At 32.7% G+C, this 72089-nt stretch overlaps 1 protein-coding gene and 1 long non-coding RNA gene across 2 annotated transcripts in view; both read right to left on the minus strand.

Annotated features, from left to right (window-relative positions):
* The window catches only part of LOC140449514 (uncharacterized), a 13538-nt gene extending 1310 nt beyond the window's left edge, over nucleotides 1–12228 (minus strand). Inside the window, exons 1-2 of the mRNA XM_072542708.1 lie at nucleotides 11852–12228; nucleotides 11585–11796 (exon numbers count right to left, since the gene is read on the minus strand). Coding sequence (XP_072398809.1) covers nucleotides 11585–11796; nucleotides 11852–11985 — 346 coding nt within the window. The 5' untranslated portion in view covers nucleotides 11986–12228. The remainder of the gene's footprint in view (nucleotides 1–11584; nucleotides 11797–11851) is intronic.
* Nucleotides 12229–31121: 18893 nt separating this feature from the next.
* Nucleotides 31122–55238, minus strand: LOC140449511 (uncharacterized). Its single transcript, XR_011951814.1, has 2 exons — nucleotides 55100–55238; nucleotides 31122–31399 (listed from the first exon to the last, which is right to left on the minus strand). It is a non-coding gene; the product is annotated as an uncharacterized lncRNA (long non-coding RNA).
* Between the last annotated feature and the right edge of the window lie 16851 nt (nucleotides 55239–72089).

The raw sequence follows: 72089 nt of genomic DNA on the forward strand, positions 1-72089 counted from the left end.
AAGTCCAAAGAATGACTAGATTAATACAAAAAGACGGTATATCGGAGAGAGTCCCAAGACAGATGATTATTGTTACTTTTGCGGGCAAATTAATTCCTCAATGTATCTACATTAATAAAGTTAGATGCCCGGTCGAGGTATATGTCAGTCCGGTCATGCAATGTTACCAGTGTTTGCGTTATGGTCATTCGGCTACTCAATGTAAATAAAAAAAAAGGTGCAAAAAATGTGGGAATGAAGAAAATAAAGATTGTCCTGAAAAATGTAATACTTTTTGCGTGCATTGTCAAAATAGTGGTCACGAATCAATTTTCAGAGAATGTCCTGAATATCTTAAGCAGAGAAAAACGAAAGAAACTATGGCTAACTTGAACATTTCGTTTAAGGAAGCTCAGAAAATATCTGATAATCCAGGTTATTCCAGCCTAGTTCAGAAAAATAGATTTGCACCGTTAATCAACTCTGACACGGAATTTCCCCCACTAAAATTTGATTCTACTCGTCAGTTCAATTCTGGTACAGTTCATAAGAATAACAATATTCCCAAACGTCATACAACTCCGGTAGTTAGCCCTCCCAAAAAAAGAAAAAATTCAGTATTCCAATTCGGACAACCTGAACCTGTAGATGAATTTGGTAAATTTATTACTCAGCTTAGTGTTTCTCTTAAAAATTTTATTAAACAAAGCTTTCAAGATTTTGTTAATGCTTCTCCAAATGTGGCTTCTAATCTTAAAGTCAATGACATTGAATTTGAGAATAAAATTAAAGAAGTTGTTAATAACATTTTTACTTAAAATTCATGGCTATCAAAGGTATTAAAATTATTCAGTGGAATATTCGATCACTTAACGCTAACAAATATTCTTTACATCAGTTACTTCTTGAAGAACATTTTGATATAGCAGTTTTATCGGAAACTTGGTCCAAACCCTCAGATAATGTTTGTTTTAGTAATTTTAATATAGTAAGTAAAAGTAGAGCTAACGGATACGGTGGAGTAGCTATACTTATATCAAATAACATCAATTACGAACCTATTTCATTTGTTAATAATTTCAATCAAAACTTGGAAGTTTGTGGCGTAAACGTTAGTATTGACAAGAAAAAGTATACGATTTTAAGTTTATCATCATCATTGGTGCTACAGCCCTATAAAAGAGCCTCGACCTTCCCAAGTCTATTACGCCAGTCAGTTCTATCCATTGCCAACTGTTGCCAGTTTGCTGCGCCTATTTGTCTACCATCCTCATCTACACCATCCCTCCATCTGAGTTTTGGTCTACCCCTTTTTCTACTTCCCACAGGTTGTGACATAAGGATTCTTCTAGGAGGGTTGTTCTGCTGTGATCTTGCCAGATGTCCTGCCCATCTTAGTCTTCCTATTTTTATAAAGGATACTACGTCTTTACCACCAAATATATGTTTATATCTGTGATATATCTCGTGGTTGTACCTCCTTCTCCAAACACCATTTTCACAGATGCCACCAAATATTCTTCTCAGGATCCTTCGTTCAAATATAAGCAGGAGATTTTCATCTGCCTTGGAAATGGTCCATGCCTCAGACCCATATGTCAACACTGGCTGTATAAGGGTTTTGTATATGGTTATTTTTGTTTTTTGGCTTAAGTTTCTGCTTCTCATATGTCTACTCAGTCCAAAATAGCATTTGTTTGCTAGGATTATTCTTCGCTTGATTTCTTCAGTCATGACGTTCTCCTTGGTGATCAGGGAGCCCAAGTATGTGAATTTGTCCACCACTTCAAAGGTAGAATTATCAACCGTGAGTTGGTGGCCGATGTTTCTGGCTCTATTGTTGGGTGTTGATGCCATTATCTTAGTTTTATTTTCATTTACTTGCAGGCCCATATTTTTTGAGGCGTGTGACAAGGTGGTATACATTTTTTAAGTTTATACCGATTTTAAGTTTATACCGACCAGTAAAAGCAAAAGTATCAGTGCAAGATTATGTCAATCTTTTTTCACAAATTAACAATGACTGTATTATTTCTGGGGATTTTAATGCGCACCACGGATTATGGGGATCAAGTGCATGTTCTTCAGAGGGTAATATATTAGTGGAAGCCTTGGATTCTTTTCCTCATTTAATTATCGTAAACGATGGATCGGCTACTAGGGCTACTCCTCCAGGTCATGCCAAATCTGTTGTAGATCTCACCATTTTATCCTCCAATTTATGCTCAACTTTTGACTGGACTGTTATACAAGATACATATGGATCCGATCACTTTCCTATTCGAATGTCTATCAATAATATTAAAATAGAAAATGCGAGGATTATATCTACGGTTAAGTGGTCGATGGCTAATGCTAACTGGGAGCAATTCAGGCTTACCATAGAGGAAGCGCTCACATTGAAGCCAGTTATTAATAATACTAACGAGATGATTTTATTGTTATTAGATTCTATTACAAATGCAGCGAACAAATCTTGCACTCCAATTAAACAGTCAACTAAACCTGTAAAAGTTCCTCCATGGTGGGATGAGGAGTGTCTAGCTGCTTCAATTTTAAGGAAAAATTCTTTTAAAAAGTTTAAATCTAATCTAACTCTTTTGAATTTTAATGAATATAAAAGAAACGAGACTATGTGTAAACGTACTTTTCGCTTAAAAGCTAAATCTAGCTGGGTACAGTATTGCTCTTCTCTTAATAGACAAACCCCTTCATCAGACATTTGGAAAAGGGTAAATAAAATTCAGTGTCAGAAAAAAATTATCATTAACGATGAATCAGCAGTTTTTATCTATTTTATGTATTAACAACTTTTATCTAAAATTGCTCCCGACTCTGTTCATCTACCAATAAATATACCAGAGAACCATATCGATGCCCACTTTTTACTCACTCCTATCACTCCTAGGGAACTTACAGCAAACATTAAAATTTCAAAAAATACGTCTCCAGGTATGGACGGTATAAACTACCTCATGTTAATAAATCTTCCCGAAATTGCTATAGATTATCTCGAGGGGTTCGAGCGAAAACCCGATAAATGACAAAATTATGAAATCCGGTATTTTTATTTCTTCTGTATTAAAAACACGTCTTCTATCACTGAAAAATTTTTTAAATTGATATTAACATTTTTAAGCTCAATAATTGATAAAAACCAAACATGGTAAAAACCGTTAACTCGTATTTTTAAATAACACCAACCCGATATATAACTTTACTGATAAAAAATACTTTGAAGTAAATATATTTATAATATGAGAATCCGGTAGAATCATTTATCTTCTTTTCCTGTGTAAAGTTACTAATTTTATTAGAAATATTTCTGAGTTAAAAACAGATAATTAATTTTATCGGAAATAGAAATTCATAATAAATTTCTGAAATATAAAATCAGTTCTAGGAAAAATAAGCTAGAACAACTTAACTGCTTTCTTTTTAAAAGAAATTCACAAGTTAAGATTTTAAAAATATATAAATACATTTATCGGATATGAAGATTACAAAGCTGTTAATTTTAACAAAATATATTCATGCGAAAATCCAATAAAGAATTTTATACTACGACACTTTATTAAATTTCAGCACATTTTTGTCCTGCGAAAACCCAGTAAATCAATTTTAGGTTACACGAAGTACAACGATTTACCTTTTTGGGTCGGTAGTTCTGATTAGTTCGCTCATGTCTGAACTTGATTACGGACGTTGCGTTCTCTAACAAGTATAGTTTGATGTTGAATTGTGATGAACTCTGTAGAAATTACTGGAGTCTAGATTTTAAATCTAGAAAAAATTTTATTTTGCACAATATAACTGTAAAACAAATTATGACTAGACTTGTCCTTAAAACTTCCAAAAGAAAGGAACGAAAATTTAGCAAGAAATGTTTCTTTCCACTAGCTAACAACGAACGGATTCCAGTGTGCCAAAAGTTTTTTACAAAAACGCTGTGTATATCCCCAGATGTTATAATAAATGCTGTAGCTAACAGTGATTCTACTGGTTGCTATTCTAAAGAAGACAATCGCGGAAAACAGGAACCAGTTAACACAACAAAGGCTGAAGATGTTCAATTTGTTAAAAGTCGTATTGAATCCTTTTCGGTCATGGAATCTCATTATACCCGAAAGGATACCATTAGAAAATACTTAGATCCCACTCTAAATATCAAAAAAATGTACCAGCTTTACTTAGATAACTGCATCGAAAATAATCGAGACCCTGTTGCTTTACGTAAATATCAATCTATTTTTTGTGAAGAGTATAATCATAAGTTTTTTCACGCCAAAAAAGGACCAGTGTTTTATCTGTGCTAAATATGCTAAGGCTGATCTACAGCAGCAGAGAAAAAACCTTGAAATAATCTACGAAGAACATAAAAAAACAAACGAAATTTGTCAGGCCGCTAAAAGAATAGATAAAGACACGACATTTATGTCTGTAACATTGGATTTACAAGCAATTTTACACATACCCAAAGGATCTATTAGTCAATTACACTATCGTAGAAAATTGGTAGTATACAATCTTACTATTTGGGAATCACCGCTACCCAATAACGCATATTGCTTGTGCTGGAATGAAATGCATGGCAAAAAGGGTAGTTCTGAAATCGGAACTTGTATGTATTACTATTTAAGTGAATGCTTAAGACCTGAGGTTAAGCATGTAACAATTTTTTCAGATACTTGTAGAGGTCAAAACCGCAATCAGTTTATAGCCGTACTGCTGTTGTGGATCGTACAAAATATCGACCAATTGGAAATTATAGAACAAAAGTTCTTAGAAGCAGGACATACTTATATGGAAGTGGATTCTATGTACTCGGCAATAGAATCTGCAAGTAAACATGTAAATGTAACTTGCATGAATGACGAAAAATATATTTCAAACAGCAAGAAAACAGAAAATGAAGACAGTAGACAATGTGAAACATAATATAGGCCCATACAAGGTAAAAGAAATAAAATTTAATGAATTTTTAGAATTAAAGTCACTTGCAGCAAATATATTGCAAAACAGAACAGTAGATTCTGACGGTAATACTGTGCAGTGGTTAAAAATCAAGAGACTAAAATATATTAAAGGTTAAAGAAGGAAAATTTTTTTCAACTACGATCTATCAGAAGAATTAAAGTGTTTAAACATATCAGAAGATATTGGTTTGAATTCAAAAAAAAACTCCTACTCTACGGTCTAAAAGGCAAAAACAAATTTTATCCCAAAAAGCAACCCTAGACTTACCAACTCCGGGTAATTTACCAAAGTTATACAAAAGTACTCTTCCAATAAGCGAAGCAAAAAAAAAAAAAAGGATTTAATGAAGATGTGCCAAGAAAACATTTTTCCGGAAGAGCTGCATGCTTGGATATCAAGTTTAAAAACAGGGAATAATGTCTTAGATCGAATTCCAGACGTAATGATGGGAGAAGAATCGGAAGAAGAAGATATTACCTTTTAATTTCCTAAAAAGAATGTAGATTATTATCTGTTTTATTTGAATAAAATACAGTTCATTTTTATTTTATAATTAACAAAATTAAAAATAAAAACCAATAAAATCAAATGTTGTACTCATTCAGCGAGGAAAAACCTGATAAAAATCATGTTTTATTTTTTTTTGTAAATACCTTTTAAAAAGTTAAACTAAAAATAAATTATTCTAACTAAACATTAAATTCTCTACTGTTTGGCTTTAACAAATATTTGAAACAACTTCCTATGACGATTTTAAAGCCTCTTCAATGTTACGAAAATCTTTAATCGCGATTATCTCCAAACAATGATTTTGTTAGTTATCGGGTTTTCGCTCGAACCCCTCGATCTATGCAAAATATTAAACAACATTTTACTAAAAGGAGATAATTGTGATTCTCTTAAGCAATGTCTGGTCATTCCTATACCTAAAATAAATGATCGTACTTCTTTAAGACCCATTTCTCTGATGTCATGTCTATTAAAAACACTTGAACGGGTCCTTAAAACTAGATTGGAAAGGTGGTGTGAAAAAGAAGGCATATTCCCGGTAGCTCAGTTAGGTTTTCGGAGAAATAAAGGAACCATCGACTGTCTGTCACAATTAACTACTGATATCCAATTGTCCTACTCAAATAATAATTATTTGGCAGCACTTTTTCTAGATATTTCGGGAGCATATGATAATGTTATCTTAAACTTACTTTTCGAAAAACTAAGACATATAGGAGTCCCAACTAGATGTGCACAGGTATTGGTTAATCTATTTGTTAATAGACAAGTATTCATTCGGTGCAATAATAAAGTGATTGGTCCAAGGTTAGTTTTTCAAGGTTTGCCGCAGGGATCTGTGCTTAGTCCTCTCTTGTTTAATCTATACACTATGGATCTACATGGTATGGAAATTAATTGTAATATTTTACAATACGCCGATGATTTCTGTCTTTATACTTCTAAAAATTCTTATCAGGAATGTATTGATTCAATAAAACGAATTATGTACAGTGCAAGAGAATACTTTCTTAACCAAGGGTTGGAACTTACTTCGAATAAATCCGCTGTGGTGTTGTTTACCCGTCATCGCTTACCGAATATATCCAGCATTAGAATTGATAATCTAAGTATACCGGTCCAAAAACACTATACTTATCTTGGCGTCACACTTGATACTAAATTAACATGGGAAGAACATATTAATAACTGTTTAATTAAATGCGAAAAAAGTCTAAATATTTTAAAAGTAGTTAACCGTCACCAATGGGGCGCTGATCCTAAGGTTAATCTAATGTTTTATAGGGCATATACCAGGTCAGTTCTTGACTATGGTTGCTTTTTATATGGGTCTGCTACAAATACTAGACTTAAAAAATTAGACCGAATCCAGTACAAAGCTCTACGTTTGGTTTTAGGTGCACTTAAATCTACGCCTACCGAAAATCTATTAGCTGAATGTATGGAACCTCCACTACATTTAAGACGTCTTTTTTAGCTGAAAAGTTTATCCTTAAATGTCAAAGTAATAACCAATCCTACCTATTGCAAAAAATATCCGACATATCTGTGTCTAATTTAGTTGACAAATGGTGGCATAACAAAAATTCTCCAACTTTAGCTATAGCATTTCCTAATGTTTCTTCCTATTTAGAAATCCCAGCTGAAACTAATTTCTTCCAATCTAATTTCAATATTCTTTATCCCCAAACCAAAGTTTATTTCCCTACTTTTGATGATAACAACGCTATTCAACTTCAGAAACAACTTGCCAAATTTGATAAGCCATATAGGATTTTCACAGATGGGTCAAAATCCATTTTGGGAGTTGGTTGTGCGGTATATATCCAAAACAATCAAGAACACATTATGTTTACCAACAATGTTCCATTTATTCCGCAGAACTGTATGCAATATATCAAGCTCTGGAATGGACTATCGAGAAAAGAATGTCTGATCAACAAATAGTAATCATGTCGGATTCAAAATCTGCGTTGTCTGCTTTAGATAATTCGAATAAGCATTTATACAAAAACAGTATTATCGTCAAAATTTTAGAAAATCAACTAAAGCTATTTGAAAGAAATAATTCAGTCTCTTTCATTTGGGTAAAAGGACATGCTGGTATCTCGGGTAACATCAAAGCAGATTTTTTTGCTAAAGAAGCGGCTTCAAAAGGATTAGAAATTAGTTGGTTCAATAGAAGTGATTTAGTTTCGCTGCGTAAACAAGAATTAAAAGAAAACTGGGAAATTGAATGGAATGCTTTTTGTTACAGACAACAACCTTTATACAAAAATTCACCCTGTTTTACCTACTGTGCCTTTTGCGAAAAGAAGTCATCCCAGTAGAAGAGTATATTCAATGTTTGTTAGATGCCTTGTTAATCATGCTACTGTGAAAGCCTATCTCCATAGATTTAATTTAAGTGAAACCGAACTTTGTGATTGTAATGGTAACACTGACGATATCAATCATTGGATGTTCGGGTGCATATATAATGATGCTGCTATTAAGTATCTATTGGAAAATCTGATAAAAGAACAAATACCTCTTCCTCAGTGTCAATCTTCCATTTTATATATCTCTCGTCATAATATTAGGTTTAACCAAATTTTTTGGGAATATTTAAAAAGGACTAAAAGAAAAATTTAGGATGGAATGTGTAATGTGAATGAATAATTCTAGCTTTGTTCCCTCTGTCTATCCTTATGTTATATAGTTACCTCCTAGCCGTTGCCTGTCTTGTGTTGTAATAAAGTCGCTATGAAAGGCACCTTAGCGTGAAAAGTATTCCTACATTATGTAATCCCTTGTTGGTTCTAAATATTTACTTTAAGTTGGTTAGGGCACTGAATGAAACGAATGAATGTATGGTTTTTTTATCAATCTACTGATTCTTGTGTTACTGACACTACATTATATTTTTAATCTACCTCTATGCGAAGTACTATTTTGTTAACAAATGCAATAGGTCAATACATCATTAACAAATTCAAGTAGTCAAATACATTATCGTGGCTAAATGGATCAAGTTATCCAAAGCCATTAATTAAACAAAAAAAAAATAATTAAATAATGGTGATACAAATAACATGATGTTTACTGTATGAATCCACAAGGAAACTAAGAGCAGTAACAGATGACAAGCGGTCGACGCGCCTTCAGAAACAGCGCGGTTGTAACTTACTAAGAAATGAAGCTGCTTATTTGCATGAAAACGCGCCTTTCGAAAAACGCGCAGTCGCCGCTGAGCAACCGCTCGGGACTTTGTGTCCGCGCCTTCAACACAAAACGCGCGGTTGACAAAGTACATTGGAACACATCGGCCTATGCAGTTGGAAGGCGCAGTTTGTGCAGTGTGGTGTATTATCAGTTATAATTTAATAATCTAAAAATATCAAAAATATGGGCGAAGAATTTAATACAGATAAATTCATTGATGAAATTCAAAAAAGACCAGCCATTTGGGACATGACTAATAGCGAATATAGCAATAAAATTATTAAAAAAAACGCTTGGGAGGAGATAGTGTTAATTTTTTGCCACAACGAAGATACCGATGAAAAGAAAAAAATATTAAGTAAGAACTTTTTTTATTATTGTTTTTTTACAATTCAAATCATGCTATTTTGCCAGTCCACTTTGCCTTCATTAACGAAATAATGCATAAATTTTTTTCGTACATTTTCTGTCACTCTTCCAGTGCGTCGAGTGGAGGATTGTTGTAGATTAGTTAGCGGTGCTGTATAAAGCGTCTCTTCAAACGTAGAACCATCTCTTTGCCTAACATAATTGTGGAGTACGCAAATAGCTTTCACAATATCTTCAGCGAAATTAATATTTACATCTAACGGTCGATGTAATATTCGCCATTTGTTGCACATGATACCAAATGTACATTCGATATACCGTCTTGCAAGAGTTAAACGATAATTAAAAATTTTTTTTTTCGTACGTGAGTAATTTTCCACCAAATGGTTTCATTAAATTTTCCATCAGAGCAAAAGCTTCATCACCCACTATTACATAGGGCACAATGGACCCACCTGTTATTGCCGTTGGTTCAGGAATGTTCAGTGTCTTCTCCATAAGCATTCTGTACAATGTAGATTCTTGAAATACTCCCGAGTCGCTATTTTTCCCATATGCACCAATATCAACCCATGTAAAACAATAATTTGCATCACACAATGCTAGTAGTAGTAGTGAGAAAAAGTGTTTATAATTATAATATAGTGAAGCAGACTGTGCCGGTTGGAATAACCGTATATGTTTCCCATCGATTGCGCCAATGCAGTTAGGAAACTTAGCGTGTTTCTCAAACCCGTTAGCAATTTCTCTCCATTTATCTGCTGTGGGTATTTCCATTACTACAGTTTTTAGTTCTCTCCATAACACTTTACATACTTCATGAATTATTCCTGCCACAGTAGACCTTCCAATCTTATAAGAATAATGTAATTCACCCATAGAACATCCACTTGCCAAATATCTGCAACAAAGTAACAATATTTTATCTATTACAGGAACATCATTACAAAAAAATGGAAGAGCATAAGGGATCACTATGTCAAACAAGACAAAAAAAACAAGATGCTAAAATCGGGCTCCGGCGCAAAACCAACAAGCACGTACATTCATTATAATAGGTTGAGGTTCCTGCAAAACTCAGTTCAAAAAAATGTTACTGAAAGTAACTTCGGTCCAGAAGTACATGCAGAACTTCCAATATCAGAAGTGGAAAATGGTAGTGTGCAGAATTCGTCTTTGGAAGCGACTGTTTCTACACCTACAGGGGAACGCCAAAAAACAAAAAAACTTAAACTTCATCCGGCTGATCAGCACTTTGCTAATATATTAGAAAAAAGTTTAGCACAAAGACAAGTGCCAGACAAACAGGATGAACAAGATGAAGATAAATTATTCTGTTTGTCTCTTTTTAAAGAAATAAAGAAAATACCGGAGAATAAACGTTTAAAAACAAAAATTGATATATATAATTTAATATTGCAAAAACAGACGCCCGAGCCAGAGAAAATTTTCCCAAGTACGTCTAATTATATGAGTTCAGCACCGCCATTACCAAGGTATTCTATACCACACACTCAGCAGTATTGCCCGGCTATTCCATCATCTCAACCTAGTTATACACCTGGACGTGGGACATATACAAGTTACAACGATTCCATTTTTTCTCCAAGTAATGAACAGTTACAAGATATGAGTATGACATCACCAGCTTCCACAGTTGCCACTTACTCCTCACAGGAATCCGAATTAGATTTATTTATTGACAATTAAAGGTATTATATCTAGTCGTTTTGAATCTAATTTTAAGATAGTAAAACCCGCAATTTTTTTATTTTTATTTTTTATGATTCATTAAAATACGTTATATATAAATATATATATATATATATATATATATATATATATATATATATAATTAATAGTATAAATATAATTACCTTGGCGTTATTATGAGTTTTTCTTCTGGTGAAATACAATATCGTACTGCATTGACACTGGCTGTTATTTCATGTCTAATAAGTGCTAACAGTGCATCAAATGATGTCGTCGACATCCGAAAGTAATTAAAAAATTTAGGTCCATGTTGCCTGAGATTTGGGTAGAGGGTAATGTATAAACTATTCGTTAACCGGTTTCTTAGAATTGGATGCACCCAATACCTCCTTCGTCTTTGCTGACGTCGTTTCATCCTTCTATATAACACCCAAAAGCACACCGCTGATTCAATGTCCATCGTCGATGAAAACTTATACACTACTATTTTCTATTTTGTAGCGCTACATGTGAACACTACCGAAAAGGGCAACAAGCAGTCAACGCGCGTTAAAGGCGCCTCGGCCGCTTGTCATCTGTGGCCACCCTAAGTTCCTGTAGCTGGCTGTACACCATGTATCACAAAAAATTTAAGTAAAAATCATTTATAAAAGGTATATAAAGTTTATATAGTACCTTTTATAAAGGATTTTTACTTAAATTTACTGTATGAATGTTTAATTAGTACTACTGGTTTTTGGTTCTCTATCTGGCACTATTCAGGACCAGTTCACATAAAATGTGTTTAAAATTGAACAATTGCTATATACAACAGTTTTATTGATAAACTTACTAATGTTAGTATCCACTTGTTGGTCACAATCCCTAACATTTAGAATGCCTGTGGCACCCCTACCCATCATGTTGATGACCTCCTCCAGAATGGGATCTTCCTTTATATCTGGTGGACCTCCACCTGTAGCTAATACTGATTTCTGCTTACTTCGGTAAACTTTAGCCTCAGTTTTTAATTTGGCAAATACTTTTTTTAAGCTATCCACATTCCTAGAATTTTTTTGTTTAAATATTTAACATTACAAATACAAGTAAAAGTACTTACCGGTTATTTGTGCCAGTAGCATTAAAGGTACAAGTTACTTTTTGCCACGCATTGTCTTTCATTTTATTACTTGCACCATCAGTTTTCTTTGACATTATTATATCAAATTTCTTTACCAATTCAACCAATTTCATCTTCTCTTCTTTGGTAAAATTGGTACTTCTGTCCCTTTTTTTTATCTTCCATGATAATTATATTATTACACTAAACTAATTTATAACTAGATTTAATTCCTACAACTAGTGTGAATCTATAATAATCTACAACTACTGTGATACTGACTATCCTAAAATTATAATTAAATTTTAATAATATAAAACAACAATCTACTGCTACTACACTAAACTAATTTATAACTAGATTCAATTCCTACAATTACTGTGATAATCTATAATAATAATAATAATCTAATAATATCATATAATAATCTACAGCTACTGTGATAATGACTATCCTAAAATATTAATTATATAAAACAACAATCTACTATTAGAGGATCAACCAGAGAATAATACCTAACGAACAATTTTTGAATTTTTTATTTGCGATTTTGTGGTTAAAAACTACAAATAATTTCTTCTTTTCCTACAAGGAATAAGGTATTTGTCCACTTTTTACCATCATTAAGTTAGGTACGCACGAAATATATAATGTTGCCAGAATTACAACTTCCTAACAAAGTGTTTCCTAGTTTCCGATGCTTTTGTTGGTGAATATCAATATATGTACTAGGTATTGCCTAACGTTAAGCAATACCTAGTTAGGTGATGGTTTAGGAACGTTCGGTGAATACGGCTGCATATGTCCTAGTGAGATAAGTGTTGCCTACCTATTTCTGTAAAACAAAATAAACATAAAAGTAATACACTGGTGGGGTAACTTGGGACAACGATCCCTTGTAGCCCCACACATAATATTATAAAGTAAATAGATATTTTTCTTTATCTTTTTTTTTTCAGGCCCAGATATGGTGCGCAAGTACATAAGAAAAGTTGGTGCACGTAAATACCAGGATTACACACAAATCCAATTAGATGAAGCTGTATCAGAAGTAGTAAATAATGGGTTGTCGATGCGAAAAGCATCTGAAAAATTTGGTATATCAAAATCAACAATTAACAGAGCGGTTCGTGGCCAAAACAGAGGAAAGGTTGGAAAACCATTTGTACTCTCAGAGGAAGATCAAATTAAATTAGCACAATGTTTGTGCATGCCTGGTGACTGGGGTTTTCCCTTGACAATTCATGATATTAGAATCATCGTTAAATGTTTTCTTGATCAGGTAGGAAAGTTTCTTCAGGTAGGACAGTAAAAATATTCAAAAATAACCTTCATATTTGCTTATGCCTAAAGGCATAAGCAAATTCTTACAAATAAATTTTGCCAAAATGTTAAGCGAGGGCAATAATTGATAAAAATATTATAAATGATTACTTTGATGGTGAACTTCAGGTAACTCTGGATGGTGTTGATGCAAACCTAATTCTAAACTACGATGAGACGAACATCACAGATGATCCAGGAAGGAAAAAGGTTGTAGTTAGACGAGGGTGCAGACACCCTGAGAGAATTAATGGCACCAGTAAGTCAAGCACATCTGTGATGTTCAGTGGTACTGCTGATGGAACGATGTTACCACTTTATATAGTTTACAAGTCTGAAAATCTATACAACACTTGGGCGGAGAATGGTCCTAAGGGTACAATTTGTAACCGATCCAAAAGTGGTTGGTTTAATCTAGAAATATTTGAAGATTGGTTTCGCACTGTCGCTCTCCCTTATTTTAGGAAATTCCGCAATGATTTGATTAAAGTAATGATTGGCGATAACCTGTCAAGTCATATATCACCTTGGATTATTGAAGAATGCAAAGAAAGGAACATCAAATTTGTTCTCCTCCCTGCTAATAGTACTGGGTTAACAAAACCTCTCGATGTGGCCTTTTTTCGGCCTTTGAAGATGAAGTGGCGTGAAACTCTTGATGAGTGGAAGAGCGCAAACCGAGGTACCATTCCAAAGGATAAGTTTCCACGGTTACTAAAGAAATGCCTCGACAATATTGGTGTTGAAAATATCTCCAAAAATATTATGAGAGGTTTTAGAGGAACAGGAATTTTTCCTCTCGATAGGAATCAAGTGATCAAGAGACTTCCTTCTGCAATGAAAATCCTTCACTCTGATAATGATTCACCGACTAACAGTCTGGAGTGGGTTCAGACATTTCAGACCTATTTGGAAGAAAGTAGAAGGAAACCCAGCCTTCAAGAAAAATAAGGAAAAAGAAAGTTAATGTTCCTGCTGGAAGAGGTGTAGAGTGTATTGAAGGAGAAGTGATGGAACATGGCCAACTTGGTATTGCTACGACTTGTAAATCCATCCAAAACCGACACTTAAGGGACACTCAGACACTGACCTTATTCTCGGTGATGTAACAAATGAAGATGATTTTGATGTAATACCAGTAAGTAATGTACAAGAATGTGTAACATCAACTCCACTTCGGGTACCGAAGCCGATAAATCCCATAACAATTGATAAAATTGAAAAGGATATGTTTGTCATTGTTAATTTGGTATTTGATGCCAGATCAAATAAGTGCAGGAAAAATTTTACAACAAAATAAATGTAAAGTTCCTAAGAAAGAGTTCAAAATCAGTCGGGAACGTTTACATTTTTCCCAATGTTGATGATGAAATGGACATTAATTTGCAATCAATTATAATGATGGTGACACCAAGAAATGTAAGGAGAGGAAGATACACATTTCCTTACGAACTTTCAGCTTAATTAGTAATAGTTTTATGATCATACAGAGATCTTATTGCTTACCTACATAGGATGCCATTTTCTTTATTATGTAAATTAAAAAAATCTATTTTCAACTTAGATGTGTTTTATTAGGTACCTTACTTATTATAAATGTTCTTTTTTACCTTTTTTTGGGTTACTTGAACCACATCTTATTTTAACTAAGTTTTTACATGGATTTTAGAGTGTTGGCCCATGTTACCCCATTAGGGGTGTAACTTGGGATACACACTAAATTAAAAAAAGTGTGTTACCTACTATTGTTAAGAAAATAACTATATTACATATAATTTGAAAATACAAGTGTACTTCCAAGTTTTGAACGTGTTTTCTTTTTGAAAGAGTTGTTGGTTATTTAGTGGTAATGTTCCAAATGTTAAAATTGTCCCAAGTAGCCTCAACTTACGGGAGCTATTGAACAAATAAGCATAACTACAAAAATTGAAGCCTTAGGAATCAAAGTGTATAATTACAGTAGGAAATGTTTAAAAACATCACAGAATTTTTAAGTTGATGCTTAAGTTGCAGATATGTGAGCTAAATGTCTCGTACGGAACCGTGGATTGAACCAGTTTTACACTGAAACTAGTCAAGTTAAGTCTTTGAAATTCATTGAGCAAAGTAATCTGTTTATTTGTCACCTAAGTCTATTTAATTTATAGCTTTCAATTGATTTGCTCAAAAATTTCAGCAAGTTTTGTTCAACAATGCATAGTCTAAGTGTCCCGTACGGAACCTGGAATGGCTGTGAAGTTTGTCAGTCTTGAATTTAGATATTTCGATTAAATAATCTTAAAAAAATAATGTATTACCTTATAGTAAGCAACAATATCTTGTTAGTATAGATGAGCCTCGATGGTCGATGTTTTTCGACACGAGGTTTCATCGACATCGATGGTGAATTTTCGATGGTGAATTTACGATGTTTCATTCAGTAGTTTGACGTTGACAAACGAACGATATACTAGTATGCAAAAAATTGTACAGTAGTATTTGTGATAACACATTTGGTTGGTATTAGCACCGGTATTAGTCACAAATCACCTAGCCTACAAACCTCGTGCCCTCGTGGTATTAGTTCTTTGTTTTTGTTGTAACTTCAGTAAGCTGTATCAAGAGAGTGTCTAGTTGTTCATTTTTTGACCTGAGTTAGTAATTTTTAATTTAAAATGCCTAAAAGAAGTGCTGTTTGGCTTCATTTCGACAAATCAGCTGATGGAAAGTCTGCAAAGTACAAGCATTGCGGAAAAATTATTAAATCAAGTGGTAAAACTTCCAACTTGAGAGGTCACTTGGATAGTATGCATAAAAAATACACTACAGAGGCAAGCAAAATAGGGAACGAGGAACCCCAGCCAAGTAAAAGGCAAAAATTAAAGGATAAAGATTGTTTTGCATCCAGTCAAGCTGATGCTGGTCCAAGTACAAGCAAACAAGTACAATCTGTAAGTACAAGCTGTAGTTCTATTTCAATAATGAGACAACCATCGATAATAAACGCAATTAAAGGAATCGAGTCCTACAAAGATGGAGGCAGGCAAAATGAAAAAATAACTCAAGCCATTGTTTACATGATTTGTAAAGATATGCAGCCATTCGCAATTGTCGAAAGAGATGGTTTCAAAAAAATGATAAAAAATCTGGTACCTCACTATGAGTTACCAAGCCGATTTACCTCAAAAGACAAGTACAAAGCAAGTATGATGTAGTTTCTTCATCAATGCGAACATTGTTATCAAACAAAAAGGTAACATTAACTACAGATGTGTGGACAGACCTGCAGATGAGAAGCTACAGCAGCCTAACCGTTCACTTCATAGATGATGAAAATCAATTATTTTCAGGGACAGTGGGTATGGTATCGTTAGACGATCGACATACTGCTGAGTACCTTTGTGACCAATTAAGGTCTCTATGCAGTCAGTGCCAAATTCAAGATGACAATATTGTTGCCATTATAACAGATAATGGGCCTAATATATTAAAGGCTATCAATATTTTTTTAGGGCCAAAGAAACATATTCCTTGCTATGCCAACACACTTAATTTAGTCTGCCAGAATTCTATGAAAAATTGTCCAGAACTTGTTGAGCTTCTGGATAAAGTGAAAAAAATTGTAAGTTGGTTCAAGCAAAGTGTAGTAGCGAGTGATGAACTAAGAAATGCTTCACCCAATAAAAAGGTCATTCAATCAGTTCCGACTAGATGGAATTCAACCTTTAACATGGTCGAACGATTTTTAGAGCTGCGACCAATCATTAATGACATAATTAATAGGCATCCTTCGGCACCAATTATGGTAACTGCAGCTGAGGTGGAAATCGTATCGGAAATGTGTAACATTCTCAAGCCCTTACATACAGCAACTGAGGAAATAAGTGGAGAAACTTACCTAACAGGCAGTTTGTGCATTCCCATAACTAGCATTACCAGAAAAAAACTAGAAGCCATAACTACAGACAAGGACTTGACCAATCAATTAAAAGTTGAAGTGCTAAAAGAATTTGACAAAAGATTCGGACAAATTGAGCAGTTCAGTTTATTAGGTTTGGCTACATTATTGGACCCACGGTTTAAAAAGATGTATTTGAAAAATGCACTTGCATGCAGCAAGTAAGTATTAATTTTTATTTATTTATTTATTAACAGCATCCATATACAAAAGTTTTAACAAAGCTACACCTTAACAGTAGGGTACTTGGGGGTAAAACACGCACGGGGCAAAAGAACGCACCTCATTTAAATTTACCGCTAATGTCCAGTTTCTAACGATTTTAGTTACAAACGTTTGGCAACATTGTGCCATATGTGTGTTCCAAGTTGAAAGCTGATTCAAGACGTTGTTTACAAATTATGAGGTAAATATTATTTTTTACTATTACACTGTAATATTGGCATAACAAAATTAATTTGTGATAAAATCAAATTGGCATTTTTCATTGAATTAGTTTATTCGGGTGTTTTCTTGGCTTGATTGTAGGTTATTATGTTAAGAGTTTTCGATTGAGGTTAGGTCTTTTATATCTCAACAGGTGGTTTTGACAGTGTTGCAGAATGGGGCAAAAATACGCGAGAGTTATGGGGCAAAACTTCGAATGCGTATTTTTGCCCCGTTATCGTAAATTAATTTTGTTTCTACTAATTTTGGAATTAAATATTCAATAATTCATCTAATTCTTGGTTTCTTTTTTTTCAGAAACTACAAAAGAAAATCAGAACGCAAGCCTTTGACAGAAGTTATTTTGTGTGAAGCTCGTGAACTTATTAATAATGGCGTTTCTATACGTCAGGCAGCAAAAGCTGTGGGATTTCATGAAGCGACACTATGGCGGCAAAGGTTGAAAAAAGGAAATGGTGTCCAGTCTTTAGGCAGATTTAAAGCAGTTCTAACCAAGATCCAAGAAAACGAAATAGTTCAGCATTGCAAAGAACTCGACAAACGATTTTATGGAATGACGCTGAAGTCATTGCGTTTTTTAATTTACTCTTATTGTGTAAGAAACCGTATTGAGCATCCATTTTCACCTGTAAATCAGTTGGCTGGTCGGGACTTCACTAGATCGTTCATGAAAAGGAACCGACTATCTTTACGTGTTCCACGAAAAACCAGTATTGCTAGAACTATGGGCTTCAATAGAGTGCAACTAGCTCTGTATTTTAATATTTTGGAGAACACCATAAAAAAATATAAGTTACCTCCCAACCGTATATATAACGTCGATGAAACGGGCATTCAGACAGTCCCAAACCATCTGCCCAAACATGTTGCCCCAATTGGAAAGAGAGATGTAGCAAAAGCTGTAGCTGCCGAGCAAGGACAAACTATTACGGCTGTTTGTTGTATGAGTGCAACTGGTCACCATGTCCCTCCATTTTTCTTATTTGCTCGAAAACGGATGAATTTTCTTCTAATCAAAGACGGGCCCACTGCCTGCGACATGGCTGTTACTGATAGTGGTTACATGAACACTCCCACGTTTATCAAGTACCTGGAGCATTTTAAAAAACATACAAGTCCAACAGAGGAGAACCCCGTTCTCCTGATTCTAGATAATCATGTATCGCACACAAGTCTTCAAGCAGTAACATTTGCAAAAGACAATTTCATCCATTTATTAAGTCTGCCACCACATAGCAGCCATAAGACCCAGCCACTCGATCGGGCATTTTTCAAACCATTAAAAGCTTATTATGAGAGCGTCGCTGACAGCTGGACCAGTTCCCATCCAGGACAGGTTCTCTCCATTTACCATGTAGCTGGTCTCTTTTCCACAGCATTTGCAAAAACTGCTACTGTAGATATAGCAAGAGAGGGCTTTCGGTCTACTGGAATCTACCCACTAGATAAAAATATTTTTTCGGACGTAGATTTTATGCCAGCGGAAGTAACAGAGCAAGATTTAGGTGAAGATTCAGACGATGAAGGTCATGTTTTTATTCAGTTTCAGCAAGAAGAACTTGTTACTGATGCGATAGAGCCCCAGCCGTCATCAAAATTGAAAGTCAGAATTTCTGTACCTGGCCCTTCAAATATTGAAAAAGAAACTGTTACTGACACGAAAGAGCCCCAGCCGTCATCAAAATCGGAAGTCAGAATTTCTGTACCTGGTCCTTCAAATATTGAAAACGAAACTGTTACTGACACGAAAGAGCCCCAGCCATCATCAAAATCAATTTTAGCTTCAGATATTATTCCCTTCCCAAAAATTAAGATAAAAAGGAAACGAACTAGGAAAAGTTTGAAGTCAACCCTATTAACATCGACGCCTAATAAGGAGCGACTTTTAGAAGAACAAGAAGAAAAGAAGGAAGCTGAAAAAGAGAAGGAGAGGAAAGCATTACTGAAGAATCAAAAGATCAAATCTCAAAGTGCTAAAGTTCGTGCTGCCAAAAGGAAAGTTTTCGACGAATCATCATCTGATGAATCAGTAGCACTCTCCTATCAAGAAAGTATTGATTCTTGTGACATTCATTTTTCCGATAACGATGAAGAGCAAGACATTGATGTTGTACCAGATATTTTACCTGATGACTTTGTTGTAGTGAAGGTTTTTGGAAAAAAATCATACAGATTATTTGTCGCCAAAGTCTGCCAAGTAAATGATGATGGTTATGAATGGGTATTTTTTAAGCGACTGCCTACAACATTCCGTTTTCGTGAAACAACGGAAGATGCCTTTTTTCGAAAGGACGATATTGTTTTAAAGCTTTCAAAGCCAATAAAAACCAGCTCTTTCAGATTTTCAAATTCAGTGGGATTCTCTGATGACCTCGTCAAATACTTTTCTCTTTTAGATTAACGTCTTGTATTTTATTTTACGTTTGGTTTTTTTCAATAAAATTGGTTTCTTTTAAACGCCTACCATCTCTTTTATTTGGGGTTTTATACATTTTAGCTTTGGGGCAAAAATACGCACTTGCGTACTACTGCCCCATTTGTAGGGGCAAGAGTACGCAAATGCAGATTTTTCAAAACTTTTTTTTTTAATTTGTTAGTGAACTTATAGAACTACTGTCGATACTTAAAATGGAAAAACAATATGTAAGCTCTCCTGTAATAATATTGGAAAAGTTCTAAATTGTTATAATTTCTGAAGACGACAGGAGATAACGAAACTGCGTGTTTTGCCCCCAACTACCCTAATAAATGTTAAAAGTAACAAACATCTCAACAAACTCATTTTAACCCTTTGAGACATGTGTATGTACATAGCTTTTATTGTTTTGTTAAATACCAACTACTCGCTTATCTATACCGAAATAGCATTCAGTCACTCAAATATACATTTACGATCCACATTTTTAACTTCTGTTTCCATCTAGTGGTCAACAGGTAAAGTTGTCAGCGATTTTGTTGTAAAGTGTCAGCTGTTTAGTTGGTAACCGATACTGCTAGTTTTATTTTACGAGAAACTGTTATCTTTTGTGAAACGAAATCGATCGAACTTTTTAAGTGTGATTTATAAGGTAAGTAGTTTTTTATAAAGTACAAAACATTGCCATAAAAACGATAGTTTTCAAATAAACAAACATTTTTTAGATGCACATGAGCATGTACAAGTGGTCTGAAAGCATATTTCTGATTGTACATCTGTATGTACATATGGTCTAAACTTGGGTTTTAACTTAGTATTGTTAATTGCAGATAACATGGATTACAAAAGAAAAAAATATGATTTCGACAACCCAAAACATCTCCAAGAGTTAATTGACCTGATAGAGGACGGTAACGTATCAGAAATAGACAATTTGGAAGTTCCCGGAGGAGAGAGTTTTGACGAGGAGGATGGAATTCCGGATAACTGTGAGAATAAATCTATTATAAGACCAGGGGTTGATGCTTTGACCAGACGTGACACTGAGACACTGGAAGAAGGTGATGGCAGCGAAAATGATAATGAGGAGTTAGGGAGAACTTATGATTCAGACGACGAATATATACCAGATGAAGTTGCAGGTTACTCGGGTACAAAAAAATTAGGAAGTAAAGTATGTTTCTCAGAAAAGGATTGTTCTAAAAAACCAAAACAAAGAGAAATTAAAACAAAAAAGAGAACCGTAGAGTGGACTAAGGCATCGATAGAGACTCCTACATTTACATGGCATCCTACTTCCCCAAATACAAGTCTTACAGAGCCACTGTACCCAATTCAGTATTTTTCGAAGTATATTTCAAATGATTTATATGAAAATATAGCAACATTTACAAATGTATATGCCTTACAGAACGGAAAAATTTTTAGACCAACTAATGAGAGAGAAATTAAAATTTTATTTGCATTTCATATAATGATTGGAAATTTAAACAAATTTCCCAAAATTAGGATGTACTGGGAAAGAAGCCTTGGTATTAGAATGTTCCTAGATAACATGTCTAGGGACAGATTTTTCCAGCTTAGAACATGTTTACATCTAGTGAACAAAATGGAAAGACCAGCACGTGATACAGATAAATTTTATAAGGTTCGTCCTATCATCGACGCTGTCAGAAAGAGATGTTTACAGCTTGAACTTGAGGAAGTACTTAGTGTTGACGAGCAAATGATTCCTTACACAGGAAAACTTTCCGTAAAACAATATGTGAAGGGGAAGCCCTGTCCTTGGAGAATAAAATTATTCGTCTTGTGCGGAAAAAGTGGTCAGGCTTTTGATTTTGTTTTTTATCAGGGTAAATCTACAGAACTGAATGCAGATAATAAAACAAAACTAGCCGAAAGAATTTCCACCAGTGAAGACCACAAAATATATTATGACAATTATTTCTCATCCTATGAACTACTTGAAATATTATTGGCCAAAAAAATATATGCTGGAGGGACTATTCGAATAGATAGATTTTACAAACCTCCTGTGTTACCAGACAATGAAATGCTGAAACTACCGAGAGGTTCCGTAGATGAAGTCGTCAATAAAGAAAAAAATGTGGTGCTAGTCAAATGGTTGGATACAAAGACTGTGAAATTAGCCTCCAATTATGTTGGTGCAGGTAATTTAGACATAGTTAGAAGATGGGACAAAAAAGGCTCTTGTTACGTAGATGTTAACCGACCTGTAATTGTCAAAGATTATAATTATGGGATGGGCGGAGTTGATCTAATGGACCAGATGATTAATTATTATCGAATATTTATTAGATCGCAAAAGTGGACATTGCGTGTTATTACGCACATGATAGACTTCGCTCTCACCAACAGCTGGCTGGAATACAGGAAGTACTACGACAAATGTAATACACCCAATAAGGATCGAATGAAATTTCTAGACTTCAGAGTCAGAGTTGCCGAAAGCCTAATAAATATGGGCAATTCAGTAAGTAGAAAACGATGAAGACCAACATATTCATCTCCTAAGCCTTCTATTTCAACATTTAAAAGACGAGGAGAGACGAGACCATTTTTGGAAATACAAACGGACGATTTTGGTCACATACCGGAGTTTGATTCTAAGAAGGAGGTTACTAGGTGTAAAAACACAGATTGTAATGGACATAGTTATGTGTTCTGTACAAAATGTAAAATACACCTGTGTTTAATTAAGGCTAGAAACTGTTTTGCAGCTTTTCATGAACAATAAATATGTAATAATAATTACTTTGTAGTAAATATATTTTTAGTGTTGAGGTTATATTTAAGACCATATGTACATACATATGTACAATAAAAAAAATTTTTTTTTAAGCGTACACAAGTTTTTTTCATTTTATCTTACTAATTGAAGACTTTTGAAATATAAAAACACATAAGATTTTTTTTTGAAAATAAAAAAGTCAGTTCTCAAAGGGTTAAGATACCTTTTAATTGTTTTGTCATAATCAATATTAATTGTCATAGTCAATAATCAAAATGAGTTTTTCAACATGCTTTGATATCATAGCATGTGTAATACTCAACATTATTGTCATTCTATTGTTACAGGTATATAAACACAGTAAATGCAAGATTAAGATTACTCGAAAATGAAACGAATGACCAAACCATTACTGATAGTGAAACTGACAGCATTTGTTGAAAAATCTTCAAAAAGTATATTTAGTGAACACAATAAACAGATACAAACAAAGTGGAAACAAACCAATAAGGAAGAAACACCCCATAAAGATTAACATCCAGAATTGTCCTTATATCTATCAGCCCCAGCAGCCAAAATAGAGGAAAATCCCATAGCTATATGGGAAGATAATATGAAAGGTACCTATCCAAAGTTGTCAGTTGTTGCTGAATTTGTTCCTTTAGTTGGTACATCTGTTCCATCTGAAAGATTATTTTCAAAAGCAGGACATATTATAACAAAAACTAGGAATCGTCTAGAGGGTAAATTGGCTTCAAAGCTCCTATTTTTAAATTCGGTTCCAGAGAAAATGTGGTAGAACTAAGTATATATATTTTACGATTTTCAGTTTATTTACTTTTGTTTATTTAGTTTTGTGTGTCTATTGTTCACATAATTATTGTTTCATTATCCTTAAAATTTGTTGTATACTTTAATAAATAAAATAATAAAAAATCCCACGGTTCTGAAAGTGTTTTCTTTTTGCCTATTTAATTTAGTTTTATGTTTATATGGGATTGAGCCACAATTGTTGGTGTAATGAGAATTATATTTCTTAATTAACTATTGTTTACAAATAAATGTAATTTTTATTACACCAACAATTGTGGCTCAATCCCATATAAACATAATCCTATTAAAAAATCATTAACAGCCATAATGCAAAGGATTTTAAGTGGCTACTAACATCATTTTAGCTTTATTAAGTATATAGAATATTTAAAATTATGTTAGAGGCCATTAACACACCTATGCCCATGCATAGGGTTGTAAGAGTTTTGTCAATTTCCATAGTACATCACATATTAAATGTTTACCCAGTGTTCCATAAATATGAAAAAAATTGTGTCAAAATAGCTAATTTCATTCATTTATACAGTGCTAGTCAAAAGTCCGTTCCCCCCTCGTATCTTTTGAATGGTTTTACTTATAATAGTGAAATTTAGAGGGAGGTAATAAACAGACGTAGGCTTCTTAACTAGTCATAACAAGTGACGTAACAGTGACAGATGACGTTATAGCGCCACTGTGACAGATAATTTTAAATAGCACCTTATGGCAAGTGATACCTCGTTTGAAAGGTATTGAAAATACCTATTCAACCATACTAATTTTATTTAAAAGAAAAGAGGTTAGTCTTTGTATGTGGGTATATTTTATTTTATAAAAACCCTTAAAAAGGCAACATTACAAGCACGAACGTTTTCGGAACAACTGTTCCATCATCAGGTTAAAATGCAGGTTAACATGCCTGAGCCACCAAAATATTTGGGTAAAAACCCTTTAAAATGAAAAATGTTACCAAAGATTGTACATGATGTTTATAATATTATATGATGTTTAATATTTTAATTAGATTTTACTTCAGGTAACATACACCCATGCTTAAGTGAGTTCCAGTGTCCGGAGAGTATTTGGTAGAGAGTTCCAGTGTCCGGTAGTTGCCAACCGTAGTCCGTTTGAAGAGGTTTACTCTCCGGACACTGGAACTCACTTAAGCATGGGTGTATGTTACCTGAAGTAAAATCTAATTAAAATATTAAACATCATATAATATTATAAACATCATGTACAATCTTTGGTAACATTTTTCATTTTAAAGGGTTTTTACCCAAATATTTTGGTGGCTCAGGCATGTTAACCTGCATTTTAACCTGATGATGGAACAGTTGTTCCGAAAACGTTCGTGCTTGTAATGTTGCCCTTTTAAGGGTTTTTATAAAATAAAATATACCCACATACAAAGACTAACCTCTTTTGTTATACGTGGTATACAGCCAGCTACAGGAATTATTTTCCTTGTGGATTTTAATTTTATTTAAGTTTAAGCTCATTTTAATGAATAAATTAAATAAATACTAAAATTGTAGTTTTGCATTTAATTAACCTTTCAGTGCTAACGCATGGTCTCACAGACGGAGCTAACCTATTCATACCGATAATTAACGATCCGTTCCGATATTCGCGCTAGGTCATTCAATAGCTTCATATTTTGCCTAACCGTTGTTAGTATTAAAATATTGTTGAATGTAGATACACGGTTCGTTCGTTACACACGATTTCGGGCTCAGAGACGGATGTTAGCTTTTGCGGCTGTACTAAAGGTAAGGATTGTAACTTTTAGCGTTGTATTTTTAGTGAATAAGATATTATTTTTTTACTTTTTAGAAATAGAAATGAACTAGGAGGAGCAAAAATATTTGCAGAGACTTCTAGAGGACGTTGATAGTAATGATGAATTGGAATGCAACGATTCTTCGGATAGTTCTGAAGAAGACGAAGTTGAAATACAAAATCTCGATACAGAGAGTGAACAGGATATATCAGAAGCAGAAAATGATATATTTCATGAGGCAGAAGCAGAAAATATTTGCCGGCGAATTCCTATTTTTTTTGGTAAGGATAAAAAAACTAAATGGCGAAAGCATGTTGGTAATAAGCGAGTGCGTACAAGAGCAGACAATTTACTGAGACATTTACCAGTAGTAAAGGGGGATGCTAAGGAGAAATTAATCTTTAGTGATATTTGGGGATCTTTTATAACAGACCAGATGTTGGAACTTATTGTAATAAATACAAATATAAATATTGAACTACATGCTGATCCTTTGAATAGAACCTACAGAAAGACGGATATACTAGAAATAAAAGCACTTATAGGCCTGTTGTACATAGCAGGAAAGTTCAAGAATAACCATCTCAATGCTCGCGACTTGTTTAGAAAAAAAGGTACTTCCTTAGAAATATTTCGCCTTACAATGTCATACGAGCGATTCAAATTTTTATTGGCATTTATTCGCTTTGATAATAAACAAACTCGTGCAGAGAGACAAAAAATAGATAAATTAGCTCCTATTCGAAACTTTTTTGAAGACTTCAACACCAATTTGCCAAAACACTACACCATGTCACACTATTGTACAGTTGATGAAAAATTAGAAGCTTTTAGAGGACGCTGTGGGTTCAAAGTTTATATGCCAAAAAAACCAAATAGGTACGGTATAAAAATATACGCCTTGACTGATTCTAAATTAGCTTATACCTCAAATTTAGAAATTTATGTTGGTCAGCAACCACAGGGACCCTACCAGCAAACCACAAAGACTTTGGATTTAGTAGTACGTTTGTGCAGACCTATCTGGGGTACAAATAGAAATGTTACACTTGATAATTTTTTTACCAGTAAGCAGCTAGCTGATACATTATTGGCCAATCATCAGCTCACTATAATTGGAACTCTTCGAAGAAATAGACCAGAACTGCCTTTGGAATTTACGGCGCCTATAAATAGGCCTACTTCTACAAGTATGTTTGCATTTCAAGATACTATTGTTTCGTATATTCCAAAACCGAAAAAAGTTGTGCTCCTGATGTCAACAATGCATTATGAAGATGATACGTTGGATCCCCAGACTGGTAAGCCTAACATAATAATTGATTACAACGCAACCAAGGGAGGAGTGGACACTATTGACAAGATGTGTGAAAGCTACAATTGTGCAAGATCGACTAATCGCTGGCCCATGGTGATATTTTATGCACTACTGAATATCGCCGACATAAATTCATATACAATATACAAGTGTAATTCTGCTCGGAGAGCCCAACGCATACCACTTAGAAGAACATTTTTAGAGACAATGGGTATTCAATTGCTTGAACCACATGCCAGACGTAGAGCAATTGCACCAAGGATGATAAGTATGCGACTCAGAGAAATGTTTGATATTACGTTGAATGTGCAAAATATTGCAAAATCTCATGGTCGTTGTTTTTACTGTGGAAGCCAGAAAAGTCGAAAAACAAAGTACAGTTGTTACTCGTGTAATAAATTTATGTGCTTAGAACACATAAAGGGTATATGTGTGGAATGTTCAGAAAAAGATTGACTTTTTTTTAAGTTTAAAGTTACCTCGTATTATTAGAATTTTTTAAGTGTCGTTATTATAAGTGGATAATGTAAGCTTTAGTTTAAAAGCAACTAAGCAAATTTTTTGTTTGTAGTAAGATTTTAGGGTTTTTTTTCCCACATTTTAGAATAGTAGCTTGTTTTTGTTAAGTAATTATTTTTGTCAAAATAAATGTTTATAAACATAATTTTTAAATAAAACTGTATTTATTTTAAATAAAAAAGTATTTAATAAGACCCTTAAAGTAATTAAATTTTAAAAATTGGTAAAATTTACAGTACTAGGGCATGTATAAATATACGGTCCCAGAGACGGACGTTAGCACTTACGTCAAAATAATTCACGTTAGCACTGAAAGGTTAATAAATATTAAAACCTCTGCCACTGGTTACTTGTCAAAAAGTTGACATTTTTCAATTCTCTAATTGTTTGTGCGTCAACATCAGCTTTTTTGACAATTAACTAGAGGCGAACGTTAGAATATTTATTAATTAAATGCGAAACTACAATTATTTTAATATACCTATTCCATCATTCTAATTTTGTTTAGATTTGAAATGATTTTGACGAATAAATAAAGAAAATAAACATTAAAATTCTGGTTTGACATTTAATTAATAAAAATTCTAACGTCCGCCTTTGGTTATTTGTCAAAAAATTTGACGTATGTCAATTCTCTAGTTGTTTTTAGTTTGCAAAAGCGTCTATTCGCTCCGTGCGTGACTGACGCGACACCTACCGCCTTCATCTGACAGTTTTGGACCTACCAATTTTCAGGTTAAACATATGACATATCTTTGACATTGTCAAGTACAGGCGAAATTGACAATTAATAATAATTAACTTTTTAATTATATTTTTTCAGTTTATGTACAAAATAAATGTAGTATTAAAAACTGGGTTTCTCAAAATTCATCATAATATATCTTTTTAACCCCAAACGGAAGAGAAAGGGAAAAATCTAGTACTGGCAAATCAAGTTTTTCACGTGAAAGAGCATATAATTAAAAACAGTAATAGTAAAAGTTATAAAAGCTAAAGTCATCAGACACTCTGCAATTAGCTTGGAGCCTTATAAAATATCATTTAAGATAAATTATTTAAATATTTCCCATTTCAATTGCATAAAAATGAGGTTATGTGATATTTACTTTTTCATATTAATAGCACGGATCCATCTTTTTCTTTTCCCTAATTTATATGTAATCTTTGGGAACCTATAAAAACTACACTTACTATTTTTGCTATTATTATCACAATTAAATACGCAACATGTATTTGCACACATTTTTAAAAAAATTTATGCGTAAAAAGATTCCAATTTTGTCATATTTCGCCACTACGCACGCTGGCATCGTTTCAAGGTACCCCTACCATGGTCACGCACGCAGCGAATACCTCAATATTTAGTTTCTGTTTCTACTTAGTTTAGTCAATTCTCTAGTTACTTTTAGTTTGCAAACGCGTTTATACCTGAATATTTAGTTTCTGTTTCTGCCTAGTTTAGTCAAGTTGTTTTCAGTTAGTTGTTCTTAGTTAATATTTAGGTTAAATATTGTTTAACGAGACGTTTAAATTTTTACAAAGGCAGAATGGTACGTACTGTAGCCGACAAAGTAGCAGCTATGTTAATAATTGGTGAATGTGGAAATAATATCCATGCAGCGGAACGTCTTTTTAATGAAAGGTTCCCCGATCGCCCTACATCGAGAGCTTATTTGAGGAAGCTTCTTCAGAAGTTTAAACAAACAGGTAGTGTTCAAGATGGCAAACGATCTGGTCGACCAACAATTAGTGACGACAAAAAAATTAACATAATTTCAGAAATGGTAGTGAACCCTACTTCTTCTATAGCGCAAGTTGCATCTATCTATGAGATCAGTCAAAAGACAGTACACAGAGTGTTATATGAAAATAAATTTAATCCGTACAAATTAAAAATTGTGCACCAACTTTCAGATGATGACCCCGACCGAAGACTAGAATTCTGTGAAAATATGTCCAATAAAATTAACCAACAGCCCAATTACATAAAAACAATTTGTTTTAGTGACGAAAATACTTTTTCTCTCAATGGAAATGTTAACACACACAATGTGAGGTATTGGAATGACACAAAGCCTCACGTCTTTCGTGAAACACATACTCAATTTCCAAAAAAAAATAAATGTTTGGGCAGGTATTTTGGGAAACCACATAGTTGGGCCTGTTTTTCTCAATACTAACTTAACCGGTGAACTGTATCTGGAGATGTTACAAAATGCAATTGAACCATTATTACTCTAAATTCTGGAGGATAATCAAGATGAATTCGGCAACTTGGAAATAAGGTTTCAACAAGATGGTGCTCCTGCACACCATTATGGTGCAGTAAGACGTTACCTAGATGAGAAATATCGTGGTAGATGGATTGGACGACGAGATACGATAGAATGGCCAGCTCGGTCACCCGACCTCACACCATTAGATTTTTTTCTGTGGGGATACTTGAAATCTAAAATTTAAGCTACAGCAACCGACAATATTGACATTTTGAAACAACGAATTGTTAAAGAATGTAGGGCAATTTCCCCCGACACATTTGGACGAGTACGGCAAGAGTTTAGAAATAGGATGCATTACTGTCAGGAAGTAGATGGAGCAAATTTTAAATACTTACTATAAGAACTGGTTGTTAAATATTTATCAATTAAATGAGAAGCTATAATTTTAGTATTTATTTAATTTGTTCATCAGAATGAGCTTAAACTCAAACAAAATTATTATGACTGAATAGGTATTTTCAATACCTTTTAAACGAGGTATCACTTGCCATAAGGTCCCATTTAAAATTATCTGTCACAGTGGCGCTGTAACGTCATCTGTTATGACTAGTTGAGAAGCTTACGTCCGTTTATTACCTCCCTCCAAATTTCACTATTATAACAATAACCATTCAAAAGACACGAGGGGGGGAACGGACTTTTGACTAGCACTGTATATTCATAATGTATACACAATAAAATAAATAAACCATTTTATAATATTATTGATTTTGCTAGGTTAGGTCCAAGAAATTTTAGTTCAAGGTCAACAAGAATAGAAGATCCTTTGGTTGATGTTATATTAACAAGTCAATAATAGTTGAAAAACATCGATGTTTAGGTTCGATGTTCTCTTGCCATCGATGGTACGTTTCCGATGTTTAATCGATGGTGACCATCGATGTTTTTCTAACGATGCTCATCTCTACTTGTTCGCGGGTTATATAAGTTTTTCTTTAATACATGATTCTTCCATAAAACAGTAGTTGTTTTAATTTCTCTGGAATTTTACAGCGGATGGTGTTATGTACTGTTTTTTCACATTTTGTTGGCATAATTTTTTTTTGTTGATATTTGTTTCCGTATAATAACATATTCCATATATTAGTAACGACAAAGAGAAGTTTTTATCTAATAAAAGTACATGTGCGAAAAGTTTACAATGAAAAACTTTAACCTTAATTTTCTCAGAATCTTTATTTTGTAACATAGCACCTTCATCCAACTGTGATATTTAATTATTAAATTATGCAAAACAACCATATCAACAACTTTTAATAATCATAAATTGGCTTTTCAAAAGTAAAGCCAATGCTAACGCAATGATTATTAAAAATAATTTGAAGATTCCTCGACCAAAACTACTTGACACAGACGAATGTTATTTTTGAAAGGCAAATTGAGAACTTTTCAAGGTACCATCTTCCAAAACCTTCCACGGATATTGAACCTAATTCAACCAAATTAACATAGGAATTTCAAAAATTTAACGTCTACAAGAAGCAATTTTGCAAAACGGGCATATAAGCAACTTTCAATAATCATAAATTGGCTTTTCAAAAGTAAAGCCAATGCTAACGCAATGATTATTAAAAATAATTCTAAAACTTGGGAATAACATATTTTCCTTCATATATTTGGAATGTTTTGTTTTAGTATAAATCATATTTTGCCATATACTATATAAAATAAAACAGCATATTAAACGAGAAAATTATTATTTAATCCATATAACATTTGTTTATAAATGAATTCATATAGTTCCAATAGATAAGAATCTTCTGATAAATGTTTGTATTTTTGTTGCTACTTTCTCCTTGATTCAATTATAACTACATTGTCATAAATTGTTGTCCATCAATTCAGTGTTGATTAAAAAGCACTTCTTTCTTCTTAACTTGTTTTCAGTACAAAATTTTAAAACTGAAAAGAAACAAAACTGTTCATAAAGATCCAGGCACAAGACTTCCATTGATATTCTGAAACAAAGATTACAATAATTATAAATAATATTTGGCGTGTTATATGAAATATATAAACAAAAAACAATACTTTGTTACTCTACAAAAAAAAATAGAGAATGTGGTCCAATAAAAAATTTCCCGCTGCATGATGGTTCAAGCCTCAAATGCATAAATGACCACTTTAATACCTTTATTCATGGTTAAAATCTAATCTCAGATGCAAAGTATGTGTGATGTGCAAAACCTCATGGTTGCTTTTTATACAATCAAAGAAATACAGCAGCTAGTCACGTGATAATACATTTAGATATACGTATTCTGAAAGGATCTTCTATTTTTAGACTGTCTGAATATGAAACGAAGAGACCTCTTTCAGTGAAAGAACTGCAAGCTATACTGGAGGATGACTCTAATTTAGAAGAAGCGGATGAGATAAATGCAGTTTATATACCTCCTTTAGTAGATGTGTTAACACATTAAGAGGATTTAGATGATAATCATCTTATAGAGGAAGGAGCTTTGACTGAAATCGCTGGAACATTCGAGATCCACACAAGGTCTCGAGATGAGGCTAAGACGCCCACAGAATCCATATTGGAACCATCTACAAGTAGGGGGAAGAAAAGAAAAGTAAGTTCCCAACGAAAACGCAATATACACCTGGCTGGTCTAAATTGCCAGAAAACTACTTCTCTTCTCCAAAAGAAAATTAATTTAATAAAAAGGAAAAAATAAAGCTGACACTTCCCAAGCTGGGAAAACATCATTTGAAATATTCTCTTTATTTGTTGACGATATTGTATTCCAGAAAACACTCGAATTCAGCCTGACGTATGACCAGAACAACAACAGACATGATTTCAAGCTCTCTCTAGCTCAACTGCAGAAGTTTTTTGGTATTTTAATCCTTACCAGTTACACAATTCCGGCGTGTGATATGTATTGGTCAAAAGACCCAGATAAAGGCGTAGAGCTGGTGAGAAAGTGATGTGTCGAAACACCTTCCGAAACATAACAAGAAATCTTCATGTCTCCGATAATAATGACTTAGACAAAAATGATAAATTTGCCAAGATATGTCCATTATTTTTTGCTGATGAACGAACGATATTTGCATTTTGGACTATTTGCTCATAATATGTCTGTAGATGATCAAATGGTTCCTTATTTCGGCTGATCTTCTGCAAAAATGTTTATGAGGGGTAAACCAGTGCGCTTTGGCTTCAAGATCTGGTGCTTGTGTAGCTCAGAGGGATATCTATACCAATTCATTCCTTATGGTGGCGCAAATCCAGAAAGGCAGAAATTTCAATACATATTAGGGACGCAAGTAGTTTTGCTACGTGTAATGCAAAACCATTCAGAACATAGAGTTTTCTTGGACAACTTCTTTTCGAGTTATGCACTATTCCACATTCTAGGTGAAAAAGGAATTTTCTTTACTAGCACCGTGAGAGAGAATAGGTTACCAGGATGTCCTCTAAAAAGTAGCAAAGTGCTTGGAAAGAAGAACAGGGGTGAGTTTGATCATGCTTTCGACAAAAAGGCAGAAGTATCAGTTGCAAGGTGGAACGATAATTCAATTGTGACTGTAGCCAGCAACAATGGATGGTTCATCCAATTGTTACACTTAAAAGATATAATTGGAAGCTACGAAAGGAAGATTCAATACCTCAGCCCAGGATGATTAACGATTATAACCGACATATGGGAGCTGTTGATCTCCTAGATAATTCAGTATCAAATTACAGGATCGGAGTAAGAAGTAAAATGTGGTGGTGGTCCTTGTTTATGAACCTTGTGGATTGCACAGTTGTAAATTCATGAAGAATTCATGGAAAACAGAAAACAGCATGGAAGAAGGTGACTCCGAATCAGACCCAGAGCCAACGCCATCCACATCTGCATGGGGTCATCCTTCTAAAGGAAGTTTACCTTCTGATTTTCAATATGGCGAGAATGGTCATAATATCGTTCGATATTAACTACCTAATGTTACTATCGTAAACTAACTCTGTTTATATGTGCGGAAAATGCAAGGTTCACTGACACACTGACTGTTTTAATGCTTTCCATAAAAAATGAGATGCCATAATGACGCTACTGCCATACTACCAAGTAATCATTTTATCTTATATAATTGACTATTGTAGTAATATCCTTAGTCTTTAATTGATAAAACCAAGAAATTTCATTTACACACTATAAAACATATAACTTTTAATTTACTGCATATATTATGAGAAAGTTTCGTTAACGAAACATTATTTTTTTGTATATCGAGGGGTTCGAGCGAAAACCCGAAAACTAACAAAATCATTGTTCGGAGATAATCGCGATTGAAGATTTTCGTAACATTGAAGAGGCTTTAAAATCGTCATAGGAAGTTGTTTCAAATATTTGTTAAAGCCAAACAGTAGAGAATTTAATGTTTAGTTAGAATAATTTATTTTTAGTTTAAATTTTTAAAAGGTTTTTAAAAAAAAAATAAAACATGATTTTTATCGGGTTTCTCCTCGCTGAATGAGTACAACATTTGATTTTATTGGTTTTTATTTTTAATTTTATTAATTATAAAATAAAAATGAACTGTATTTTATTCAAATAAAACGGATAATAATCTACATTCTTTTTAGGAAATTAAAAGGTAATATTTTCTTCTTCCGATTCTTCTCCCATCATTACGTCTGGAATTCGATCTAAGACATTATTCCCTGTTTTTAAACTTGATATCCAAGCATGCAGCTCTTCCGGAAAAATGTTTTCCTGGCACATTTTCAGTAAATCCTTTTTTTTTTGCTTCGCTTATTGGAAGAGTACTTTTGTATAACTTTGGTAAATTACCCGGAGTTGGTAAGTCTAGGGTTGTTGGGATAAAATTTGTTTTTGCCTTTTAGAGCGTAGAGTAGGAGTTTTTTTTTTTGAATTCAAACCAATATCTTCTGATATGTTTAAACACTTTAATTCTTCTGAGAGATCGTTGTTGAAAAAAATTTTCCTTCTTTAACCTTTAATATATTTCAGTCTCTTGATTTTTAACCACTGCACAGTATTACCGTCAGAATCTACTGTTCTGTTTTGCAATATATTTGCTGCAAGTGACTTTAATTCTAAAAATTCATTAAATTTTATTTCTTTTACCTTGTATGTACCTATATTATGTTTCACATTGTCTACTGTCTTCATTTCCTGTTTTCTTGCTGTTTGAAATATATTTTTCGTCATTCACGCAAGTTACATTTACATGTTTACTTGCAGATTCTATTGCCGAGTACATAGAATCCACTTCCATATAAGTATGTCCTGCTTCTAAGAACTTTTGTTCTATAATTTTCAATTGGTCGATATTTTGTACGATCCACAACAGTAGTACGGCTATAAATTGATTGCGGTTTTGACCGCTACAAGTATCTGAAAAAATTGTTACATGCTGAACCTTAGGTCTTAAGCATTCACTTAAATAGTAATATATACAAGTTCCGATTTCAGAACTACCCTTTTTGCCATTGATTTCATTCCAGCACAAGCAATATGCGTTATTGGGTAGCGGTGATTCCCAAATAGTAAGATTGTATACTACCAATTTTCCAAGATAGTGTAATTGACTAATAGATCCTTTGGGTATTTGTAAAATTGCTTGTAAATCCAATGTTACAGACATAAATGTCTTGTCTTTATCTATTCTTTTAGCGGCCTGACAAATTTCGTTTCTTTTTTTATGTTCTTTGTAGATTATTTCAAGGTTTTTTCTCTGCTCTAGATCAGCCTTAGCATATTTGGTACAGATAAAACACTGGTCCTTTTTGGGCGTGAAAAAACTTATACTTCACAAAATAAGATTATACTCTTTACAAAAAATAGATCGATATTTACGTAAAGCAACAGGGTCTCGATTACTTTCGATGCAGTTATCTAAGTAAACCTGGTACATTTTTTTGATATTTAGAGTGGGATCTAAGTATTTTCTAATGGTATCCTTTCGGGTATAATGATATTCCATAACCGGAAAGGATTCAATATGACTTTTAACAAATTGAACATCTTCAGCCTTTGTTGTGTTAACAGGTTCCTTTTTCCGCGATTGTCTTTTTTAGAATAGCAACCAGTAGAATCCCTGTTAGCTACAGCATTTATTATAACATCTGGGGATATACACAGCGTTTTTATAAAAAACTTTTGGCACACTGGAATCCGTTCGTTGTTAGCTAGTGGAAAGAAACATTTCTTGCTAAATTTTCGTTCCTTTCTTTTGGAAGTTTTAAGGACAAGTCTAGTCATAATTTGTTTTACAGTTATATTGTGCAAAATAAAATTTTTTCTAGATTTAAAATCTAGACTCCAGTAATTTCTACAGAGTTCATCACAATTCAACATCAAACTGTACTTGTTAGAGAACGCAACGTCCGTAATCAAGTCCAGACATGAGTGAACTAATCAGAACTACGGACCCAAAAAGGTAAATCGTTGTACTTCGTGTAACCTAAAATTGATTTACTGGGTTTTTGCAGGACAAAAATGTGCTGAAATTTAATAAAGTGTCGTAGTATAAAATTCTTTATTGGATTTTCGCATGAATATATTTTGTTAAAATTAACAGCTTTGTAATCTTCATATACGATAAATGTATTTATATATTTTTAAAATCTTAACTTGTGAATTACTTTTAAAAAGAAAGCAGTTAAGTTGTTCTAGCTTATTTTTCCTAGAACTGATTTTATATTTCAGACATTTATTATGAATTTCTATTTCCGATAAAATTAATTATCTGTTTTTAACTCAGAAATATTTCTAATAAAATTAGTAACTTTACCCAGGAAAAGAAGATAAATGATTCTACCGGATTCTCATATTATAAATATATTTACTTCAAAGTATTTTTATCAGTAAAGTTATATATCGGGTGGGTGTTATTTATAAATACGAGTTAACGGTTTTTACCATGTTTGGTTTTTATCAATTATTGTGCTTAAAAATGTTAATATCAATTTAAAAAAATTTTCAGTGATAGAAAACGTGTTTTTAATACAGAAGAAATAAAAATACCGAATTTCATAATTTTGTCATTTATCGGGTTTTCGCTCGAACCCCTCGATATTGCAATTATTATTGTTTATAATTTTAAGTGAAATATTGTTCTTATGCCTTTATTTATAAAGTATATAAACTTGAATTGCAAAAAACCTAATTATTTCAATGCTTGGCCATTAATGGGTTAAAGTAATACCCTAAAATTGCTTTTAAATCATTTTAATTATTAAAAGCGCTTGTATCTGATAGTCATAGTCATACTTTATTGATCCTTTCAAGACATTCAAAACAAATGTATAGAATACGTCACTACAGAATTCAGTATAAAAAACATTAATGTGTATAATACAATATTCACAGTGTAACAAAATTGATAAAACATAAAATATATAAAATAACATTTTTACAAGTAACATATAAAGCTACTGCATTTTGTGCTCAAGATATTCATTAATAGAATAATATGCTTTTCTTAAGAGTAAATCTTTAACATTTTTTTTTTTAGTTTAGAGGAAAGTGGTATTTCTTTCAGTTTTTGGCAAATTATTGTAAAAGGTCAGTCCCATATATCTGAAGCAATTTTAAAATTTTGATGTTCTGTGTAACTCATAAAGATTCAGCACTTCTTGTATTGTAATAGTGATTGTCTGAATTTACTGGAAATGTATTGATTTCCTCTTTTACATAAAGTAACCATTTATAGATATATAGGCAGTACAAAGTTAAAATTTGATGTTTAATAACAATTGGTTTACAAGATTGTTGATAATCCAAATTAACAATTTTGTGGATAATTTATTTTGTGTAATAAACACTGTTACTATCTACTGAGTTCCCCCATAAAATTACATTATAGCACATGTGGCTGTAAGCAAGATATATAAGAAACGTTCATTAATGCCGAAATGGGTAGTGTGTTTTTAATTCTAGATATAGCATAAAAAGCTTTATTCAATTTCATGTTCACTGAATTCACTTGCTCCGACCATTTGAGATTACAATCAATGATCACACCCAAAAACTTTGTAGAGTGAGTGGAAGATACATATTGTTTTTATCATGGATGGTTAAGAGATAGTCATAGGTAGATGAGTTGTATGAATGAAAATAAATAATTTCCGTCTTGTCAATGTTTAATATTAGTCTGTTGGTATTACACCAGCATATAAAGCAGTCAACAACAGTCTTCATTGTCATTTTTAATTCCTCAAGTGTATGTGCAGAGACTATTAATCAGCAAACATTGATATTATAAGTGCCCTTATGTGATCTGGTAGGTCGTTAATAAAAATTAGGAATAATAATGGTCCCAGCACGGATCCCTGTGGTACTCCTTTATTTGTCGTGTATGTTTCTGAGCTTGATTCTTTCATTTTAACAACACTCTTCCTGTCACTTAAGAAATTTATTACCCATTCTAGAAATATCCCTCTAAAACCAATGTTATATAATTTATTGCGAATAAATGCTATGTCTAAGCAGTCAAAAGCTCGTGAGATCAAAAAATAGTCCTGCCACGTGGTTTCTACTATCTAATTCATCATAAATACGGTCCAGCAAGCTGCATGCAACCGTGAGTGATTAATTTTTTTATCTAAAGCCGTGTTGGTTTGGAGTTAATAGATTGTATTCTATAAAATTTAACATTATGTTGTATACAACCTTCTCTATTACTTTGGAAATTATGCTAAGGACAGATACTGGTCTATAATTTGAAATATCATGAGGGTCATTCTTTTTGAAAATTGGAATAACTTTTGCCATTTTAAATATGGTTGGAAATGATCACTTATCAGTTTTATTATTTTTACAGATATGTTATCAATACCAGTACTAGGCTTATTTTTTAGTTGATTGATTGTATTTTGTATTTCAATTGGAGTTGCGGGTAAAAAGAAAAATTGTTCTGAAGCTATTTTCTTGTGGCATTTTAAATTAATTAATATTTAAATAGGAATAAGCCACAATTAAAGGTTAAAATACATTTATTGACGTTTCAATTTCCATTAAATAACTTTTGCCATTTTAAATATGGTTGGAAATGATCACTTATAAGTTTTATTATTTTTATAGATATGTTATTAAATTTACTAATGTTTGTATTTTGAGAACGATTTCCGAAGTGGAAATTGAAACGTCAATAAATGTATTTTAACCTTTAATTGTGGCTTATTCCCATTTAAATATTAATTAATTTAAAATGCCACAAGAAAATAGCTTCAGAACAATATTAAGAAACCGTTATGGGCCCAGCGTTATTCAAAAAAGAAAAATGTTTTGTTACACATTGAGGTAGTACAAGAAGGCAACGATGTGCCAAAATGAGTTTGAATATTGTATTCTGTAATTGTTGCAAAATATGAGGCAAACGAATTAGCAGTATATCAAGACTTGGTAATAATTTTATTATCATAATGTAGAATACTATCAGACCTGTTCTTCTACCTACCGGTTTCACTGTCTACTAAATTCCAAATTGTTTTTGGTATGTTTTTTTTAGTATTTATTAATAGAGAATTATATTCCTTTTTTGCCTGTTTATAGGTATCTTGAGACTCGAGACTCACTAAATTTTTTGCTATCCAGTGTGGATTTTTTAGTTTTTCACTAGCGTGTCTTACCTCATTTGTTACCCATGTACCCTTATTTGTTTTGTGTGCTTTATACCATGTTTTTAATGGACAATATAAATTGAGATTGTAATCTAAAATGCTAACAAATGAATTTGTGGCATATTCAGCATGCATTTGTGAATAAACTTCATCAAAAACTGTAGAAGAAATATCTGCTTTAAACATCAACATATTTTCATCTGACATATCCCTGTAACTGATGGGTTTTTTATCTTTTTTTCGATACTTTATTGGCTTGCAAATTTACACTAAGTGAAAATACTTTATGGTCACTGAAGTGCCCCTCGAAAACATTTGATTTATAAAGGTGTGGTTCGATATTTGTCAATATGTAGCCCAATTCTGTAGATATTTTACCCACTTTATCTACGAAAACTCTTGTAGGAACCTCAGACGTGACTCTCAGATTATAACTTACCAAAAAGATTGCTTATTATTAGACATGACAAGATAATCAATGTTTAGATCCCCACAAATATAAATATGATACACAGTAAGTCATACTGCATAACTCCAATATATTACATAATTTACACAGAAAACTCTGAACTTTTCCAGATGGCCAACTATAAACACTAATAACACAAATTTTCCTATTGGCTATAAACAGAGAAATTTTAAATGAAGAGCTGACAAGAATTGACGAAAATATAAGTATAGATACTGGACCAAATGCAAGGAAGCTATCCATACAGCGGCTAAATGCTTTTTAAAACCTAACCAGGCTAAAATCAACGAAGATTGGTTTGACGAAGAATGTAAATCCATTAACCAACAGAAAAATGAAGCATATAAGAGACTTCAGCAGCGCAGAACGAGATCAAACCTGGAAGACTATGAAAATCTTAGACGAGAAGAAAAAAGGACGTTTAGAAGGAAAAAGAAAGAACCATACGAAAACGCTCTAAACGAGATTGTTAACCACCACAATAGAAAAGACTCGCGAAAATTCTACCAGAAGATAAACAGCTGCAGAAAAGAATTCAAACCCAGAAAAACAGCATGTAAAGACAGAGATGGTTCCATAATTAGTGACAAAGAACAGATACTAAACAGGTGGGCGAATCATTTTGAAGAACTGCGTAGCGATAGTCGTGAAGAAGACCAAATAGAAATTACTTTGCCTGAAATGGATGAAAACGCTCAAGAGCCGCCCCCCACCGAAGAAGAAATTAGAGAAGCCATTTCAAAACTGAAAAATAACAAAACTCCCGGTTTGGACAATCTTCCTGCCGAACTCTTTAAGAATGGTGCTGACACCCTTTTTAAGCACATGCATAAATTAGTAACCAAAATCTGGCAACGGAAGGAAACGCCCGCGGACTGGAAATTAGGTGTAATGCACCCTCTTCACAAAAAGGGAGATATGATGGTGTGTGATAATTATAGGGGCATCACCCTACTTAACGTGACATATAAAGTATTGGCCAACGTATTGTACAGAAGATTGATCACATATGCTGAACAAATAGTTGGGAACTACCAGACCGGTTTCTGACCCAATAAATCAACAACGGATCAAATCTTCACAGTCAGGTAGATTCTTGAGAAAACGCTTGAGTTCGGAGTCGACACCCACCACATATTCGTGGATTTCAAAGCCGCATACGACTCAGTCAACAGACAAAAACTTCTACAGGCTATGGTGGAATTTCAAATGCCGCTTCATCTTGTTCAACTAACGGAACTTACACTCACAGGCGTAGACAGTGTAGTCAGAATCCAAAACGACTTTTCCAGACCCTTCCATTGTAAAAATGGACTGAGATAGGGAGATGGACTGTCGTGTCTCTTATTTAAACTTGCACTAGAAAAAGTAATTCAAGAGTGCCATATTAATACGAATAGCACCATCTTTTTTCAGAACAATATTGATACCATAGAAAGAGTCCAGCGTAAAAGTTTAACCCATTGCCAGTCTAACCGATTTTCGGTGCGCGCGCTCGTACGTCTTCAACGCGGTGGGGATATGCAGGCTCCGGCGGATGAAATTTCCAACTGTGGCAGTGTTGTGGGTAATAGACGATAAATACTAAGCACAAAAACCACGTGCATTACATGTGATACGCAAAGCCAATTTTATAATTGTTTCTTTCTCATACGATGTGAGTATCATATGTGATTCACATTACTTAAAATTATTATGTACTTATTTTATTATTAGTTTATTAATTTATTCTCTTTTTAGCTTATAAATGCTATAAAGTTATAAAAACGAATCGCTCACAATTTTATGGCCATAGTAGTAACAAAAGAAGCTACGAGTCTAGTGAAGAGAGTGAAAGTCATAATCCAGAAAATTTTAGTGATTCAAGTGACGAGTATTTGCCTTCTGAATGTTCAAATGATTTTTCAGCAACAAGTTCATCTTCCGAAGAAGACATTCAATTAGGTCTATCACCATCACCAACACAAACTATCCCTGAAAAGAGTTCAAACTTTCAGGAGAGAACGAGAGTAAATTTTACTGGAAATTCCGGTTTACAAAAGAGAATTCTAGGTACAGATGGGAATGTAGTAAATCCTGTTGATATATTTCAACAATTTTTTTACGATGAAATCCTCAATTTGATGGTTACTGAAACAAATCGTTATGCGCTGCAATACATGGCAACACATACACTAAGAAGGTCCTCTAGAATGAAGAAATGGGTCGATGTAACATTATCATCATCATCATCATTGGCTTTTACAACTCTTCGTGAGTTTTTGCCGCGTTTACTATTGCCTTCCATTGATTCCGATCCTGTGCTATTATTTCCCATGGCCTTACTTCCATCTTCTCCGGGTCTTTCCTGACTGCGTCTTTCCACCTTTTTCTAGGCCTTCCTGTCGATCTTCTACCATCTGGTCTTTCCCAAAACACATTGCTAATCAGTCTGTCGTCATCACTCCGTACCACGTGGCCTGCCCACCTTAATCTATTGGCTTTTATGTATCTTACGATGTTTCCTTTCCCGAAGAGTCTCTATTTCATTGTTGTATCTGCTCCTCCATTCATTTGTCACGCTGTCCCTGCAAGGACCATATATAATTCGCAGGATTTTGCGTTCCCATACTAATAGCTTATTGATTTCTTTCTTTCTCAATGTCCATGTTTCACTTCCATATGTCACTGCTGGTCGTATTATGGTTTTGTACATTTGGATTTTGGCACGCCTTGAGAGAAGCTTTGACCTCATTAGATGTTGAATGACAAAGAATGATTTATTCCCCTCTAGTATTCGTATTTCAACCTCCCGTTCTCCTGTGTTTTCATTGGTAATTGTTGCTCCTAGGTATTTGAATTCTTTGACCACCTCAAAATTATGATCGTTTATGGTAATGTTTTGTCTTATTCGCTGTCGTTCCTTTTTTGATACGACCATGTATTTAGTTTTTTCTTCGTTTATTTTCAGGCCTACGCTTAGTGTTGCTTCTTCAAAGTTCGATACTATATCCTTAACTTCCAGTGTTGTCTGTGCTACTGCATCTACATCATCTGCAAATGCGAGAATAATCTTTGCTCCTCTGGCAGTTATGTCTGGTTTGACTCTGGTATAGATTTTTCGCATTGCATATTCCAATGCTAGGTTAAATAGTAATGGGGACAGCGGGTCTCCGTGTCTGAGTCCGGTGCTTATGCCGAAAGCCTTTGAAGTTTTGCCTCCTATTCTAATTTGTGCAAAGGAATTGTTGACACACATTCGCGCAATCATGGTCAGCTTCTTTGGTACGCCTAACTCCATCATTGCACTCCACAGTTTTAAGCGATCTATGGAATCATATGCTTGTTTGAAATCTATGAAGATCTGGTGTACTTCTTTATTATATTCCCAATACCCAATGTAACATGAATAATGCTGTAACATTATGCGAGATGAAAAAATTTTTAGGTATTCTGCTTGTAACTCAACTTTCCAATACCCGAACATAGAAGATTATTGGCGACGAGACAGTCTATTTTACCATCCAATGTTTCACCAAATTGGAATGAGCTACAACAGATTCTCTTTGATACTGAAAAACTGGCACGTTTGTGATAATTTAACAGCTCAACCTAAAAATAGATTATACAAAATAGATGCTTTCATCAAGTTGTTTATTTTAAAAATTCAAGAGATCTATACCCCCGGGGAAGAAATAAATATCGATGAAACTATGATTTCTCGCCGAGGAAGACTACTATTTCGACAATATAATCCCGGTAAGTCTCATAAATATGGAATAAAATAATTTAAGCTATGCGAGATGTCAGGATATATATGGAATTTCTCCACATACTGCGGCCAGGATACGTCTACAACATTACCTGGATTAGACCACCCCGGATCTGTTGTTGTTTCTTTATCTGAACCATTACTTGACAAAGGTCGCACTCTTGTAGCAGACAACTGGTACAGCAGTATTTCATTAGCCACTTTTTTGAAAAATAGAAACACAGAATACTGTGGAACAGTGAGGGTTAATCGAAGTGGTATTCCAAATGAAGTCAAAACAGAGAAACTAGACAAAGGACAAATTATAGGTGCAATCAATACTAACGGAATTCGACTATTCAAGTGTCAAGATAAGAAAACAATTTACATGGTTTCAACGTTCCATGGATCTGACATGAAGGAAACTGAGAAGAAATCGCAAAGGTGAAATAATTAGAAAACCTACTTCAGTTTTGGACTATAATAGGATTAAAGGTGGTATAGACTTTTCAGATCAAATGATTTCTTACTACAGTCCTGCTCGTAAAAGTGTCAAGTGGTATAGGAAAGTCCTTTTTGAATGTATTAGTATTGCAGTTGTTAGTAGTTGGGTCTTACATAAAAAATTTTATAGTAATAAAACAATGCCACTAGCAACATTTACCAAATGTTTGGCGGAATCTTTACTTGGAATCGATACCAAGCAGAAAATAGAAAAGCCCATTCGAAAAGTTCATGAACTAACAAACATTGCACACAAAGAAAATGGTAAAATTCAAAGTAGACGGTTTAATGGTTGTTATAAATAAATAAGTCTAGAACATAATCGTAAAAGAGCTCTGAAAGAAGCAAAACAAGTATCTATGGAATGTAGGATTTGCGAGAAACCATTTTGCCTACCATGTTTCAATGGAACTCACGAAAAATAATTGGAATTTTTGCTTTTTATTTTTTAGTCATAGAAATATTTTTAGTTTTTTTTGTGATGAAAAATTTGGAATTTATATACATTTTTTTAATCAATAAATAATCTAGAAATCATTGTAGACTTTCTTTTTAATAGTAGTCTAAAATAACAGCACACATTATAAATACGTTTGTATTCAGGAGGTAATATGGAGATCGAGTTTCCTTTCTTATACATAACCTGTACAGCCAATATCATAAGGGATGTCGTAAATATACTTTTAAGTGATACGATTAGCAGAGCCGAATGAATATATTTCATGCGCTTTGAAGATACTGCGTACTATTGAAAATCGAACAACAATTATCTTTAGCCTCACTCAAGAACCATCGTGATATCTAGATTCATATATAAGATCATACATGGATTTATTGATTGTCCAAACCTGTTAAGCCAGATTAACTTTATTGTTCCCCATCAAGCTCTACGGTACCACATAGTTTTTAATATTCCTTTCCACAGAACACCTATGGTATTCACAACCCGTTGGATAGATGCATGGGGCTATTAAATATTCACTATTTTGATATTTTCAATATAACTTTAACTCAGTTAAAAAGACCTCTTGTTTTGTGATATGTATATTGGCATTGTTCAATTTTGTTCTTGTTATATTTTGTTTGTTTTTTTTTAGTATGTAAGATTTTTAGTCTCATTTTTTTAAACTTTTTAATATTGATTTTATAATAAAAGTAATTTCAAGTTTTGAATCCTAACTGTGATAATGTATATTATAATTTAAACTGTTAATGAGCTTATCCAGTGTATTAAATAAATAAATTTATAATATAAAAATGAATCGCAAAATGTGTTGGTAAGCGCATAACTCAACAATGCATGAACCAATCTTAACAATTCTTTTTTGAAAATGTTCCTTGAAGTCTAAGGATGGTTTTTACGGCGAGAAAAATTCGAATAATTTCCGGGAAAACCCTAAAACAGCCGTTTTCTTTTTCCCATACAAATATTTTCTAACTAAATGTAGGGTCAATTTGAACTTTATTGCTATTCAATAAAGTTTATATTAAATTACAAGCACTTACTGTTGTCCAAACAATGTAGGTGTGTTCCTTTTAATAAATTCCACAGGGGGTTGCAAAATAAGACGAAAAAACAGCTTTATTTTTACACTCCGCATATGGGTAAAACATTGACATTTCCCAGAAACCATTAATACAGTTAAATAAACAAATAAAACTAAAATGTTTCCATAAATCTTTATCCCATACAAGTATTTTCTAACTAAATGTAAAGTCAATTTGAACTTCATTGCTATTCAATAAAGTTTATATTAAATTACTAGCGGACCCGACAGACTTCGTTCTGTGAAATAGATTAGGAATGTGGCAGTTTATTTCTTTAATTCTCCTAAACATAACCGTCACCATGATGATAGGGCGGTGTGTGAGGGTCAGCTCGGGTGACCTACGTATCTTCGCTTCCACGAATTTTGGCCACCCTTTTGGACCCACTAAAAACCCCGACTGGGATGTCTGCCAGAGGGCTTCAAACTAAGAGGGAAACTTAAGGTTCAAATCTGATGGAAAAAATAATCTTAAGGAATAATGGGAACCTAAAGGTGACAATAATTTATAAAATGGGTGCTTCAATGACAAAACATAGACATAATTAATTATGTATTATTATTATTATTATTATTATCATCAATATAGGGTTAATAACCGATGTAATAAAGAATAATGAAATAAAATGTATATAAGTATTTTTAGTAATCGCTTTATTGTAAATCAAGTATTATGATATACAATGGTTTTTGTTTGATTACCAGGTGAATATACAAACAAATCTGATGGTTTTCCAACACGGGAACAGGTAAGATCTACGGAGCAATCATAACCTATTTGGTGGTGCAATTTTATTAGCAGGAGATTATCGTCAAACATTGCCAGTGATTCCACGATCAACGCCATCTGATGAACTCAATGCATGTTTAAAGTCCTCCAATTTGGGAAAACATGTCAAGGTATTACACTTAAGCAAGAATATGTGTGTCGAGTTGCAAAATGACCAATCTGGAGACATTCTCTAAACAACTCATTGACATTGGTAACGGCAAATTTCTTATAGACTATAGACACCTTGACTGGTTGCATTAACTTTCCTCAAAGTCAGTTAACTCGATCAAAAGATGAACTTATTCAAAAGAGGTTTCCAGATGTTGCTCAAAATTACAGAAACCATGATTGGTCGAGCAAACGGGCTATATTGGCTGCTAAAAACATAGTTGTAAATGAATTAAATTTCAAAATTCAAGAACAAATTACAGGCGAATTGAGTATATATAAATCAGTTGATTCGGCTACTAACCAAGATGATGTCGTTAACTATCCGCCTGAATTTTTAAACTCACTGGATTTACCAGGATTGCCACCTCACAATATTCAATTAAAGGTTGGATCGGTAGTTATAATGTTGAGAAATATACCAACCGCATCTTTGCAACTCCACACGGTTAGCGATAAAAAATTATTGAACAACGTGATAGAAGCAACTATACTGAAAGGAAAGTATAAAGGAGAAGATGTTGTGATACCACACATCCCAAAGATTCCGACTGATGTACCATTTGAATTTAAACGACTACAGTTTCCAGTGCAGCTTGCTTTTGCTATGACCATAAATAAGTCTCAGGGGCAATCATTAGGTGTTTGTGGTATTAATCTAGAAAACCCATGTTTCTCACATGGTCAATTGTATGTTGCCTGTTCCCGTATTGGAAAACCATCAGATTTGCTTGTATATTCACCAGGTAATCAAACAAAAAACATTGTATATAATAAAGCACTACAATAAAAATAAAACAGATTTTTATTAATAATTATGATTCACTTGATTTACAATAAAGCGATTACTGAAAATTCTTATATACATCTTATTTCATCATTCTTTATTACATCTGTTATTAACCCTATGTTAATAATAATAATAAATAATTATCTCTATGTTTTGTCATTGACACACCCACTTTATAAATATTTGTCACCTTTAGATTCCCACTATCCCTTTAGATTATTTTTCTATCAGGTTTGAACCCTAAGTTCCTCTCTTAGTTTGAAGCCCTCTGGCAGATATCCCAGTCCGGGTTTTTAGTGGGTCCAAAAGGGTGGCCAAAGTTCTGGAAGCGAAGATACTTAGGTCACCCAAGCTGACCCTCACACACCGCCCTATCATCATGGTGACTGTTCTGTTCTGGGGAATTAAAGAAATAAACTGCCATATTCCAAATCTATTTCACAGAACGAAGTCTGTCGGGTCCTCTAGTAAATTTATATACGTCTAAAATGATCAAAATGTCCAGTAAAATACAAGAGCCAATTCCCTGTACAAGAACTGAAAACAAAGTTAAGGTTATGTTAGACAATGAGTCCAGTAGTGTAGAATCAAATAATAGTTTTAACTCTGGTTCAGCTGATATTTTGTGTAATATACCAATTTCACATGGAATAATCTTACCATGAACTACACCAAATGAATTTTATTGTTTATTTGTTTATCACTATGTTATAGATTTACTTATTAGGGAATCAAAGAAATACTTGAAACAAAAAATAATTTATGGTGACAATGAGAATATTGATAGAGAAGGCAAATAGATACCAACTACCCGTATTTCTTGCCTTCATCGACTACGAAAAGACGTTTGATAGTATCGAGATGTGGGCGATAGAACAAGCTATTAATAATTGTATAATAGATACGAGATATAGGCAACTAATACATAATATACATGAAAATGCAACCATGATAGTACAGCTAGACGAAAATACAAATCCCATCCCCATTAAGAGAGGAGTGAGACAAGGAGACGTAATATTGCCAAAGCTTTTCAAACTAGCCCTAGATGTCTTCAAAACTACAAATTGGTCAACCTATGGCATTAACGTTAATGGCAACAAGTTAAACCACCTCAGATTCACTGACGACATAGTGATTATGGCGAGCACACTCGAGGAACTGCAAATTATAATGGGGGAACTAGCAGCCAGCTCCCAATACGTCGGCGTAAAAATGAATATAAAAAAAACAAAAATAATGACAAACACATGAACAAATCCAGGAATATATCTACCTAGGCCAAATCCTGAGACTTGACAAAGAGAACCAAAGTGCGGAAATTACTAGAAGAGCAAGACTAGCATGGGCAGGATTTGGAAAACTTAGTTGGATACTTAATCCCTTAACGTACGTGCCCGTCGCGCCTTACTGGCAATTTTGTACTCGCTCGTCTGGGACACGGGCGCCGGTTAAATTTTATCCATAAAATTTTTCAAGCCTTGCAAAGCGGATATTTGTATAAAGAGACATATGTAAGCATATATCTAAATTATTTTTCTATTATAAAATAGATGACTCAGTCAGTATTGAGTTACTTTAAAATATATTTATTATCTCATAACTTGCAATTTGCAATCATCATCATTTATAACTGATATTATTGTCGAACTTTTGTTTTGATACAACCCTTCTGTCTTGCCGGTGTAAAGCCGTCTGAAGTCGATATTTATTGTTTTTTGCATTTGAACTAATTTGTGCCTTTTCAACATATAATTATATTGTTTGGTAAGTAAATTTTGCATATAATATTCGGTAGGTTAGAGTAATGTGTATATTTTTTGTTTTACTAAATTTCATTATAATTCATTTAAAATACAATATTATTGTGTGTCCATAAAATATGTTGAAATATTTGTATTGTTCATATAAACCATACTACTATTTACCTATTCAAAGTATTTCGTCTGAACAAAATTTTTAAACGGATTTGCATACACCCCCCCCCCCCCCCCCCACGAAAAGTAAAGGTTTTACACCATTGAAAATATTTTTTTTTATTTAATTATAACCAAAACAAAACATTTTTAGTAAAAAAAATTCGATCATTTTTTGACCATAATTTCAAAATTAATGTGTACGTTAAGGGGTTAAGAACCGCAAAATACCCCAATACTTGAGGAGCAAATGCATCCTTCCTATCATGACATATGGATGTCAAACCTGGACCCTAACTAAGGCAAACATGAATAAACTAGCCACAACAGAAAGAACAATGGAGAGAGCAATGTTAGGTATAAGACTCAGATAAAAAGAAGAACGACTGTGTAAGATCCAAAACAAAAGTCGAGGACATAGCAACAAAAATTGCCAAACTTAAAAGGAGCTTCGCGGGCCAGACTGCTAGACAAAAAGACCAACGTTGGAATACTACAATACGACATTGAAGACCTTACGAAAGTAAACGACCAAGAAGACCACAGATGAGATGGGTTGATGACATTAAAAGAATAGCCGGAACAAATTGGAAATATGTTGCTCAGGATAGAGACTGATGGAAGGAGTTGGGAGAGACCTATGTTTAAACATCGACGACAGAAGGCTAAGAAAAAGAATGAAAAAATTGAAAAGAATTGTCTTCGACTCAGACAATTTGGATGGGTCTAGATTGTGAGATTAATTTGCTTCAAAAATGTCATTAGTACACAATGGGGAATGAGCAGAAACAGATACGAATCTATTCTCCATTTTCTTCATGCTACTGACAATCAGAACTATGACAAAGATGACAAGTTATACAAAATAAGCACATTGATAACAGTAATGAGTACAAAATTCCAAATATGGTGTATTCTACCAGTATATCCCCAGTAAACAACATAAAAATTGAGAAAAATTATTGAAACTATTTAGTTATTTATTTATTAACGGGATACCACCCAATTTAATATATACACAAAGTATTACAAGTATTATCTAGTGATACAATAATTATAAAGATATAGTAAATATGTATGAAAAGAATTGTCGATGCAGCTACATAGAAAAAAAACAAATATTAAAATTGTATAAAGCACATAGCAAATATAAATCACATAAAATTACAAACTTTTTTTTTAAACACATTCTACAGACATTTTCCGAAGCGCACAGCAACAAATCAAAGTCTATTCTATTTCCATTTAGAATGATTCTACTCAGTGGAGAATGCCTACCAAAGTTAGAGCGATGAAATTTAATTGCAAAATTATGAGATGTTCTAGTAACTCATTCAGAGGGAACATTAAAGTCAATTAGAGACAGAAGATCATTGCAATTAATTTTTTAATTCAGTAGTTTATAAAGAAACAAATCATCAGCATACATCTGTCTGGAAGATAACCTAGGAAGGTTTAATGTATTTCTAATTTCTGAGTAGGAATGGTCGCTTAAAGGTTTGTGTAATTTAAAACTTAAGTACCTAATGAATTTATTTTGGAGTTTTTCAAGCTTGGCTATATGGACTTCATAAGTGGGTGACCAAACGACTGAGCAATACTCAAGAACAGATCTAACTAGGGAAATGTAAATCAGTCTGATGGAGTTAATGTTATGCAAACATCTAGAGGTTCTAATAATGAAGCCTAACATTTTAAATGCCTGGTTATTCACATAATCAAAATGAGCGCAAAAATTTAGTTTGGAATCTAATTGAACACCTAGATCTCTTACAGTTGAGACAGCCTTCAGTGGTTCTTCAGCTAATTTGTAATTATAAGAGAGGTTGTTAATTATTCTACAGAAACTAATAAAGTGACATTTTCCAACATTAATACTCATTTGGTTCCAATTGCACCATGCCATAATTTTGTTAATATCAATTTGGAGTTTTTCACAATCTGAGACGTCTTCGATAATTCTATAGATTTTTAAATCATCAGCAAATAGCAAAAATTTAGAGTTAATTTGAGATTTAATGTCATTAACAAATGTGCTGCTGGTGGATATACTTATGCAATAAAATTGTATAGAGGAAAAATTAGTCAACCAGGGAATACAAGTGTTGCAACATATATGGTGTTGCAACTTATGGCACTACTATTAAATAGTGGTAGAACATTGGCGACAAGCAATTTTTACACAAAAATTACTTTATCTCAGCTACTAAATGCAGTAAATTCTTATTTAATCTGAACTCTATGTTCCAAAAGGAAATTTAATTTCACATGAATCATATGTGGTTTCTGTTATATTAGAAAAGCGTGAAATGCAAGCTGCACAAGACAGAGACAGATGGAAAGAGCTGAGGGAGACCTATGTCCAGCAGTGGAGAAAGCAATACAAAGCAGTACAAATATAATCATAGATAAGTGGAATGATAAAAGAGATGTATTGTTTTTAAGTAGTAAAGATCTATCAGAAATGTAGGATGTATATACTTTAATAGGCACTATTAAAAAACCATCTACTATAATAAAATATAACAAAACGAAATCCTGTATTGATGTGTCAGACCAGAAAGAAGCATATGCACCTACAATGCAGAAACATTTTAATATTTGTACAAAACCCAAATATAGTATTATCTTTTTATTTCTAGGGAATAAGAGATACCAAAAAATTATTTTTGAGTTGTTAACAAACACAGCAGTTGTAAATATCCATCTACTTTTCACAGAAGTAACTAATAGGAAAATATACATAACTCAGTGAATTCAGTGAACAACTGGTAATGGCATTACTTCAGTTGGATATGAATGACAACAGACCAGGAGAAAAAGAATTAGACCATTGTCTCACAGACCTAACAAAACATGACAGATGTTCATCATGTTACAGGAACATTGCCATGAAATACAGACATGCAAAGGCCATAACAGATGCTAAAATCTACAATGTGCATATCATCTAATGAAGTTAATCTGTATCTATGTCACAAATGTTTTTTTGCTATTCAAGTTATTTCTCTAAAAAAGTACTGTGCCCAAATGTGATGCACATGGTCATGTATGAAGCCAAACATATTTGAGTTTTATACTAGATCTTGTGTACCAAATGGAAACACAATAAATGTAATTGAAATAAAGATTGATTTTCCTAAAAAATTATTTAATTTAGCCTACATAATATCAATAAAACAATTTTTGAAATACAAAGTATTTGGTCCAACAATAAAATTTTAGTAGGTATATTAACATTTTAAACTGTTGAGTCAGCTAAAGACAGAAAATCATTCAGTGTGTAACTAAGAACAATGTGTTACCAAGGAGTAACTTCATGAAGGAGCATCAAGGGATGCTACTTAACTAATATGATACATTAAATGAAGATCAGACAAACACAAATCTTTAAAAAAACAAATTATTATATTTTCTAGTCTACAGAATTGGGAACTAACAAATTTAAACAGGTAATGAATTGCATTGAACTATTTTCACAATATAGGAATTAAAGAAAAGATGTTTGATTACTAACAACAGAAAAAGCAATAAAATCTATTCATGAGTTATCTAACTCAGATTAAAATGTCTTGGATGAAGATGTTAAATTAGGATATGGGATAATAACAGGATTAATCCCACTTAAATTGAGAAATGCAAAACAGAAGTAGATAAACTAATTATAATTGTATGAAAATATTAGCGTAAGAGGTACAAGAAGAGGTCTAATTAAAGCTCTAGAACTTTATAATGTACAAAAAAAATCAAATGTATTACCCCGAAATTTAAACAACGGATCAATGTATTGTGTTTTACTTACTATTTAACTTAGAGGGAATATTTTTCCACTGATAACTCTAGTTTATTTATAGGGCTCATAAAAAAGGACAGCAGCTGTATTTATTGATCTTTAAGGTGCATCTGAGACTATTACACAGATTTTTATTGATCTTAAAATATCTACATTTCAACGATAACGATGGTTTGTAAAATACCACAGATAAACTATACAAAATTAGACCTTTGTTAGATATTTTGAACAATAGATTTCAAGATATATTGACACCTGGTAGAAAGGTGGTTATTGATGAAAGTATGGTTCCTTGCCCGCTTAGGGATGTGTCAATATATTAAAAATAAGCGTCATAAGTATGGTGTGAAGCTATATAAAGTGTTCTAACTATATTAAATATTCTATAAGTGTAACAGATGGTTAACCTTATAGAATTAAAGTATATTGTGGCAAAGATCCTATTTCAAGTAAGGGACATTCACATAATGTTGTTATGGTAATCATCGATAGCTTACTAGACACAGGAAGAATACTGTATGCTGATAACTTTTACTAAAGTGTACCATTAGTTCAAGATCTGCTAGAGGGTAGAACTTTGTATTGTGGAACTTTAATAAGTAACCGAAAAGGTCTTCCTAAGACAATTGTTACAAGCAAAATGAAATCTTATGAAGTGATAGGTATGTGCAACAAACAAGGGATAAAAGTTATTAAGTTGCAAGATAAGCGGTCTATTTTAATGATAACCAGCAAGGGAAACCATAACACTGCTCTTTATAATACTGGTTGAAAAAATAGAAAACAAGTCGACGTTTTAAAACTACTTTGTGTTATTGATAATTACCCTTATTGATTAGGATAAGGCCAAAAAAGTGGTTGATTATAGCGATCAAATGTCAGCTTACTCTGCTCTTAGGAAGACATTAAAGTGGTATAAAAAAGTTGCTTTTGAGTTAATTTTTGGGGCAGCTTTAGTGAACTCTTGGATTATTTATAATACGATAAACTCCAACACAAAGTGGCCTTTAATAAAATTTCACATTTCTATGATAAAAATGTTATCATGTGCAAGGTACGTAATATTCCTTGCATTGTCATTTTACAAAAAAAATGGCATATTCAACGGATGATAATGAATGTACATCTAATAGTAAAAGTCTTCACACTCTAGATGTGCCAAAGGTAACAGCATTTAGATTATAATTTGAAAAGAGAAACAATAACTTTTAATAGAGATATTCACACTTTTTATAGTGCACCCTTCTAGTAATATCTTTACACTTTTATTAAAGTTATGTGAAAAGCATATAGCAAAGAAGATAAAGCATTATGTCTAAAACAGAAATAACAGCTTCAAACAAAGACAGATCAAGACAAGTATTGCAAATTATTAACACCATAGGCTTTCAGTTATGTTATAAAAAATATGGGAGAATCAGTAAAAACCAAGCTATCTTGACAAATATAGAATGTTTAAAAACAATCATTTAGTATCAGAAAATGAATGTGAATGAATTCTCAAAAGAAAATAATTCTTCCATCTATCTATATCATAGGCAATATTTTCTAAATAAATACTTATTTACATTTCGATAAAACTATCAAATGTATCCATAATACAATGTAAATCAGTTTCCTCCTATAAGGAAAAGTGACAGAAAACTTCTACATAATATCAAAATATGGCTAATATAATTTCAGAATTAGGCAATAACAAATTTAAACAGTCAATGAATTGCATTGAACTATTCTCACAATATCTTTGAATGAAAGAAAAGATGTTTGATGACTAACAATAGAAAAAGTAACAAAACCTATTCATGAAGTATCTAACTAAATTTCTTAGGTGAAGATGTTGAAGTAGGATATTGGATAAGAACAGGATGAATCTGATTAAAATAAATCCCGAAAATCTACTACAGAAGTACATAAATACAACAATGAAGTATATGGTAAAAAGTAGTAACTATTGCTATAGCCTAATGCTAAGACGTAAAAAAGAGGTCAAATTAAAGTTCAAGGCTCAACTTTAAAAAGTATTATCTATGGGTAGATGGCCAAAAGTATACAATTTAATTTATAATTTACGGAAAAATCAAATATATTGACCCGAAATTTAAACAATGAACTACGTTTTACTTACTAGGTATTTACCTAATTTAAACTGCATATTTTTCAACTGAAAACTATAGTTTTATCATAGGACCCATACAAAATAGACAGCAGCTGTATTTATTGATTTTTAAGGTGCATCTGAGACTATTAGTTCCCACAATTACTAATTAAAGCAATAAAGTAATTAATTATATAAAATCATAACGGGCTTCCAAAAATTAATGTAGGAGTAGGACTGTGGGAACCACGAATGTTAATAAATTATTAAATTGTAAAATTGAATACTTACTTCCATTGTGTAGATTCCACACTGGATTTGAAAATAAATTCGCAAATGTTGTAAGGAACTGATTTTTTTTAATTAATGCAACATCAGCACCAGAATTTGCCGGTCGTATAAAATTAAAATGGCGTGGCTTCACGTGACTTCACTCACCCTTCCTTCACCACGGTTCGTAGACTTATTAGTTCGTTTCTAGCGCCAAATACGGACGGGCCAAAACTAATTTCATTTGGCGGCAAATTCAAAACTTAGGTTCTAAATTTTAGGCGGCAAATTCAAGAAATATGCTCTGAATTTTAGGCGCCAAAATTCAGAAGTATGGATGGAAAGTAAATATAGTCATAAAATAAGAAATAAAAACTTATTTTATGCCAAAAAATATATTCTCTCTGTCTAAAAATACAGTACCTATACACTTACACATTTTTATATATAAATAATGTATAACATAATATCTGATATAGAGAGAGTATATATTATGGTATAAGACAGTTTTTATTTGATATTTTATGATTATATCTGTTTTCCATTACATTAACAATAGCCCAGGGAAATAAGAATTTTTTCATGACACTCGTCCGTCCAGGCAAACGACAGTTGTTTTGAGTAATATGGACCTCTGTAACAAAAACCTATATGTTTCCTGCAGTCGATTTTTTGGACTTAACTAGTTATTAACAAATTAATGTCAAAAAACGGAAAATTTTTGCTTTTTTCGTCCATCAGCAAAAAGTGAAGCATTTTAAACAAATTTTAGAAGAAAAGAAACTTATAAGTCATATAAAAACCTTCAAAATGCCGTTTTCTAAATGTTTCTATCCTTATTTGTTGCTTGGAAAGTTGGAAGTTTAAAAGTTATTTTATTTGTTTATCCCAAATTATTTTTTTTTGCAACAATATAAGTCACAAAATTATATAGTTTTAGTAATTGTAATGATAGTTTCTGGAAGAAGAAGACTTGGTCTATTATTAACATTAAAAAAAATTAAGAATATTAATTTTAAATATTGCAAAATAATTTTGCAAGAACATGTCGCTTTTTTGCTTATAAACTGTAACGATGAGTCAAAGCCATCATTGTTAAACCAGCGTGCGCGCGAACCAACCCATGAAGTAGGAGTGTATCGACAGTAGAAAGGGCAAAACTAATTACACAGCTCCGCTATATAAACCGCAACATTTCCTCATAGAGAGAGAATCGACAGGTGTTGACTGAAGGTTCTCTTCTTCCCTACCCCGGCTTGTGGACGTGTTGAGTTCACAAGTTGTTTCCGTCCCATACCGTCATTATCCGAAGAGCGTGTTGAGCTCTTCACTACCCGTACTCTGAAGCAGTCGTGTTGAGACTGTCGAGGAGTGTCCTATTAACCCGAATCACTTAAGGGACGTGTTGAGTTCCTTTCCTTTCTTTGTACCTATCGTCCGCTGTTATTAAATCGATACAACGTTACCGTAAAATTTCGAATACACACTCGCTTGCCGATAAGACTAGTTCCATATGACAAGGTCAAACTTAATTTGAATAAATAGGCCAGGTACTGAGAAGACTAAACCAAATTGTAAATATGTACATAAGATTTTTGTCAATTTAATTTAAGGAAGACAATAAAGTTTTATTTTTATTTTGAACTCTGTCTCTGACTGTCTAAAAGCTACCCGGATAGTGACTCCCACGAGAGGACGTCACAAAACAATTAGAATAACTTTTTAACCATTACCTGCAAGAATAATGTTTTTTATATTTAAGAAGCCTGAATTTTTTCACAAATTTAAAAGAAAAAAAATTTGTCCTAAAATAATTTGCGACAAAGGTAGCCTCTTTTTTTTTATTTTATTCATAGCAGCTTTGTTTATAACAATTAATAAGTCTAATTAGCGTTATTTAAAAGACCATACTTTATATTTTTAATTTCTAAAAAGATTGCCCTTCAATAAAATCGTCCACAAAGCTTCAAAATGTGGCCCTTAAAATCGGGGAAGGAGCTATTAGCTGTGTCTCTGGTTCTTATTTACGGATTTCGACGTTCCTTTTTTTAATTTGTATTGTATTGTTTGCGTACATTACGAATACGCATTATTTCAATAAATAAATTGTTAAATAAACTATCTAATTTGCTTCAATTTTTTTTAATTTTTATTGTAATATTTGAGATAATTTTAATTTAAAAACATAACTATTTATAACTAATTTATACCTCTTTAATAAAATTGTAAATAATTTATTTATAATAGATTTTATGAAAACAACAAATTGTCGTATTTAATTGTTTCTAAAAATAGTATTGCTTTGGAAATATTAATTAAAATAATTTTTCTAATGGCTATTCTTTATTATTTTATTATTATTCTTTTTAAGTTAGAGTTAATTTCATGTTATCGAATGAACTATCCTACAATAAAGTCGTCCCAAGAATGCAACTCAGTAATATTGGGAATTTCATTTTAAAGTCATCTACTTTAAAATATAGTTAATGTATATATATATATACATATATATATATATATATATATATATATATATATATATATATATATATATATATATATATATATATATATATATATATATATATATATATATATATATATATATATATATATATATATATATATATATATATATATATATATATGTATATAGGGTGATTGATTAGTGCAAGGAAGCTCAGTAAATCTGTTATAGTAAAAATTACAAAAAAAGGGTATTAACAAAAATTGTAGGCAGCGTTAAACTCCATATTTTAAAATCAGTTACAATCTTACAGGGTGTTCCATAAGATGGTGGCAGACCAAACTTTTGTTTTTTCAAACGGAAAACCCTGTATTTTATTTTAAATTTGAAATCTGTTTTACTTCCACATCACAACAATGTAAAGTTTTATAATGTTATACCGGGGATTTAAAAAGTTATAGCCAATATTACCTGAAAATCGTATTAAGTTAACTCCCTGTATAATTAAAAAGGGGTATAGTAACATTGATCTATTGCAACCGTAGTTTTTTATTAATTGTTAAAAATTTTAAAACATATTCGTTTTATAATATTCGTTAAATCAAATACAGGGTAAGTCAAAATGCAAGTACATTATTTTCTTGCTAATTTTAAATAGAACACCCTGTATTTTATATCACTATCGAATAGTACTAATATCGTACTTCAAATTTTATAATGTACTCGCTACACCTAAAGTTATTAGTTTTCTAGGTATTTTTGACTTTTTATCAAAGTATTAATTTGGTAGATATTTTAACGTTTACCAATAATTATTTTGAGTCGGCCATGATTGATTTGTCAGAAACTGACGGTTTGATATTATTATTTATTAATTTAGTATTGGGGTATACCGTAAATTAGCAACAATTATTATTTAGTAATTCAGTAATTAATTCAATTTAAATCAGCAATAATGAATTTTACTACTGATGAAATGGTAGATATGATCTGGATATTGGGGGAATGCAATAAAAATTCATTACTATCAGCTAGAACTTATCAAGAACTATTTCCAGATAGGCGGCAACTTAGACAAGATACTTTTGAAAAATTGAAAAATCGATTCAACCGCACCCTTATGGTGGCCCCAAGGTCACCAGAATTCAATAAAATGGACTCATTTTTTTGGGGTTACGTTAAGAACGAAGTATATAAAATACCTCCAACAAGAAGGGATGATATCAAAAATTAAAATCCGAATTGCATTTCAAAATATTTCTTTACAAATGCTTAGTAGGTAATGTAAGCAACTCTTTCAATGACCCCTTTCAAATATGCATAGATGTTTTGGGAGATCATTTTGAACACCTTACTTAAGTAAGATAAGTTAAAATTACTGTTGTTTTTTATTTTTCTATATGTTATTATTATTTTTTTAATTTTCCGTCGGTTATTGTTTATAAATTTTATTTCAAATAAATTGTTTTCTTTTATGTGTCGTTATTTCGTTACTGAATTAATAAACAATAATGTCAAACTGTCAGTTTTTGACAAATCAATTATGGCCAAATCACAATAATTATTGGTAAACGTTAAAATATCTACCAAATTAGTACTTTGATGGAAAAATAAAAATATCTAGAAAACTGATAACTTTAGGTACTTTATAAAATTTGAAGTGCGATATTAGTACTTTTCGATATTGATATAAAATACAGGATGTTCTATTTAAAATTACCAAGAAAATAATGTACTTGCATTTTGACTTACCCTGTATTTAATTTAACGAATATTATAAAAACGAATATGTTTTATAATTTTTAACAAATATTAAAAAACTATGGTTGCAATAGATCAATGTTCCTATATTCCTTTTTAATTATACAGGGAGTTAAATTTGATACGATTTTCAGATAATATTGGTTATAACTTTTTAAATACCTGGTATAACATAATGAAACTTTACATTATTGTGATGTGGAAGTGAAGCAGATTTTAAATTTAAAATAAAATATAGGGTGTTCCATTTAAAAAAAACATATGTTTGGTCTGCCACCATCTTATGGAACACCCTGTAAGATTGTAACTAATTTTAAAATGTGGAGTTTAAAGCTGCCTACAATTTTTGTCAATAACTTTTTTTTGTAATTTTTACAATAACAGATCTACTAAAATATCTTAATTGTTATAAACAAACCTGCTATGAATTAAATAAAAAAAGAGGCTAACATTGTCCCAAATTATTTTAGGACAAATTTTTTTTCTTTTAAATTTGTGAAAAAATTTATGCTTTTTAAATATAAAAAAACAATATTCTTACAGGCAATAGTTAAAAAGATATTCTAATTGTTTATAAGCAAAAAATCGACATGTTTTTGCAAAATTCTTTTGCAATATTTAAAAGTAATTTTCTTATTTTTTTTTAATGTTAATAATAGAACAAGTCTTCTTCTTCCAGAAACTATCATTACAATTACTAAAACTATATAATTTTCTGGCTTATATGGTTGCAAAAAAAAATTAATTTGGGATAAACAAATAAAATAACTTTTAAACTATTTGACCGATTACTTTGAAATTTTAACAATATGAATGTTATAAGTTTATTTTCAAAAAAGTTATGAACATTTATATAAAACCAAAATTTTTGACCTATTTTGCAATATCCTAAGCAACAAATAAGGATAGAAACATTTGGAAAATGCCATTTTGAAGGTTTTTATATGTCTCAAAAGTTTCTTTTCCTGTAAAATTTGTTTAAAATGCTTCACTTTTTGTCGATAGACGAAAAAAGCAAAAATTTTCCGTTTTTTGACCTTAATTTTTTAATAACTAACTAAGTCCAAAAAATCGACTGCGGGAAACATAAAGGTTTTTGTTACAGAGGTTCATACTACTCAAAACAACTGTCGTTTGCCTGGCCGGACGAGTGTCAAAAACAGGGTGCTTTTTTTGATTATTTCCCTGGCCTACAAACCAAAGTCCCAAAAACAACAAAATAAAACACAGACATCCTGACACTTGTTTATTTGTATAATTTTCTTTCGTAAAGTATTGGCTACAAATATCCTTATCCTCATCCTCCTCATTTCTTGAGCTTTTGTTAAGGTGTGGGTGGAGACACTCTAAATAATGTTAGCTTGCTGTCTCCATTGGCTGCAATTCTGTACCAGATGGACAACTTCATGAAGGGATTTTTCCACCAATCTTCATTTAATCTTCCCATCGCGTTGAAGATCTTTCTTTTGATATACAAATAGAGATACCTCTATATTCATTAGTAATGGTTTGTGGTAAGTTCCGTACCTTCTAAAATACTCTGCCTTAAAGTACCATCTGTAGATAATAAAGTGTAAACTCTAGTATTTCTGCGATCTTGCTCTTCAGGATCATCACCAATTAGCATGTAACTATTGCTCAGAATTAGAATATCTATGAAAACCTAAAATAATGAAATATTATTAAAATTAAGAATGTATGACTTTTTTTTTTTATAAAATAAGACCAATTTTAGGAATACAATTATAAGAGTTAAGAGTTTTTTTTTATAAAATAAAGCAACTTTTAGTAATGCAATGATAAGAGTTAGGAGTTTTAATGATTTTAAAATATATATAGTGTATAAATATAACAATAATGTTGGCTATGATTTAAAGGTAATTTAAGTACAAAAACAAAATGTACAAAATAGTATTGAGTTTGTATTTACTAACAAAAGTTTGTTATAATTAGGTGCTGTGGTCGTATTTTCGAATTCAATCGAATTTTTTCGAATACGAGTTAACTCGAATGAAAAATTTCGTATACGAATTTGAATCTGTATTTTTGAACGTCCTTCGAAATTTTATACGTATACTAAAAGAATTTGCACCGGCAACACTGCAAATTCGAAAAAACCAAAACTTAAATAATAAAAAAAGAAGAATAATTTTTACTTAACCTAGTTTATGGTGAATTTGTTATCTAAAACAAGAAGTAAAAAAGGGCATGAAATATGGTGGTTCAGTGTCGGCCGAACAAAAAAAAGCCATTCTATCAACTCCATTGTGAGGGGCCTTGTTAATCTGTACAATTTTTGAAATTGTACATCCGAATAGTCCTCTAGATGGTTAAGAATGGGTTGGTAAACTTGCCTTTTCGTTCCGCTAATATTATCGCCTCGGCAAGGGCGTTAACTATTTCTTTCTATTAAAAAATTATTTAAACCACCCATTAAAAACAAAGTTTAATGTAAAAATATGGTAGGTATTAATGTAAATTTTATTGTATTGTTCAATCTAAAACAACGATTAAAAACTATCAGCTGAAATTTTATCTGACGTACAAGGGCCCAGTGACAACTGAAATGACAAAAATTACTTTGGTCGTATACTAGCATCGAAATTCGAATGGTTCATACCCATTCGTGTCGTCGTATACGAAAAAATTCGTATACGCACTATTCGAAAATATAAAAAACTGGATTTCGAGCGAATTTCTTCTAATTTCGTATGCGAAATATGCTCGAACGAATTCGAAAATACGACCCCTGTTCTTACCTGGTGCTTGTAAAAATAAACGCCTAATCCTCAGAATGTTTAATAGCCATTTGTCCAACTTTAAATTTCACCCATCAACAAAAAATATTCTTTTGATTGGGAATACTATACCATTTTGGTAATGTACCTTCTTCTCTTTTAGCAGTGTTTATTAGATATATAAAAATTGATGTATACTGTTTTTATCGCTTTTTTTCCAAAATTTGGGATATGATGTTTTATAGCGCCATTCCCATTTGCAACTTGCAAAGGCGTAGATTACAATGTTGCCACTAACACATTTTTTTTTGGTGGATACTCATAATTCTTTAGAAATAAGTTGTTGTAAATTTAAGTGGTGATTTTAGTAGAACTTGCTACATTTTTTTTTTGAAAAACGTATAGTATAAACATTATTTGGGTAAATTTGCAAAACTAGTGAAACCATGGCAACAGCACTTATCATATCATATCATCAGTCATATCCCCTACCTAACGTGACTAGTAGCGCCGCCGCCATTACGAACGAATGGGCCCATGCAAATCACTCTCCCCACCCGTCCTATTCCACTTGTGCTACTATTGGGTATGTATTCGCGAGGAACCGCAAAGTGGGCGAAGCCTGGTCGGCCTGGCCTATTGTAATTAACAATGATTTCGACTTCAAAAAACTATTGCAGTATTCCTCAATGTTCATCCTATTATAATTCACAAAAAAAAGTTTCCGCTGGACGAGATTATGAGAAAAATTTGGCAATGCATTTTGCGAATTGGCAGATCGATATCCAAGTACATGACTGTGAAGTTTACATTTTGCTGAGAACAATTACTTTCCAAATAAGTGTTGACTAAAATATTATTTATATTTTAATATATTTATATCTAATTTACTTTATAGTAACACCTGAAACTAAATAGAGAAGACTGAAAAATGCTGTTTCATCAGCTAAATTGCCCCAAGGGTATCATGAAGTTATTAGCAGAAAACGTAAGGCGTAATTTACAAAATGTAACGTGGCCAGCTCCAAAAACTGCCCCACCCTCAACTAAAGATCTCTGCCGACCTTGCAACCACAAAAATAATTCAGATAATGTAAATTTTACTTTTCGTGTTTCAGACGTACTGTAAAAAAACAAACATTTAATTTTATTTTTATTCAGGTTTGGGAGTCAACTACCGCATGTATAAACTCGAAGCACAAACAAATAAACTTTGAAGAACGTATTCTAACTTTTACTTCGGCAAAACACATGTGTAAATGATTTGTATTAAACGTTTTATAGCTTCGAGATCAAATGACAAAATGATTTGTTTTCTCGAAGTTATCGTCCATCTTTGAAATCTTGAGCGCACCTGTCGGAATTGGCTATCGCGAATTGTGCTAGTTACTAGTAAGTTGTGGACTGTTTGCGGGAAGCAAGGTAGTCTGGGCACACTTTAAATTGTTTTTCCGTCGACCGTCCATTTATGATCAATTTTAACACCCTCAAAATCATTGATTAATGACCCCTATTAATGAATAATTTTCTATTAATGAACGATTTAATTATAGGCAACACAACATACATTGCTTGCATAAATTAATTAAACGCTCTGTGATTCTCAGTGACCTGTAGTGTAGGCAACCAAACATATACCTATTTATATTCCCACTAAAAAATTAATTTAAAATGAAGTAGCCGCTGTTAGTACTATATGTCATTGTATGTCATTATTTACTTTATTGTTTAAAATTCTGTGTATTTGAAAAATCAAAGGATGGATATTGAGAAAGAGTTTAATTTAACTCCACCAGAATTTAACTTCTTCTATTACAGAATTTAAAGAGGTCCAAAAAGACTTAAATATAAATTTGTCAAAATGCTATACAGCAGATAATCATTTATCAATATCTTCCTTTAATTTCAGTAATTGTACCATTTCGAATATTAATGTTTACTATAATAAAACTACCACTAAGGAAACTTTGAATAAAGTCAATGAAAGCTGAAAAAATTGTTGTTTATCGTTGTTTTATATTTTATATTACGACCAACTCTGGTCTTATAACTGTTAGAAGTCGTCTCAATATTTGGGTTGACATTATGACTCAACATAGTTACTGATTTTACATTTGGGCTTGGTCACCCAATTATTTTAATAACACTATCATTTACGTGGCTGCTAGCAGTATCTTTATGAAAACTCTGTGACTGAATATCAGTGTACAACTCGGGTTCTAAAATGAATTCTTTTTCGAGTGTTCTGGTACATGAGTGTTTCATTTGGTGTGAGTTCCGTCTAATAATTCTATTGTTATCTTTTTTTCTCACCCAATATGATATAGGTTCATTTGTCTTTTCTAATACAATTGCTTTATGCCAATAATTATTTATTGAACTTCTTATTACTACACTATCTCCCTTTCTAAACTCTACTGGTTTTCTTCGTGATGTCTTATCATAATGTAATTGTAATTTTTCTTTTTCTCTGTACAAATTCTCACATACTTGTTTCTGGATTGTAGGTTCTAATTTATTAGCTGTAGTTGGTAATTGTCCTCTCATCAGGATCCTGCTCTGTAAAATTTGAGCTCGAGATGCATCGAGATTTATTAGGTAGGTATTATTATATTCCATTACAAGATCTCTAAAATCATTATTTCCCTCATGGCTTTTTTTTTAAATTTGCTTGCTTATATTGACTGCTATATGGCCCTTATGTAGCAATTTTATCATGTCAAGTCTAAGTTTTCTCGGAATAATTATTTTGTCATGCATGAATGCAATACCAGCTTCAAAATACAGTGAATCTCTTATACCATAGTACTTTTTACATACTTGAGGAACATTTTTTTCTTTTGGCCACCCATTGTAATAAAAATCAAAAATTACTGCCAATGCTTCATCCTGACTAGTAGCTAGTCTTAACTCATATTGCTTTTCCTGACTCATAGGTTGTTTACTCACGGAATGGACCATTTCAAACATTTCTGGGTCTTGTGTATTTATATTTAAACTAGACCTAGATAGCATATCAGCAAAATGTTTGTCTTTTCCAGGAACAAAATAAACATTTAATCTATACTTGAGAAGTTTAAGTCTTAAACGTTGGAGTCTAACTGATCCAATTTTGCAAATTGGCTTATTCATAATGGAGATTATAGGTTTGTGATCTGACTGAACATCAACATCAAAATTATAAATAAAATTGTGAAATTTTTGAGTAGCATAATAGATTGCCAATAGTTCCTTCTCAGTTTGACTATAATTTATCTCACTATCATTCATATTTCGTGATGCACAAGCTACTAATTTTAAAACTTTCTCATATTTCTGGAAAATAAAAACACCTAAGCCATTTTTAGATGCATCACATTGTAAAATAATTTTTTGATTAGGATCATACGGGACTAAAGCTGGTGATTTGCAAATGATGTCCTTTAAATTATCGAAACATTTTTGATGTGAAGGTAGCCATACCCATTCTACATTATTTTTAAATAATTGACAAAGAGGTTGAATATGTCCAGCCATATTCGGAATATACCGTCTAACATAATTGCATGCACCCAAAATTCGTTGCAATTCTATTTTACTATTTGGTTCTTTGAGCTCGCAAAGTGATTCCACTCTATCAGGATTTATTTGCATCCCTTTGTGTGAAAAAACTTGGCCCATAAATTTGACCTCTTCTTGACAATATTGGAATTTGTCACTATTAAACTTCGCTCCTACTTTTTTAGCCCTTTCTAAAACTTTTTTAACAGTTGTGTCATGTTCTTTTTTTGTTGTTCCCATAACAATCATATCATCATGACAAATCAATAAATTTTCTATACCTTTAAATTTATCTTCTACTACTTCTTGAAACAGATCCTGGGAATTTGATAATCTATACGGCAATACTTTATATCTGAAAATTCCATATGATGTTGCAAAACAGCATTTTCAGGATGATGCCTCATCAATATCTTGTCTCTCAGATCTTTATCTTCGGCTGTTTGTTCTGGATCAGTTTCATTATAATTACATGTTTGAATCAAATGTCTACAACTAGTAAGAAACTGCTCAAATGACTCTCCTTCTTTCTGAACTCTCGTGATAAAATTGTATCTTTCAAATGATTCGTTCATCCTTGGATTAACATATTTGTCGATTAGTGACATCATTAAATCGTACTTATTGGTTTCGTCTTCTGGAATGGCGAATGTGGACATAATTTTGGCAGACTCAGTTCCAATTCTATTTCTTAAAACTCACAGTTTTATTTTATCTGCTGACTGGTCTTGTCCTGTTGCTAGTAAGTAATCTTCGAAACAGGTTTTCCAAAACTTCCATTCACTTGCCGCAGTTTGTCCCTGTAGGTAAAAATCTGGTGGTAGTTTTACACTCATTCCCATTGCCATTTTAGGTTATGTTACCTCGTGCCTCACTATGTTCTTAAAGTTTTTTTTTTCTTTTATGGTAAAATTTAGTTTTTCGACTGTACCCAGCTAACTGTTTGACTGCGCCATGTTTTATATTTTATGGGTTTATAAGTTAAACAATATTGTACTAATTAAACTTATATTTTTTTACAATCTTATCAATATCAAAAACATGTCAATCTGTCATGTAGGTTGATTGTTGACTGCCTGAAGTAAGCCATGTCATGTGTATGTAACGTAGCCCCCTGCTGCACTGTTACACAGCTATCTATTAGATTAAACAATCGTTAAGTAAATAAATACTTAAACTAAGATATCTTTATTTCTGAAAAGTACGGTCGACGGAAAAGTTTTGTAACGAACTGGTGAATTAAAATGGCGATTAACAATCTCGAACATTAACGCGCTCGCTTCGCTCACGCGTTAAAATATCTCAATTTTGTTAATCGCCCTTATTAATACACTTGTTAGTTAAATAACTATTATTGATTTATTAAGTAAGTTGTAATATTTGTATATATCAACTATATAAATATATCAACTGTAAGTTGATATATATTTACTACACTAGTTGTTAATGATATAATAATTCTGATTGAACCAGTAATTAATTAGATTAAAGCCAAAAACATGAATAATCCTAACCTACGATACAATAATAATCATCAATTACTAACTTTTTTGTACCAAACAAGAATTCGAACTAAAGGTGGCCACGCACGAAAATTTGTAAATTATGTATCAACCTGAACCAGAAAATTTAAAACAACTGGAAAATGCTATAAAGGCAGGAAATAATGAAATTTTAAGTACAATCGATGCTATCGAGGTGAGACTCTCACTAAGAATCGAAGAATTTAGACGAAAAGTGAATGATATTGAAAGAGAAAATTCGCATCTAAGACAACAAATAGAACTACTTCAGAGACAAAATAAAAAAAAACAATATTATCATATTTGGATTAGATAGTGCAGAAAAAATTTTCGACTTTCATGCAGTATTAGCGTCGATAAATAGTCTATTAAAAATAAAAATAAACGAGCGTGATATAAACAATATCTATAGACTGGGAAGAGGTAAATCTGCGCCAATTAAAATAGAGATTCTGTCGTACCTCACAAAACAATTAATTTTCCAAAATAAAAAAAACCTACAAGGTTTAAAAATAAGCATTGTTAACGACCAAACAGAAATTCAAAGACAAGAGTATAACCTTATAAAAAAAATATCTACTCAAGTTGAAAGAAAGCAACGAACCAAGCTGTTACGTTAAAAAAGATATTCTATTTGTAAATGGTAGAAAGTATACAATAGAAAATTTAAAAATCTAGAACACACCGAAGAAGAGGAACAAAACGAGCATCGTACACAAAGTGAACCTAGCACCCAAATAACTTCTTTGGTCGAAAGAGAAGTTAAAAGTCCACAGCTACAAACAGCAGTTACCCATAAAACTGGCGTGAAACTCAAACAACCTGCAAACCAATCATCTCAGGAAAAACACGGATACAAGAAATCACAACCACAACAGACTGAAATAAAATTAACATCAAATCAAAAATTAACCCATCACGGAACACCAAAAACAGATAATTCTAACAAGGACAATCATCATCATCATCATCATCCAGCCCCATTTTCACATCCATTGTTGGATATAGTCCTCCTCCAAACGTCTCCAGTTCTCTCTATCTCTAGCTGCTGCAATCCAGTTTGTTTCTATTCTCTTTAGGTCGTCGGTCCATCGGGTGGGTGGTCTGCCTCGACTTCGCTTGTCGGCTCTTGGTCTCCAGTCCAATAATCTCTTCGTCCATCTTCCGTCTTCCATTCTAGCAACATGTCCAGCCCACCTCCACTTTTGTTTATTGATTCGCAGTATAATATCGTCTACGCCAGTTCGTCGGCGTATCTCCTCATTTCTCACGCGATCTTTTAAGGTCAGGCCCAGCATTGATCTCTCCATTCGCCTTTGTGTTACTCTCAGTTTTTCGGCAGTAGCTTTCGTTAAAGTTAGGGTCTCTGCTCCGTAGGTCAAGACTGGTAAGATGCATTGGTTAAATGCCTTCCTTTTCAGGTGAATTGGGGTATTTGTTTTAAAAATGTCTCTCATCCTTCCATATGCCGCCCATCCCAACGTGATTCGTCTATTTAGCTCGCAGGTTTGGTTGTCTCTGGTTATTCTAATTTCATGACCCAAGTATGTGTATTTATCGATTAATTCTACCTTGTTGTTATTGATCTGTATCTCTTCGCTAGGAACCATATTGCTCATCATTTTGGTTTTCTCGAAATTTATCTCCAGCCCAGTTTCTTGTAGTATGTCATTCAGTTCTTGAAGCATGTCTTTGATCTCTCCCAGATTATCTAACAGAAGCACGATATCGTTCGCAAAACGTAGATGGTTTAATCTTTCTCCATCGATGGATATTCCTTTCTGTTTCCATGTTAGTCTTTTAAATCCATACTCAAGAACGGTAATGAACAGCTTTGGTGACATGGTATCACCTTGCCTGACTCCCCTTTTTATCTTTATTTTATTAGTTGCTGAATGTAGACTTATGGTTGTTGTGGCATTTTCATATATATTTTTAACTATATTACAATATCTGTGGTCGACCCTGCAATCTTGTAGTGCTCTTAAGATGGACGGTATTTCCACTGTATCAAACGCCTTTTTAAAGTCTACAAATATCAATGCCAAGGGACGGTTATATTAGTTAGTTTTTTCTATCAGGGTTTTTAGGCACTGCAGGTGATCCTGTTGTGCCGTAATTAGGGCGGAAACCGGCTTGTTCCCGAGGTTGGTAAAAATCAAGCTTTGTCTCTAATCTGTTCGTTATTATTCGGGTATATAATTTATAAAGATGTTTAAGGAGACTGATTGGTCTGTATCTTTGCAGGTCTGCTATATCTCCCTTCTTGTGTAAGAGTACAATTGTTGAATTATTCCACTTTGTTGGGATATTTTGATTCCACAGGCATAGATTAAAGAGCTTTTGAATTTTGGCTATCAGTACTGAGCCTCCTATCTTTATCGCTTCCGTGACGATACCGTCCTCCCGGAGCTTTGTTATTCTTCATCTTTTTTAGAGCCTTGTAAATTTCGTCCAAGGAGATTTCTGGGATATCTTCGGAACCCTGATTTTGAACCTTCCTCTGCTGATATTCAACTAGGTATATCTAGAGTCGATTGGTTGCTATATAATGTCTCATAGAATGATTCCACAATTTGTAACAAATGTTCTCTGTTTCATGTGATGTTGCCATTTCTATCCTTGAGTTTGACTATTTGTTTATTTCCATTTGTGAGTTTGCGTCTCATTATTTTCATACTCTTATTTTCCTTAATGGTTTTGATGATTTTCTCATCTTTGTATTTTCTTAGGTCTTTTCTGATTTCTCTTGATACTTCCTTGTTCATTTTATTTATATCGTCGTTACTAGAGTTTTCGTCGCTTCTTAGTATTCTTCTTTGTTCCATTTTTTTTCTGTGTTTCCGGACTAATTTTTTCTTCCTTCACGCTTTTTGGGCAGCATTACTTTTAAGCTTCTGTTATTGCTTCTACTATTATGTCATTTAGGATGTTAATATCATTTGTTGATGATTTTTCTTGAAGGAATTTACCGATATGATCTTCAAAATTTTGTTCGTTGTTTGGATGTGTCCATATGTTTATTTGCTTCTTTTTTATCATATTGTGTCGTTCATAGTTGGTATTTAACACAATGGTGGCTCTCACCATACGATGGTCGCTTGATTTCGAAAATTTATTTAGCACTGTCACATCTGTAAATATGTATCTTTTATCGGTGATAAAGTAATCGATCTTTTTTGTCGTCTTCCCATTTGTTCTTTTCCACGTCCATCTGCGGTGAGGTTTCTTGTAGTAGTAACTATTCATTAGGAATAGGTTTTTCTCTAGTAGGAAGTTTAAAAGAGTGTCGCCACGGTCGTTCCTTCCCTGACTTCCAAAATTTCCAAGAGCAGTTTCTGCTGGATCCAGTTTTATTCCTATTTTGGCGTTAAAGTCTCCACATATAACTGTGAAATGTGTACGGTTGTTTGTGATGGCTGTGCTTAAATCATCATAAAAGACTTCGATCTCCTCGTCTGTATATTCTGTTGTTGGAGCATAGACTTGGATAACTTTTAGATTATATCTAGTATTTATTTTGAACGTGGCATATGTAACTCTAGTGGATACTGATTGGACAGTTTTTAGATTTCCTGCTAGCTGTTTGTTGATGAAGAATCCGACGCCTCCTACTGACTCATGTTGTTCTCCGTGATAGTAAAACAAGTGACCGGATTTTAGGGTCTCGAGGCCTTCACCTCGCCTTCTCACTTCACTAACTCCGACGATGTTCCATTTGATCTTTTCTAATTCTTTTTCCATTTCTTTAAAGCTTTCATCAGAAAGTAGAGTTCTAGTATTCATGGTTGCAATTTTGAAAACTGTTTGTTTTTTAAAGCATACTCTTGTCAAATTTAGAATCCTTGGGAGAGACTGATAAATCAGTGTGAGAGTGTCTACTCACCTGGGGTAGTTTCTGTTTTGTTTTAAAATCTGACATTTGTAAGGGTTTTTGGCTAAGTTTAATGCCACGCGAGCCACTGCGTGTTGGCAAGGTTTCAGTTTCAGCCGCCCACTCTAGGAACAGACGCCGTTTGCAGCCGCCCACTCTGGGTCAGACGCTGCTGCTGTCGCAGTATCACAGCCGCTTAACTCATAATGTGAGTGACGCCTGTGAGTATCTGGAATTAAACCTACAGGATTTTTACTTCCCATAGCCTTAATCCAGTAATGACATTACTGCTGCCTAATGTCATATCCTCAGTTGATCCGCAGGTACTTATTTCGCAATGCCTTATTCGTACCTGTCTTGCATATCTGCAGGAACTTTCCCTATCAGCCATATGGGACGTGCCGTATCGAGGTTGAGGACATCCCCCGTCCAGTCTGTCTTCCGTGGAGTACAGAAGAGCCCCTACTCAGTTCAGAGCTCCTCCTCCACTAAAGCTAAGACCGACACGGATTTGTCAAACATCTGATGAACAAAGACAATACGGATCTCAATATCGTCAATAGAACTAGAAAAAATTCGAAAAGTTCAATCGTTACATAAATTATTAATTTCAGCTCAGTATCTTTGTACAGAAAAAATCAATAAATTAGGCTCAAATAGGATTTATATTTTTTAAGTGTTTTATATTTTTGTAGTTGCATGTACTTTTTAATTATTTTTATACAATTATTTTTTTTTAACTGTATATTGTTATATATTTATATAATATCATATTATAGTTGTTTAATTAAATAGTGTATATTAAATATTCTTCTATAGTAATTCAAATTTCAATAGAAATGACGGGGTAGCAGTATATATAAAAACACCATTACTTTTTCGTATAAAAAGGTAGATTAAGCATTCTCAAGCAATTGAATTACTTATTCATTTAGAAAGTAATAAGAAAATCTTAGTTACTTGTTTTTATCGTTCACCATCTGGTGAGGTGGAGGAATTCCTTGAAGACTTAAAACAATATTTAGAACAACAGAAACAAGATCGATTAGCGTGCCATATACTACTCGGGGACATTAATATTAACATTAAGGATATAACTAATCAACGT

The sequence above is a fragment of the Diabrotica undecimpunctata genome, chromosome 9, assembly GCF_040954645.1.
Source record: "Diabrotica undecimpunctata isolate CICGRU chromosome 9, icDiaUnde3, whole genome shotgun sequence".
Classification (NCBI taxonomy): domain Eukaryota; kingdom Metazoa; phylum Arthropoda; class Insecta; order Coleoptera; family Chrysomelidae; genus Diabrotica; species Diabrotica undecimpunctata.